At 53.2% G+C, this 70,047-nt stretch overlaps 5 protein-coding genes across 5 annotated transcripts; 1 reads left to right on the top strand and 4 right to left on the bottom strand.

Moving 5' to 3' along the window:
* Positions 1-5,043: 5,043 nt before the first annotated feature.
* Dpm3 (Dolichyl-phosphate mannosyltransferase subunit 3) lies at positions 5,044-8,917 on the bottom strand. Its single transcript, XM_037212662.1, has 3 exons — positions 8,768-8,917; positions 7,660-7,737; positions 5,044-5,802 (listed from the first exon to the last, which is right to left on the bottom strand). The coding sequence occupies exons 1-3, from the start codon at positions 8,915-8,917 to the stop codon at positions 5,044-5,046; spliced, it is 987 nt and encodes a 328-aa protein (XP_037068557.1).
* Positions 8,918-11,896: 2,979 nt separating this feature from the next.
* egl (Egl_like_exo domain-containing protein) lies at positions 11,897-38,489 on the top strand. The gene is made up of 8 exons (XM_037212111.1): positions 11,897-13,258; positions 14,177-14,257; positions 31,447-31,575; positions 32,024-32,139; positions 36,302-36,502; positions 36,734-36,829; positions 37,483-37,628; positions 38,149-38,489. Exons 1-8 carry the CDS (start codon positions 12,008-12,010, stop codon positions 38,406-38,408), a joined length of 2,280 nt encoding a protein of 759 aa, XP_037068006.1. The 5' UTR covers positions 11,897-12,007; the 3' UTR covers positions 38,409-38,489.
* A 4,106-nt stretch (positions 38,490-42,595) lies between these two features.
* LOC119090424 (mesencephalic astrocyte-derived neurotrophic factor homolog) lies at positions 42,596-47,529 on the bottom strand. Its single transcript, XM_037213223.1, has 4 exons — positions 47,283-47,529; positions 45,280-45,404; positions 43,283-43,424; positions 42,596-43,098 (listed from the first exon to the last, which is right to left on the bottom strand). Exons 1-4 carry the CDS (start codon positions 47,365-47,367, stop codon positions 42,932-42,934), a joined length of 519 nt encoding a protein of 172 aa, XP_037069118.1. The 5' UTR covers positions 47,368-47,529; the 3' UTR covers positions 42,596-42,931.
* Positions 47,530-54,418: 6,889 nt separating this feature from the next.
* Positions 54,419-56,454, bottom strand: LOC119090578 (endocuticle structural glycoprotein SgAbd-1). Its single transcript, XM_037213407.1, has 3 exons — positions 56,399-56,454; positions 55,476-55,630; positions 54,419-54,877 (listed from the first exon to the last, which is right to left on the bottom strand). Exons 1-3 carry the CDS (start codon positions 56,405-56,407, stop codon positions 54,661-54,663), a joined length of 381 nt encoding a protein of 126 aa, XP_037069302.1. The 5' UTR covers positions 56,408-56,454; the 3' UTR covers positions 54,419-54,660.
* Positions 56,455-65,082: 8,628 nt separating this feature from the next.
* LOC119090573 (flexible cuticle protein 12) lies at positions 65,083-67,410 on the bottom strand. The gene is made up of 3 exons (XM_037213401.1): positions 67,349-67,410; positions 66,406-66,569; positions 65,083-66,008 (listed from the first exon to the last, which is right to left on the bottom strand). The coding sequence occupies exons 1-3, from the start codon at positions 67,361-67,363 to the stop codon at positions 65,714-65,716; spliced, it is 474 nt and encodes a 157-aa protein (XP_037069296.1). The 5' UTR covers positions 67,364-67,410; the 3' UTR covers positions 65,083-65,713.
* Positions 67,411-70,047: the final 2,637 nt, after the last annotated feature.

Here is a 70,047-nt window from a genome sequence, read left to right as displayed (position 1 = left end):
GTGTGGGAGGCGTCGTTCGCCCCGCATAGTACTGCGGTAGCCTGGCGGTACCACACCCCCTGAGTGAGTGGGCCGTTCCCCAGTTGGGCTGCAAGGTGGGTGGGCGGAGCTGATCTACTAAGTACACGTATCAATTTAATGACCACCCCCCCCCCCGAAAAAACTTTAGCACCACTAACCTAAACAGGGACGTAATAGATGACTTGATAGAGTAGAGCTTCTCGTCCACCAGCACATACCTCTCTTTATATCTGATCTACACGACTGCCCTCATAGATCTGTAGAATTACCATAAAGCTATGTGTGGGCGCGGTATTTCCAATCCACTGTAACAGAACGCGGATACAGATGAAAAAGGCGGGACAGGCACCGCTTCCGTCGCAAAGCTCGCAGCGCGCCGAAGAAAAACATGCCGCGAGCACAATTAGCGGCGACAGATGACGTCAAAGGTAAACAAACCGCGCTGTTAGCGTTTTGGAGGGGGAAATCAGCAAATTAACATTCCAAGTCAGTAGCCCAGACGCGCCGCTAACCAAACACAGCATCGGAGTGCTCACACTCAAACCACGAGCGCCGTCCAACGCCATGCCAAGCTGAGGCCGCGGCGCGGGACGGCTCTGCTCCTTGCTGAAAAACGGGGTGCCGCGGCTCACTACCGTCGACCATTGCACACGCGGGGTGCCATGCCTGACTGTGGACCCCCGGGATCACAAGGGCCCTCTCCCACAGTCCAGATGTCTGGCAGTCAGCGTGTGTTGACACTGGCTGGGGCATGCTGAGGGGCATTAGGCGGCGTTTAATCTCAGCGCAAACGCGCAAAGGCGGCGAAGCAGATGGTGGTAAGGGAGGGAGGGGGAGGGGCGGGGCGGGAGCAATGTCTCCCCTCCCTACTGGTAACGGGCGGAACGGGATGTTTTTGTTCCCTGCAAACTTTGGAGGAGCTCTTTTACTTAAAGCTTCCTAGCGAGGGTGTAGTTTCTTGTTCAGTGTGGTGTGTGGGGATGTCCTGCAGGATGTCCTGCAGCGCCCCGCCTCGCCCCCCTCAACTTTGGTTGAAATTAGGGCAAATCCGAGGAGAAACCCGCTTGTCGCGTGTTTCGGCGTGGGTTCCTCACTGCTCCCAAGTCATCTAGCGAAACTACGCTCTTGCTTTGAAGCTTACGCATATTAGCAATTTGGATCAAGGAGACCGCATAAATGAGCTAGAGAAAATCAGGCCCAGTAGACCCGTTTCGTATCAAGAGGCACATTTTCTGCCAAGGAATCGGCGTTATGATTTAGGCACCACATTGTCTAGATCAGGAGGCCCCGTTGTGGGTTCAACAGGCCCTTTGCTGGCTACGAAGACTCACGTTATAAACTGAGAAGTCCCTTTTCTCAAATGGAGCACATTCTATATAATGGGTCTTTTCTGAAATAGGAGGCCTTGCGTTGCAATGGAGAGACCCTTTATCGGTCCGGAAAAATATATATATTAATCATAAGGCCCATATTCTAGTTGCATTGTCGCAATTTATTCATATGTGTAACGATTCCATAAAGGGCTATCTGACCCCAGTGCTCCCACCAACCAGGGCGTTTGCGTGTCTATAGGAACCCTATGCTACTACGTCATTCATTAACCCCAGTCGAGCGCTGAGTAACTAAGCCAGGTTGAGTCTTGGTTCTGTTCTTCCATGTCGGGAAGACGTTCGTCAAGAGGCCGTCGACACATCGTACGCTTTTGTCGGGAAGTACGCTTGATTCGACTGCTTTGGCTCTGGTCTGGCCGTTGCCGATTGAAAGAGTTGCTGACGACTATCCCACTTGTTGATGATCTGCGCGGTCGCTTATAATTATTCCCGCTGTTCTTTATGCAATGCTACGGACTAACAGTCGCGCAGGAACCCTCTACTTGAGCCACACCCAACTTGTTATGCAGTTTCTAAGGCCCTTGCTTGTGGGCTCTATTGATCGCTATATTTTGGTTTTCACTCTGCCTGTCCCCTCACAACTGGCAGATGTCCAATCGATTAGCACGCGGCAGCCGATATTCTTCGCTGCTCTGATAAGTTTCAAATGGCGCAGAGGGGACAAATTTCAAGTGAAGCGGATCAGTTTCAAGTGTTCACTTGCCCTGGGTGCAGAGCCGACCACCACCAACGCTAGCCCCAGGCCGTTCTAACCTCATCGGTAAATTGTTATTTGCTCGCGCCGCGTCACGCACAGTGGTCAGATCAGCACCAGAACAGGGGCGTAGTTTCGCAACATGACTTGGGGAGGGGGTCTGAGCAGGGAAAGAACGCAGCCTACCCTTAAATACACTAACAAACTGGTTTCTTCACCGATTCAGCCAACTATCTGAAATTTGGAGTGGGGGGGGGGGCTGGACCCCCCAAACCGAATAGCAAACCACACCCATGCACCAGTATTCCACAAGCCTTCCCCTGGCCGCGCTGACTCAGAACATGTCCTGTTTCAGGGTCTATCACCAACGTTTATTGAGCATTAGAGGTCGAACGACAGAGTTCCAGTACAAATTGCTGATGCGTGTAATATACAACACACCACATCGTAGTAGCTAATTTCGGTCTGGCTGAGACATTAAGTGGCGCAGTGCCTAAATCTGAGAAAAAGACAGCAGCGACACCTCCATGCGTAAAGGCCAGCGGAAAACGTACAAAAACAGGGCATGACAGGTATGGCAAAACACGCGACGGCGCCTGCATTCCATGCACGGATCTCCTGCCCACCTGAAAACCTGCTTGGACTGCATAATTGGTTAAGTGAACTTAAAAATACATGCCTTTGAAACAATCGTCACCAAGCAGTTACCCAAGGCTGTTTCCGAACATCTTATTGCGACTAGCTCACACCAGAGCTAGAGGCCAGATTTCCAGGTGGGACACGGAGCTGGGCCAGTATGGGTATATGCTTAGTGACAAAAGGTATGGGTAGGCATATACCGGTATGGTATATCGCTTCGAACATTGCGAAGGTATGGGTATATGCTTAGTGACTTAGTGACAACGAGCACCATATACTTATCACGCGCGGGGCATTAGCAATGCGTAATAGGAGCATGCTGCTGGGAACGTACTGGCAACTGAGGCAATGGCCACATTAAGAGCATATCACATCTTACAGCTGGCAAAGCACAATTGTGGTAATTAGCGGAAGATCTCATCAAGGCAGCGCCGCATGGCCCAACCAAACGATATCACACCTACGGAGCATTCAGGGTGTCTCGGACGCATAAGGATGGGAAGAATAGCAAAAGGTGAAGCGAACAAAAGCGCTAATTACTAGCGGCGAGGATAAACACTACGCCCAAAAAAGCATAAAGTACAATAAAACCATTCCAGCGATTTGGTATCAACTAAGTATACTGCTACGCACACGTGTTTCCTACGCTAACGTATGTCAAATGGGTGCGACACCTTCTTCCAGATACGTTTTTCAATCAGTGAATGGAAGTATTTCATACTGGCCCACACAACGCCCTTCCACATGTACCACGGTTCTAGTTCTACGTACAGTAAGGTCATGCAAGCACGCACGCACGCACCAATATATATATATATATATATATATATATATATATATATATATATATATATATATATATATTGGTGTGGTGAGCAGTGGAGGTCATACTTTTACTTGCTGGGTACCAGTACGCCTTCGCGCGAACCTTTGTCGGCAACGCCTTTGGTACCTGGGCTAAACCTGCTTATAATGAATTTAAGCCGTTAGAAATAAAAAACAATGGCGCGGGAAAGGAATACGTATACAAAGCTCTTATTCATAGATGTAATCCCATTTTAAAACATATTTTGTGTATCATGCACCGGTACTACAATAACACTTTGGTGCGCACAAAACCAAGGGAAAACTTCGAAACACATGTTCGGCCCCGATCCCGAAGACGGCCGCTGTCTGTTTAAAATGGCCACACCGCGGCCAGGGCATGCGCTCATCACGCTCACCGCCCAAAGCGGTAAGGAAACTTTGTTTAGGGTATGATTGCTACCATCACTACCATGCTAATCATTCCGACTGAAACGAATGGCTTGCCGAAGGTGGTGTTGCACTTTGTACATAAACTGTTTATCTTAATATGCAGATACTGTTTTGTCTCAGTGTGCACATAGTTTCATCTTAATATATGAGACCAAAATATGCAGACGGCGATGCATGTTTTCAATCTCTATGGAAAATTGGCAAGACTGGATTTCGACACAAAACACAAGTTGAGATTGGCTGTTTTTCCTTCGAAATATTGTCCTTGTATCAAATTACAAGACAAGTGGCATAAGACCAAAAGGCCATCGCAATGCAGATTTAAAAAAAAAAACACCATAAAACATTTAACATCAGCTCACGGCATAGCTGATGCTTTGTACTCCCAAACTCGACTTTAGCATCCTAAATCACACAGCCATCTAACGCCCTTTACGGCATTGTACACAGCCTGAAATCCCAAACGCGACTTCAACACCATAAATCCTCCGACCCTCTCCGCTCGAGAAAAATGCCGGTGCAACTCACGGCCATAGCTCACATGATGACTTAACGTGAGCGTACATCACCGTCCTCCACCCATGACTGAACTACGTCGGGTAGTGTATTGACACACGACCACACCACGATGTGGCAAAATACGATTTGCCACGTCGCGATGGAATCGTTTGAACGCCTTCTACACCCCGAAAAGAGATCTGGCTTTCCGTTTGGGATTCGAAAGTTTCCCAATCACGCTGTGATTGTTTCAAAACTGGCTGGGATAGACCGCTGTGATCCGCTTTGACATCACCAGGGCGAGTTCCCGGTTACGTCATTGAACGACTCCAGGCACAGCAGCTTCTAAATGTCGTGCAAAATGCTGAAAAGCTGATGTCTACAACGCGCATATGAACATCCCATGCAGTACCTGCTGCGTAGAAATATCACCCACAGCCATCTTATGGTCACGCGGTGACCTAAACTCTATGAGTGGGTCCCCTCACTTTCTATAAGTGATACCCGGCACTGAACGGCAGACTGTCTCCTCCAGGTGTCCGACTACTTCTGCAGAGCGGTGAAGCACGTGCGCTCTCTGAAGGGCAGGCCACGGATCTTCCTCGGGTCGACCAGCTCGGGCAGCACACACTGCATGTAGAACTCGCGCACGCGCTCCAAACGCCAGTTCCAGAACTCCGGCTCGAACGTGATCCGATCGCAGACCGTTTCTCGGGGCGTCCACACAAAGAAGTCGCACATGCGGGCGCCCGTGCAGGCCAGCTGGCACTGCACCTGAGCGAAGTACGCGTGATTCTTCTTCAGCTTCATCTCCTCGTCCAGGAAGAAATCCTTGCCGTCCTGTACCAGCGCCTCCAGCCGCGCATCCGCGACCCGGTACGGGCACTTCACCTCCAGAATGTGCTCATTGCTGATGATACCATCAGGCGTGGCGGCCACGAAGCCGTGCTGGGGGTGCACCACCAGGCCCACCGGCCGCTGAACCGTGCAGCCCATCTCGCGCTCGTACGCGCTGATAGCCTTCTCCTCGTGCCGGCGGCCGTAGCGCAGGGCCGGCGTGTCGAGCTCCCGGCCGGCGCCGTACAGCAGGGTCTCGACGACGCTGCGACAGGACGTGCTGGCGCGCATGCCGGCGATCCGCTTGAAGACGCTGGCCGTGACGCGACCGCGCCGCGCCTCGAACCACGCCTGCCGGTCGTGGCGCGTGCGCCGAAACAGCTCCGCACGAGCCGCCTCCGAGGGCAGGCTGATCTCCTGCAGGAGCGCGTCAGCGCGGCGTCGGTACAACTCCGGGTCGGTCACCTCCAGGTCGGCCGGCGCCGCGTCCCCGGCGGCGGCCGGCAGCAGCGGCTGGTGGCGCCCCGCGGCGGCCGGCGGCGCCACCACAGCCATCGGGTCCGGCGGCTCCTGTTGCTGGCGCCGCGCGCCGCCCGGCTCCCGAACCTCAGCCACCGCGTCCGGCGGCCCCTTCTTGCGGCGCCTCGCCGCGGCCCGTTCGGCGGGCACTCGGGTCGTCGCGTCACCCAGCCCTGGCCCGGCTGCGGGAGTCGCCGGACCGGGCTGAAAGCAGACCGCAGTTGTCGTGATGGTCCACTCGCTGGCAGTGATCCCGGCCCGTGGGCTATCTACCAGAGAGGCCATTCGTTGCGGCATCGCAACTTTCAGCTACAGGAGCTTATAGGGCAGTTATAGACGGACAGATGCCACGGCGATCTTCGGGGTTGCTTCCACGTTCAAATCGTTTCGGAACGCCTTTCGCGCATGTTTTTCGGACATCTGGTCTTAATCGGGTTTGCTGTCAGGTGGCGCCTCATATTCCCAGCACGACTACATGAACAGGTGCCGCTGGACCAGGGATCACAGACTGTATGGAGGCGCGCAAGGCTGCCTGGCGTGTGGTAACCTAACATCGGCGACCAGAACAACTTACTGCAAAAGAAACACGGTGTTTGCAATCGGTGGACGCATCTATCTTAAAGGCAGTGTCAGGCCCTAGGCCGTAGACCTTTGGGGCAAATTTCAAAGAACATACTCTTGTGAAACCTCTGGACCAGTTATGCCAAATAACAACACTGGGTGGTGAAACTGCACCACCGTCAAGACGTAATCATGGTATCAATTGTAACCATCCTTGGGTCCACATTATCCTGTCAGCACTTCGTAACAGCACTACGCTTCCTCCTCGCATTCCCGACCACCGTCGTCATGAGAACCACCCTGCGCATCCCTACTGGCGCAAATAAGAGGACGTTTGTAATGAGCTCAGCGGGCACAGGTTTGTTGCCGAGAAACTCGTTGGCTAAAGTTTGAGCCAGTGCGTCACATGGATCATGTGATCCTCCATTCTCAAAGCCACATTGCGCCTCAAGAAGAGCCACTCTGTTAACCACGATAGGGGAGAACACGAAGCCATAACTGAAGTTTCGTTGAATTCGCGGGATAATAGATCCTTGTTCGCTTATCTTTTTGCCTAAGCGTGTTTCAAGCTTTCCATAGCGTTTATCACACAAACATTTTGACACACTAGTGTATTACAAATATTGCAGAACACACTCGTCCAAAAAAGCAAGGGAAATTAAATGTATTACTCTTATAGCGGCGAGCAGGAGACCACATTATATTTCTCCCGCAGGGCCGGCCACTTCAAATCAAAATTCTGCGCTAATCAGAGGATTTCGCAAAAACTGGTGTTACTGATCAAATTGCATGCGTCTGATGAAACAATAAATGAAAAATGCATAAAAGGTGGGGTGTTTCCCTTTAAGGCGTATGCATGAAGATCACGCGGCAGTGCCTGCTCACATAAATTCACCCTGAAACAGATCTCGGTTTCGCGGAATCTTCTTTTTAAAATCCGTAGCAGGTAAGGGCGCCAGTATGTTTTGATTTATTGGGTTTGTTATTGCTAGTGTATCGTCCGATGACAGCATCCAATCGCATTTGCCGATCGGATCTGCCACACATGCTCAACTATTCACGCTAACCGGTACACGGCTCGGATTCCGCATAGGCTGCAGCTACAGCATGCAGTTTAATGCCAGTACAGTGGTAAGTAGAGAAACTAGGTCTAAATGTTAGTAAATGCAGCATAGAGTGGTGTAAGGTCATATCTTACGAGCTGGTTTTCATTTTACTTGCTCTCCAAATGAGACCTTTTACCTTTTGAATCTCCAGGGCGGCCTCTTCGCAGTCGTTGAAATTGTACACCCGCCAGGCTATCACGACAATAGAATACACCTGGGAAAAGAAAAGTCGTTAAGAGCTTGACACGAACGAGGCTGAACAGCGACCGATTATATCCCTTAATGTCTCAACCGCACAAATCTAGTATCTAAAATCTAGTACCATATTTCGTGGTACTAGATATGAGGTTTACATTATCAGTTGAAAAATGCTTATTAAGCACCATCCAAAAAAGTGGTAGCATCGTCTGAGCAGTACAAGGTTCGGAATTCATCACGCCGACCAGCATAACCGAGGGAATGGCATGCTTGTATGTATTAAGCATAAATTTGCTAACAACACTGTTGACAGGTTTCAGACCTAAAAACAAAGGACACGATACTACAATTGGTTCATTTCGCCAAAATACTTTTTCTGGAAAAATATAAATGCACTCAAATCCTGCCACATGATGAGAAATGTCACATTGCAAGTTGCTTGCTATATGTGGACTGAGACCAGAGAATATGGACTACATGACAACTGAATCCGGGTCACTGGTATGAAAGCAGTGAGTACAAAGGCACAAGAGTACAAAAAAGGTGGAACACTCCCTTAAAATCAAAAGCAGCACGAGTCAGATGGTTGAGAGGACAGGACACAGACTAATGTTTTAGTGTATATAAACCCAAGCTTCATCAACTAATCCAAAGATTAAAAAGGACACACTGTGGCTGACAGGCTGGAATATTTAACATATGTCTTCCAGCTAGCTACTAGCCACCACGAGGACTGCAATGATTATACTTTTAACTGTGGTGGGTCTGTTAATCTCTTTGATAATTTTTTATAGATATTAACTACTATAACACTCATATGGCTGCTTGCCTTTTAGGTGCCCCACAAATCACTACTGCATTGCTCACAGAAACAACTGGTACTGCACAGTGCTTGTGGAAGGTGTTGGTGAAAACATCCAGAGGTGATTGCCATCCTTAAAAGACTACTGTCTGTAACATAGCCAACCAAAAAACCTGTATGACACATTTCTTTCTCAAACTGCATATTCCAGGCAGGCAATGTCATATACATATATAAGTCTCACCCCAAACGCGGCGATCAGGACAAAGGGGTAGAACAGCAGCATCTGTCGGTTCTGGTCCAGCCAAGGCGACTGGTATCGGTTTGTGAAGATGGCCATCCATGGGCCGAAGATCACGGCCGCCATAAACACCCAGCGCATCAGCATCGTCATACTGGTGACATCAAGAACAAGGTCAGCACAAAATGCGCGAACAGGGAAGTCATGCTGACAACTTGAAGATGTGGAGGGGGGGGGGGGGGGCATCACATGCTGTGGTGGCCAAACGCTTTCTAAATGAAATCCCTTCTTCACTGCAGTGTTTAGGACAATGTCCAGGGATCAGTACCAAGCATCACTGTGACATACTGCACATGTAATTCTCATATCAGCACAACACACATTCCAGCGCAGATATTCAAAACACAACCACTTGTTCATAGGATTGTCCCATCTGCAGGTAAATTGTGGTAGGACACGTTTTTTCAGTGGTGAGACCCACTTCCATTCAGGCTTCAATGGTGTTTTCATTTTGCCAACAAGGATGATTGTTCTGGCAACTGGGCCACACCAATCTCCCTCCCCACATGCGTTCCTGTCATGTTCTATCACTTCACATCATGGTTCTGGAGCATGGTAGTCACATGGTAGCCATTCTATGAGCAAGACCAGAGGTGGATTGAAATGGTGCAGCAATAGGCAACCAACTGGCACAGGAGCTTGGCCATGTGCTGTATAGAGGCAGAGGATCCTTTGGCTGCCATCACTTCAATACCAACAACAGGGAAGCACATGACCCAGTTCTACAACAACCTGGCTGGATGCAAATAACTGGACAACACAGTCTTGTTCCTAAACCAGCCTTTGACGGACAAAAGCATTCATTCACGGTGGGTTGCCAAACCAGAGGTCGACTTCAACCATCTGATGAAGCCATGTTGTCCGGGCCAACAACAACTGAAATGCTCTGGCTGAGTAGACCATTTACACACCCTCACTTATGTACTTTAAAGCTGTCTGATGTGGCATTGGTCAAACTATGTCTACCTGATGTTGACATAAGCTCATGCGCAACTAGCTTCTTCTGAGTGCAACTGTGTTGCTAACCAAGAATTGATGTAAAATTGCACAGGATCAACAGTGCTGGCTCCTCCAAGCAACAGAGAGGAACTCAAGACCCATGTGGTGGTTGTCTGAAGGACTGGGAATGACCAGGTAGGTTAACATGTGGGGCCCCTGGCAAGTGTGCAGATCTCTCTGAATCAGCAAAACCCCCAGACAGTGAGTATCCTCTCAGCAAACAGAAAAACTTAACATGGCAGGCCCAAGCAGTCTAGAATGCCCAGGCAGATTAATGAATAGAGCTCCTGAAGTGATTCACAACTGCTGTCAGGAGTTCCAAGTGATCACAAGAAGCCCAGCTTATCAACATGTATGGGTCCTGGCAATGATACAGGGCAGTCTCAGCAAATGGTAGAAATGAGTGACAATTGTTTCAAGACCAGGCCTGCATTTTCTCATAAATCAATATAAATTTGCATATATGTAAATAATACAAAAATCATGGCAAGTGTAAAAATAAGCACATAAAAAACAGGTGCTTTAGCACTGTGCCATGACGTACAATTTGTCTACATGCAGCATGAATCTTTAGTTAGACATCGCAGGGTCCTGTCCCTAAAATTAAAATCTGCATATGCCCCTGAAAACTGTCTTCTATTTTTGATACCAAGGAATACTAAGATCCAGTGGAACTCTCCCATCAGCCCTTTAGTCTGCACTTTAAGACTAGCTTTTCATGTGGGAAGCTGCTAAGTGTGGTTTAGCATGTACCTCTGCTTTCTTAATTAGCCTAACAAATTCATGCTGCCTGTCACTGATGGGAGTCACCGCAAGAAACTCCAGGCATAAAGGTACTTCCACACAATAATTCATATGCCTTGAGGCTGTAAAGGGGGCATGCGTGGGCCTGGTAGTGTTCTAAAGTACATTCAGTGGGGTGTGCAGGAATGATGGACAGGCCACCACCTAGCTCAGTGCTGGTTCATCAATTCTGAGCAAGGCAAGGGGAAACAGTGAAAAAGCTGGGGTTGCAGCAACATGACAAAATACTGACATCCTCACCATGTAGGTGGCCAAATGTTAAAGCACTCCCCTACTACAAGATGTGAAAATTCTGATAATTATTGGGTTTTATTTAAGAAAATAACACTGCAGAAGTGAATAATTTGAAATCTTAACTGAAAAAAGGAATTTGAAAATAAGCATAGAGAGCATGTTTCTTATTGTATTGTTGCATTTGATGTCTGTCCTTAATTGTTGTCATTGTAGCTGTACCATTATCTATTGTAGTGTTTTTATTGAAGCATTTGTTGTAAGCCTTCTGCATGAATTTTGCTTTATCCCATTATAATTGCTTTCAAAATTGACCCTAAGTGCTGCAATTGGTGGCTTCCATGCACCTACTTTAGTGTCCTGATTTACGATGTGTGCTGTGAAATTGCTGTGATGCCACTGCTTTATCAGGCATGATTAGCATTAGACAGCATCACAAGGTATCGTCTATTACTGAGCCCAAGCATTTGAATGGTTGTCCACGCCCCAATCCCCATCAGAAAGTCCGGCTGCAATGCAAGCGGGGTAAGACGGGTCAAAATCACCCACATTCAGAGACAAATGCTTACCTTATGACGGGCCTGTAAAATCACTATGTAGCTCAGCACCTATGCAACCGCACCCCCTCCGTACAGAACAATTCAGCGCACAGAAAAATGCGGTAAATTTGCTACCAATCAGCACCAAACCACCGAAACGCCGCACCAATAAACGCTGGACAATATAGCTTGATAATTGTCTCTACAGCGCCAAACGCACCCAGCCCTGGTTTCCCACGTCAGCTGTTTAATACAGTCTCTGGCACGGTCCATAGTGATGCAAATGTTTTTGAAGAACTATTTCAGTCAGCCATTACACACTTTCAAGACAAAAATAGCCATAAAAGCAATCGAGTGATTTCAAAATGCACTGTAACTTTCTACTTCTACGTGAATGAGAAATATCGTACAAATCTTTTGACCATGTGTTAAGATCAGCGCGATCTCTGACGCTCATTGCCATCTATCGTCGAAATCTCGAACCCATCAAGAATGCAACATGTCGTGCCGCAGACACGACGTTTAGTAGAGTAGCGGGCTCTCTTCTCTTTCCTTTTCTTCCGACCAGTGTGCCAAAGTGTAACAAGTGAGGGTGGGGTGTGATGCAAGAATGAACGGTCAGGACTATGACTACGTCCGGAATACTACTCTTCTCTTCTTCCTGGATCGTCTCATCGAGAAGGGTCAGCCCAGGACTCTCCATGACCTCAGCTGCCAGTTCGGAACCAAGGGATTCACTAAGGAGATGAGACAGATTGCTGGGGGATCTCAATCTGGACTCCACAAGTTCCTCAGCCAGTACCCATCTATCTTCACCATCGAAGGTGATAGTGTCAATGTGACGGACTTCTCTGCTGGGCCATCAGCAAGCGACAACAGTGGGCGTGGAACTCGGGATTATGCACAAGAGGCATCAGACTACTTTAGCAACAAGCTGAGGCAGTATGGACCAGGCACAGAAGTTCCAATCAAGTCTTTGCTTGGTCACCGATCTCAGGCTCCCCCTGAAGTTCGCCACATATCAGGACAACATGTGAAGGAATTCCATGACTTTCTAGAGAGGTTTCCTGATGTCTTCATTGTTAAAGATGAAGTAGTGATGCTGACAGAAGATGAGGACAAGGAGAGGCACCCATACATTGAAGTGGAGCAGCCCAAGGTAGATGAAGAACTCACCAGGGACCTTCTCGAGTTTCTTCAGACATGCTTGTCTGTGAATGGCCCCACCATCATTGATCAGCTGTTCAGCAATGTGTCATCATACTTTGGATATGAGAAGTGGTCAAAGCTTTTCAAGACACCCCAAGACCTCTCCACCTTCATCAAGATGTACTCAAACAAGTTTTCAGTTCACTCAAATCTTGTCACCCTAGTGCCTCTCAAGGAAAAGCAGATATCAAAGTCCTGTCAAAGTCAAGAACCAGCCCAGAGTCCCCAAAGTCCACCTGCATCTCTGCAAACCTGCCCACCAACCAACTTTCAGCAGCAGACACTGAAGCAGAGAGTGGGAAACATCCTCATGAAGACAATAGCACAGAACACTGAGCAGACAAGAAATGCATACAACTCTCAGACGTCAGGGTCTCTGTCCGAGCAAAGCATAGCCCAACGGAACTTGAAAAATGTGAGGATTGTAGTGAACACCAAGGAGTGTAGGAGCATTGTGGCAAGTGTGATAGAGGCAGGCTCCCCAATTGGTGTGGATGCAGAAGGTGTGAATCTGGGGCCTAGTGGTCCTATGACCATGCTCCAAGTGTGCTTGTGTTCAGGTCAAGTGTACATCTTTGATCTTCTGGCCAACCAGGAACTGATGGGGGAAGGAGAACTGGGGAAACTTCTGCAGTCGGAGAGCATCATTAAGGTAGGTCCATCTGGATATCAAAGAAGGGGTATGATGAAAGCACTCATGCACTTGTTCTAAGCAGTGCTGTAAATATATTGAGTTTCTGCTTACAGTTTGACAAAACAGGCTGAACAATATACAAGCTATTCTAATACTAGCAATGGTTTTCAAGTCTTCCTGCATGCATGTTACATCCTTTTAATGAGGCAAAGTATGTGGAAATGTGAGAAGCCTTACCATGCAGCATGGACACAATCAAATCCAACATGACATGGAGCATCAAGGATAAACTGAACTGGATGGATATCACTGACTGCTCTGAGCACTGGTGGCAGTTCTAGTGGCTGCAAATAGTGTTTCTAAGCTTAAGGATTCTGAGCTTGAAGTGTAAGGTCCTCTTCATGTTTAGGTTTTATTTAGTTTGCAGACACACTGTCAGACTATGAGTATGTCATATTACCTATGGACTTCATTTGGAGAATTGACCAATGATTGGTTTAATGAACTTTGCTACATATATATATATATATATATATATATATATATATATATATATATATATATATATATATATATATATATATATATATACAAGCCCAATCCAATGGAGTTGATGCCAACCTGACTCAGGAAAAATAAGTTTATTCAGGGGTTGACTCAAACTCAAACTCTTCTCAGAGTCAAACAAAAGTATGCTAGTCAAGTGACATTTTAATGTGTTTGATAACTCCCTAGCTCCAGTGGTGTTTGCTGGCCAGCATCATAACCTCTACAGCAAATGAAGATCAATTATAATACAAATATAGATAAACATCAAAGTGCAGTTAGCATCACAAGCACAAATGGCCACCCTGAAGGTTGAGTGAGTGTTCATTGGCTTTTGAGCATGGACATCATGATGGTAGGCATCTGATGTCTTCTGGCTGTCACCCCCAGGTGGTGCATGATTGTCGCAACGACAGCGCCGCACTCTTTCACCAGTTCGGGGTCACTCTCTGCAACGTGTTCGACACGCAGGTCAGTTCCCAGGTCACTCATTACCCGGCCGGCGTTTGGTGACCCGGGTCACCCCCATATTGAGCTTGCTCCACTGTGGTGACGTGGGTCAGTGCTGCTCCTCATGGCCAGCCCCGGTCTGCCGTGGTGGTGACCCGGGGTAGGCCCCCGTCCCTGCCGAGCTTCGGTCTGCCGTGGTGGTGGCCCGGGGTAGGCCCCCGTCCGTGCCGAGCCCCGGTCTGCCGTGGTGGTGACCCGGGGCGGGCCCACGCCCCTGCCGAGCTCCGGTCTGCCGTGGTGGTGACCCGGGGTAGGCCCACGCCCCTGCCGAGCCCCGGTCTGCCGTGGTGGTGACCCGGGGTAGGCCCCCGTCCGTGCCGAGCCTCGGTCTGCCGTGGTGGTGACCCGGGGCGGGCCCACGCCCCTGCCGAGCCCCGGTCTGCCGTGGTGGTGACCCGGGGTAGGCCCCCGTCCCTGCCGAGCCCCGGTCTGCCGTGGTGGTGACCCGGGGTAGGCCCACGCCCCTGCCGAGCCCCGGTCTGCCGTGGTGGTGACCCGGGGTAGGCCCCCGTCCCTGCCGAGCCCCGGTCTGCCGTGGTGGTGACCCGGGGTAGGCCCACGCCCCTGCCGAGCCCCGGTCTGCCGTGGTGGTGACCCGGGGTAGGCCCACGCCCATGCCAAGCCCCGGTCTGCCGTGGTGGTGACCCGGGATAGGCCCACGCCCCTACCAAGCCCCGGTCTGACCTGGTGGTGACCCGGGGTAAGCTCTCGCCTCCGCCGAGCCATGGTGTGTCGTCACGTCCCGGGCCAAACCGCCGGAATGCGGCCTGGTTGCGAGGGAGGGAACCTGGGTCGGGGCTCAAGCCCTTGGATGGTGCGTCTCGAGGCGCACTGGTGACTAAATTTTGAGAGGTGAATGTGTATTTGGTGCATCAATTGGTGTTCGCCTGAAAAAAGTTCTTTCAAAAGCCTGCTGTTGGTGAACGTCACGAGAAAAATTGCCTCGTGTACTGTGAAAGGATTGCTTCATTTGTCCAAACAGTGAAGCCCACAATATCGTGTATCTGCCGGTTTTATGTTGTTTGAGATGCCGTCCAAAACTTTTCATTGGATGGATTTTTAGGATCAGCGCCTATGCTTAACAGTTCTTGTTGCCGGAGGCTGATCCCATCATCCGATCTGGAAAATCCGGGTCAGCGGCAGACTTTTGCGGTGAAAACATGCCACAATGCTTGCACGGTCCGCCCTATTCTCTGACATCACCTGACCTTTGGCGCGGTTGCTGCCACCGGCCGCAGGTCACCCCAGATGGGGGCGAGAAGTGAGCGCCTTAAGCTATTGAAAGGGATGGCTGAATCGGATGGTTGAATCGGAAGGCAGGCGTTCTAAGTCTAACCAAGTGAGCCATCGGTACGGCCTATATCTATGGACATTAACGCCATAGCCGGTAGCCACAGGAGAACGGTATGACTGCGATGAAGGCGATCAGCCGATGGTGCATTTCAAGCTTTGTCTTCGTTGGGATCCGCCTTATCTTGTCCGGCCGATTCGTCAGTAGCTTGCAGCGCCGACTTTCGCCCACGCTCGGCACCATTTCTCCGGACATGTCGGCCCCGTGTGCCTCGTCCAGTGGTTCCAAGTGCCGTGCGCTTTTCCTTCGTTTTCCCTGCTGGGACAATGCGGCAGCAAGTCTGCCATTCGATGTAGCCTAGGAACGCTAACCCAGCATTCATGTGTAGGTGCTTCCAGAGACGGATACCAGTCGTTATTATCTACTTCGCTGACCATTGCTAGCAGTGTGCTGAACGACACTTACAGCAATATCACGTGATTTGCTCCTTGCATACTGAGCATAACGAAGCATTCCTGTTTGCGCGACGACCGACATGACCGTTTCCGCTATTCCGTCACCACGTCATAGTTGCCATCGCCTACCCGCCTCCGCCGCCCCGCTATCGCTGAGTGCGCCTGTTCCGCGTGCCGCGCGCCTGACGTCGCGGCGTCACTGCTCGCCGCGCCTCCGGTGTCCGGCCGGCCGTGCCTCGCGCCTGACGTCGTCGCGGCGTCACTGCTCGCCGCGTCTCCGGTGTCCGGCCGACCGTGCCGCGCGCCTGACGTCGTCGCGGCGTCACTGCTCGCCGCATCTCCGGTATCCGGCCGGCCGTGCCTCGCGCCTGACGTCGTCGCGGCGTCACTGCTCGCCGCGTCTCCGGTGTCCGGCCGGCCGTGCCGCGCGCCCGACGTCATCGCGGCGTCACTGCCCCCCACATCTCCGGTGTCCGGCCGTGCCGCGTGCCGGCCCGACTCGTAGCGGCCGCCGGCGGATTCCCACGGCTGCGATGTCAGGCGGGCCGGCGGCGACTTTCGCGGCGCGTTGCCGGCGTGGCGCCTCCCACCGGTGCCGCCCCGCCTGCGGGTGTGGCGCGCACCTACGGCTGCGGCGGGCCGTCCCCGTCTGTTAGCGGGGTGGTGTTTCGTGTGGCGACCCAGCTTCTGCACCGGCAGACCCAGCTTCTGCACCGGCAGACCCAGCTTCTGTGCCGGCAGACCAGGTAGCAATCGCTCGCTCCGCCTGCCGGCTGCCGTCTTTTCGGCTTGCCCGGCCCTCGAGCCGCGTATATTTACAGAGGAGCTCGCCTGGAGCGCTCGGGCCCGTCGCGCCGCCCTCTATTCCTGTCCGCCGCTCGTCAGCGGCTGACTCAGAGCCGGTGCTCTCCGCCGGCGGGGGAGCCGGCCGTGCGGCGGGCGAGGTACGTCCGGCCGGCCCGGGACGCCCTGCCGCGGCGCCGGCCGGGCCGGGCCGACTCCACTCCGGCGCCGGTGCCGCGAACGGTTGTCCTCCCAGCTTGAACGCCGCTGGCCTCAGGCGCAGACGTCACGCACGCCTGCCGCCGCTCGTCCGGAGGGCACCTCGCTGAAGTGGGAGCGACACCAGTGCCGCTCATGGCAGCCACAGGGCGTGACTCGGGCGCGGCCCCGGCTCGCGAATGTGTCTCGGACGGAATGGGGCTCCCCGACGACATCGTCCGGCAGGTTGCGGCGGCTGAGCGCGCGCCCGGCGCGCCCAACTGCCGCTGCGCCCGCTTGACCCGCGCCCGCCGGCTGTCCGCCCGTCGCCGAGACACCGACCTGTGGTGGCACGTGGCGCCCGACCGCGCTCCGTGGCCGGCCCGCGGGAGGCCGTAGTAAACACGCTGGAGTAAACAGGTCGCGTCGACTGTGGCCTCACCAAGGACTCGCGCGGCCGCGGTTCGGCGGCGACCTTGTTTTGCTGGGGTTTGTTTGATCGTGGCTCGAGTCGTGGTTTTGCCGGCGATTGCTGTGCGAAAAGTGGCACGGTGTTCGGGCCGGCTTTTTGTTCCGCTGGGTGACAAGCCACCTAAGATGTGTTACGTAGCGGTTTTTAGTATAGTTTTATCTGCGGCTGCTTGGCGCTGACAATCCAGTGTTGCCTTCACCGTGAGGTGGGATCCAAACAGGCTGAAGAGGTCGATTTGGTCGCGACAAATCACATACTCGCCATCAGTTCACACGCATCACCCATGGCACAGTTGGCTTTTGTCTCATCCTGTGAGAAAATTTGCACGTGGAGTGAAACGCATCTGCATAAATTACCGTAATTAAGATTGCGACGTTGGACCGACTGATACGCTATCCATGACGCTTTGGACGATTGATGACTCTTGTCCATTAGATTACCGATGGGATGTCGTCTTTGACGTGCATGATTCCTGACGTGCGGACTTCCCGCCTGGCCTGGAGAACGACTCCGGGTATGGGCGCCGGGGGACCGCGGCACGAGCGCCAGCTCGTGCCGCGGTCCCGTTCAGACTCGGCTGGGCGCACCGGCGGGGCATCGATGAGCGATCGGTCGCGACACCAGTCCCTTCCCAGAGCTGAGAGCCGGTGTCGCCGGGGAGAGGCAGCACCGGCCCCAGCCGGTCGCCATGATCAAACTATGTTGTACAGGGGAGCGGTGCGATGCTCGGACTGGCCCGTCGACCTGCGTCGGCCACGGCTCGTCGACCTGCGACCGTCACAACGCCCCGATTGTGGACTCAGCCGTTGACCTCCGGAGTCCGGAGGGCAGTGGCGAGGGCAGTTGGCGCACTTCTTTAAATGTAGTCAAAGGCATGCATTGTTTGCATGTTTCTAACTTTATTCATTACACTACAAACCAGACACATAATGTTTTGTTAAAAACAAAACAAGAAACAGTATCCCATGCGGGGCTGCACGCTCAACTTCCCCCTCCCGCCCTCAAACACACGGAGCTCCCGACATTCCAGTTGGATGGCTGGTTCGTCGCTCAGTTTGACAATTACGTCAATCATTGCGATCGAAGTCCAACCTAGTTACGGACAATGGCCGTTTGACTGCGTGGTTTTAAGGAGCGCAGGAAGAACAGGACTTCCGCGTATAATACGGTAAAGATGCTTGAATTAACGCGCACATTTTCAGCTCCACCCAGAGCCCCGTCTTCTGAACCGGAATATGATGACCTGACGGCCCCGGCGGGATGGAAAGCCGGGCTCGCTTCCGCTGCTGTGGTGCCGGCTGGGCGAACATCCTTGCAGCCCTTGGCGACCTTTGGCACGGGTTGAGGCGTGTCATCACCCCGCTGCCGGCTCGTTCCGTGCTGTGAGGCCGTGCTGCGGGCTGAGGGCGGCGGGGCGGCCGGCCCGGCAGCCGGGGTGGCTGGCCCCGTGAGCCGGCGCTCGGGAGCGTGTCGACTGCGCTGTGAAGCCCGCCGACCCGGCGCGGCGGCCGAGCCGGGCCGGCGGCGCCGAGCGCGACACGGCCGCGTGCTGAGGGCCGACTGACCGCCGCCGTCCGGGGCGTGGGCCAGCGCCTGCTCTGCCATACCGCCCGCCGTCCCCATACCGGACGCCCGCCGCGCCCGGCGCGCCACGTGTCGGCGCCGCGCCCGTTGTGTGGTCCGGCGCCGTGCGGCCGCTCCCGGCGGTACGAGCTCGGGTCGCAGCTGACGTCGGGAAGCGAGGGCCGTGCGTTTCCCACGGCCTGACCCGGGGGTGGAGGGCGGGCTCCAGACTGAGAACCTCGGAGACAAAGGACAGCGAGAATGCACCGCAGCACGACGGCGTGATTTCATGTCTTTGTCACGCGTGACCATACAATGGCGCTCAGTTGCCTTGCACAATGCAACCAAGTGAAGGGTGACATTGTAGTTCAGATAAGGCGTTGTTTAACGCCCTGAAAATGGGTAATTCGTGAGGCATCAAGTTGGTGGCAAGGGCTGTCGCCACGTCGGCTGCTTTCAATACGTATATAAATTGTCCGTTCGCTCTCCTCCGTTGTGTCTCATTATGGGCGCCAAATGACCACCGCAGTCGGCGCGCCCCTAAACTCCAATAAACAACAATTCTCCGTTGTGTAGGCATGCTGGGAAGGCCGCAGTGATTAAATGACTGCCTCTCTGGCCGTATTAGCAAATGCGCGCTGCCGTTCAAGGCGTTGCGCTTCAGGAGCTCACTACTGCATTCGCTTCGTCCATTAGCAAAATTACTGACATCCCCAACAGTGATCACAACAGCGCTGCTCAGGGCGTTGCCTCCCTGACAGATGACGCCGGCCGCCCCGGCCGCGAGCTGAGCTCAGCTACCAGTGTCCCCCATCGGCGGGCGCGAGCCGGTCGCCCTTGGTCGAGGAGGCGGCGCTCTGGAGCTGCCGCCGCCGCAGTCGCGGCAGTACGAATAGCCCGCCGTCCTGAGGCCGCGCTCCACCAGAGCGCAGGTCGGCCGCGACCGCCGGTGACCGGCGGCGACGCCGGCTGGTGCGGCTCCGGAGGCCGGTGACAGATGGAGTCGGTCACGCGGCGGGCGCCGGGACAGACGTGGCTGGTCGGGCCGCCGCCGCCGCCGCCGCCGCCGCTCCATCCCCGGCTCCGACTATCGATCACGCGGCCGCCGCTCCGTCACGGGTCACGTAACGCGGCTGGCGGCCGGGGTGGCGACGGCAGGCGCAGCTCAGGCACCAGCAGAGTGTGGGGCAATGGGCTTCGACGGGGAAAGAAGCACTCCGCTGGAAAGACTGTTCTGGCCATCGTACCGCAGTTCACTGCTGAAAACGCGATAAAAACGATACTCAGCAAATATCACGCGTACGTACCACCAACTCACGTCGTACCATGTCATTCTGCAACCACCCGTTGAGAAGTAACGGGTCGGATATGCGGATGTTTAATCGTTTGACCGTGGCTGTTGGAGGCCCGAAACCCCTTTCCAATTAATCGGGATCTTGCGCACGTAACTTGCATCACTGTTCTGCATCGATGTGGCACGAAATGAACTGAACGCTTTCAGTTCAGCCATATGAATGCAACAGTGGATATCATTTAATTCATGGTCCATATCCATGTACATCATAGTTACTTGCCCATCCGGTACCTTCTTTTTGCCGATAAATTTCTGTCATACACTTATGAATGCGTTGGTTTACCTTGACGGGCCTGTGTTTCCGTTGTGGTGAAGCCCCGAGAACAGTTTTTGGGAAGTTTTTGGAAAGGGCGCGGAGCATCTGTTCGCACATTCTTGAAGGCCGTCTAAATGAGCGCACGCCCACACACAACGCTTCCATTGGTAAAACGCCGCTTGAAATGGGCTGCAGGAAAATTATTTTTATCGTGCCTTTTTCTAGAGTCGAGCCAGATAAGCGGCGAATGGATTCTATCGGCAATGAACCAAATAAGCGGCGAATGGATTCCGTCGGCGATGAACCAAATAAGCGGCGAATGGATTCCGTCGGCGATGAACCAAATAAGCGGCGAATGGACTCCGTCGGCGATGAACCAAATAAGCGGCGAATGGATTCCGTCGGCGATGAATCAAATAAGCGGCGAATGGATTCCGTCGGCGATGAACCAAATAAGCGGCGAATGGATTCCGTCGGCGATGAACCAGATCTGACGCTCGTAAAGTTTCGCCCGAGTCGTCCAGCCATGCCAAAAGTCGCACCGTGGCGGTGTGCCGGCCAGTGGAAGGCCCAGGCGAGTGGCGTGACGTCTTCGAACACAGCGTCGACAGCGACTCATCGGGGGGGGGGGGGGGGAGGGGGGACGCGCTCCTCCGCAGGGGGAGATTCGTCGAGAGGGAGCGTCACTCCATTGCTCCCAGTGGGAGCACATTGACCCTGTGCGTGGCCGCTGCCGCTGCCCTGGCGGCCGTCGACAGCCGCCGCGCCCAGCCGGTCCTCTGACGGCGTGCGCTCACGGGTCTGAGCCTGGCGCGCCGAACCGTATCCGGCGGTGGCGTGCCGCCGGCCGCGCCGCCGCCACTGAATTAATGAATGGTGAACCCCGCCTCGGCCGTGCAGCCGGGTCGGGGCTCGAGGCGGGCCTTGCTCGAGTGCGGTCGACGGGCCGGATGAGCAGCCGGCGGCGCTGCGGGGCTAACCGACGGATGCTGGACGATCCCCGAGCGCGCTGGTAGGCGGGCGGTTCCCGCTGACACCAGACCCGCCAGCTTCACTCGGCCGCGGCCGTGCGGCCCGGTGCGAGTCCTTCCGGCGCTGCTCGGCCATCCGGCCTGCCGTGGCCCGCTGCGCCAGATGGGGCGCCGCGGCCGGCGGCGGCGCGCTCCTGCCCCGTTCCCACGTGGCTCGCCGTCGGCCGGAAGGGGCGGATACCTGCCGCGCGGCTGGGAGGGGAGCGGCCGCGTGCGTGACGCCGGCCGGTCGGTGCGGCGCCAGCTCCGACCGGCGGCTGCGACGCCAGGGAGTGCAGGGCGCCTGATGGGCGCCGGCTGTCGGCTGCAGCGGGAACCTCAGCAGCGGAGGGGACCGCAGCTGGGCGCACTCAACCGTTTGGTCGCCGATGGTTGCCAGCAGTGGTGTCTGCGTCGTCTGGCGTTAGCGCGGCATTTAGCATTCGGTGTGTGGCGCACTTTTACCGGGCGTTCCGACTGGGGACAGGCTGTCTATTGAAACATATGCTCATTCGTGAGGATGCTATGCCGTTGCTGCGGGACTTAAAGCGCGAATATCAGCATAGCCCTGCCGCAGCGTTCCCAAGCTACCCCTGACAACCTATTCCAAATCGTATTGTGAGCCTTTATGTGCCGTTTCCGGGGCAGTCCGCGCGTTACGGCATCACCACGCGGTGAGGCGTGTCGGCGTCTGTGAGAGCGGCGGCCGGTCGGCCGGCTTGGCGTGGCCCGCGGCGCGGAGAAACTGACCGAGCGCCGTCTAACCCGGCCCCGCGCCGTGCGTGCATCCGCGGACGCGGCGGCGCGGCGGCGGCGAGAGCGGCTCCCGCCGCCGCAGGTTCGTCGGGGATCCGCGATGACGCAGCGGCGGTCCGGAGCATCGCCGGCTCGGGATCCCTGACCCCAGCGCCGGCTGGGTGTCTGGACGCCTCTGATCATGGTGTCAGCTGACCTCTGACCGAGGCGTCGACTGGCTGACCTCTGACAATGGCATTGGTTGGCCTCTGACCATGGCGGCGACTGACCTCTGACCATGGCGCCGTTTGGCTGTCTTACCTCAGACCATGGCGTCGACTCTGACTATGGCGCCGACTGGCAGTCTCACCCCTGACCATGGCACCGACTGGCTTCTGACCATGACACCGGCCGACAGTCTGACCTCTTACCATGGCGCCAGCTGATTTCTGACCATGGCACGCACCGTCTGACTTCTGACAATGGAACCGGCCGATCTCCGACCATGGCACCCGCTGGCCTCTGCCCATGACACCGGCTGACAGTCTGACCTCTTACCATGGCGCCAGCTGATTTCTAACCATGGCACGCACCGTCTGACCTCTGACAATGGGACTGGCCGATCTCCGACCATGGCACCCGCGGGCCTCTGACCATGACGCTGCTGGCTGTCGTTGCTTGAGAGTTACTGCCGAGACTAGAACTGCGGCACGTCCAGGCCGGATATGTGAATGCAATTTCCCGGGCGAGCTCCCAAGTTTTGCCGGGCGTCAGAAATCGTCTGTTACGAAACGGAGAGCGCTTTGTCCGTCGCAGCATGCTTTTGGGCCTTTTCCTACGCGTATGTAGCAGCAGTACGTTCAGTCTGGTGTGACTACGCGTGGTCATGGCTGTTTTGTGGCCTCAAGCGCATGGTTAGGGGATAATTCATGTTTTGTTAGTGACACCTGGCAGGCGAAATCCTGTCTTCAGTGCATCGCGAATCAGCACTTAGTGGGCGAGTATGGAACAACGAAATCCGTCAAGTCACTGCCGGAATCTGAAATGCCTCATCTCTGGACGCTGCCGCCCTGGCCGTGAGAGCGCGTGTTCCACTTTCAGTGTTGTGTTGTGCCGCTGGCGGCGCGGGCGCGGCCGCGGCTGGCTGTGGGTATTGTGACAGCTGTCGCGCGCCTGACCCGGGCCGGCTCGCTCCTCTGGGGCTCTCGCAGGCTGTGGGGGCTGGCCCCGCCTGACCCGGGCCGGTTCGCTCCTCTGGGGCTCTCGCTGGCTGTGGGGGCTGGCCCCGTCTGACCCGGGCCGGCTCGCTCCTCTGGGGCTCTCGCAGGCTGTGGGGGCTGGCCCCGCCTGACCCAGGCCGGCTCGTTGACCGGAGCCGGCCGGCCCACTGGCGTTGCTCGGGGAGAGCGGCCGGTGCGGGGTTGGCTTACGGGAGCGGCCGAAGTATCGCTGTAGCATCTGGCTTGTGCGGCGTTCAGCCGTTTGAATGGACGATGAATCACACGAGACATGCCTTCTGTGATTTGGTTTCATGACATCGCCTTGTGTGCTGATGACATATACCATTTCGCCATCGTTTTCTTTCTCGCGGGGGAGTCGAATAGACGTGTGCCTGGCACAAGGCCGTGCACATCTGGGCGCCCCGTAAAGCGCGAAGCCTCGTCAGCACTACCATCGAGCCGTCACGCGCTGGGGGCAATGGCATCCGCGCCTCAGCTTTGTCTGTGTGGAAGAAAGCAGCGCGTGCCGGTCGTTAGGCAGAAGAGCGTCGGACATGGACGGCAGGCGGCCAGTGGCGCCGCCACCCGCGGCCGCGACCAGCGCGGCGGCTGCGCTCACCACCGCATCAAGCTGAGACGACAGCGGCAGCCACGGGCTGAGCCCACATTCACGACCACGACGAGCTCACGAGCACCCGCGGCCGCAGCCAGCTCAACTCCTGTTCACGGCCGCACAAGCCGGGCGGACGCTAAGGCCAGCGGAACCCGCACTCACGTCCGTGTAACGCTACGCCTTTGACTGCCGGTGGTTGCACCCAAATCCACGAGCAAAGATGGCGGCACGTTCACGATTACGTGCACTCGCAGGTGTTGCCTTGGAGGTGCACGGTCCACTGGTGTGGCCGGACGACGACCAAGGCCAGTGTCCGGCGTCGCGTGCGCTCGGTGGGCAGCCGTGAACGGCCAGCTGTGACGGCGCTGCAACTGCGGGGATCGCGCGGTGTCACGACTGCGGCAGAGCGCAGGGTGTGACGACTCGGTGGGGCGTGGACGCCCGATTCGACACTCCTGAACCAGTTCAGCGCTGCGGGCGGAGGGGGCGAGCGGATAGCGCCGACCGCGCGCGGACAGCACCACGCTGGTCGTGCTCAGGGCGGCTGACGGCGGGGTGCGGTGTTGCCGGCCCCAGCTCCGGTTGTGGCCGGGTCAGTGTCGGTCGCTTTGACGCCGTATTGATCTACCGGCCGGCGGTCCGCCGTGTCCACGGTCGGAATGCGACCGGGCCGGTCCGTCCACACACGGCTGGCTAGCTCCGGCCGCCCTACATGGTCCGTGACGTGAGGCCCGCCGCCGGACGCCAGCTGGGTCCGGCTGGCCCTCGTGTACCCGGGAGAGGGGGCAGCGCAGGCTCGGGTCACCACGGGCCGCCCACGCCGGCCGCTGCTCGTCAGCTCCGGGCTGGTGTCAGTCTTGATCCGCTGTGAGACCCAGGCTCATGACGGGCCGTGGATTGCCGTCGCTGCCGCCCTCTCCGTGTTCCCCGCATGCTCTGGCGGACGGAGCGCCGGCTCGGCCGCGGCCTGACGACGGACGGCACAGTGCGGCGTCGGCTGGCGACGGGCCCGTCCCACGCCCCGACACAAGGCCATCCGAGCGGCCGGGCCGCCGCTGCAGCGCGAAGCGGCCGCCCGGCCGCCGCCCACCACACCGCGCCTGCCACGTGGCCCTGGTCGGACCGGCCCGGCGCGCCCAGCTGGGTGTGTGGGAACGCGACGCGGCCGGGCGCGGGACAGACGCCTGTCCTGGGCGCGGATCTCATGACACCACCGCGGCGGCGGCCGGCTGCTGCGCGCCCGTCCGCCCGGTCACACAGCTGTGGCCCATCCCGCCTTTCAGTGGAACATGCAGCTTGTTATGCTGTCCATGTGTAGGCGGGGAGCGGCCGTCAAACCGGTTAGCCCGCGTAATGACCCTCCTCCAAGGCCGCGAGTGGCATCTGCACCTGGCTGCGGCCGGGCTCCCGGCGCCCCTAAACTGTTGACCGTCCGCGCAGCCGCGGCGCTGCCGACGGCCGGCGCTGGCCGCCCGCCCAGTGGCGGCTGCTGCAGTATCGAGGTCGGGTTGACCGCGGCGGCGGCGGCGGCAGCGGCGGCCCCAGCCCGCGGAGCCGCGCCGCTCGTGCCGCCGACTCGGCACGCTCACCGCAGGCTCCGCTGCCGGCCGCTGGCAAGACGCCGGGGGCGCCGCGCCGGTCACGGCGGCGCCGCGCTCTCTTCGTAGGTGTCGCCCGTGGCCCGTGATCATGTGGTGACCTTTGAGTGTGACAGGCTCGTGATGCCTCTTCCCCGCGAGGGGAGTCCCTGTGGAGTATTTTGGCGTGGGGAGAAGGGGAGGGGGAGGGAGCTTAGCTGGTGAATGCGAGTTTCCCTCATATTGTACTGTGTGGCTGAATCTTAGCGTTGCACGGAAGAGACGAGGTTTCCACGGGTAGCTGACCTTGACTATAATAAGCCAGGGGCGCGGAAACTATGTTCAAGTTGGGGGAGGGGTCAAACTCCAAAATGCAAAAATCTATAGTCAGTGATAGACAGGTCACAGGTCAGAATAAATCCTCTGTAAGCCAAAATTAGGCCTCTACAGCCGATAATGGGCCCTCTACAGCCGATAATGGGCCCCTCTACAAACCAGAACGGGTCCTCTCCAGGCCAGACTTACGGGAACTACAGTCAAAAATGGGCTCTCTACGAGCCAGAATTGCCCTTCTACATATCAGGATGAGCCATGTACAGGCCAGAATGGGGCCAAGGGCCCTCGACAGTCAGTATTGAACCCTCAACAGTTCATAACGGATCATCTACAAGTCATACTGAACCCTCTGCTGGGCAGAATGACCCCTCTTAAGACCAGCGTGGGTCATCTACAGGCCGCGATGGGCTCTCCAGTCAATAATGGGCCATCTACAGATCACAGGGAGTCTCTACATGCCGAAATGAGCCCTCCACAGTTAATAGTTGGCCTTCTTCAGGTCAGAATTGGGTCCTCTGTATGGTCAGAAGTCCCGTATTTTGGTAAGGATGGATCCTAAATAGGTCGAAATAGCCCTCGATAGGTCAGAATGGACTTTTGAAGGCCTACGTAATCCCTTCACGACTCAGAATCGACCCTAACATACCACAAGGGGCCATGCACTGGACGTTCAAGTTCGGGGGCGCCCCCTTGCTTTCAAACTGGGGAGGGGGCGAGCTGTCCCCACTGCCCCTCCCCTCGGTTTCCGCGCCCTTGCAACAAGCACACGTCATCAGCATACATATATTGAGTAATGTATAAGAACGGGTATGAGCGGCTCTGACGAGAAAAGGTACAGAGTTCGGCGACAAGTGACGCACGTGAAATGTAGACATGTCACACAGCAGCATATGGGCACCCCAGCATCCCACAAGTCGCTATGGACACTACCAATAAACAGAAATGATTGTGAGTGCTACGGCGTTGTCGCGGTTAGTGCCAGGGGCTCCCCACAGAACAGCGAAATATATTCACTCTCAACTCATCAAGGCTTTACGTTGCATATGCCACCTTTCCCAAATGCTGCCGTGGAATGACAAAGGCCCCGAACACGGGCACACTCGCACGAGATGAAAATTGTAGCAATCTTGCGTCGTATTGGCACGCGGAAGGCAACAAGCAGCTGGGAAAAGATGAGTCGTTTGCCCATAAAGCGAAGGCATGTGTTCCATATCCCTGACTTTCTGCGCTCGGAACGCTGTCATCTGCTGCGTGTGATCTCACCGTGTCTCGGCATGATAATGTCAAGGAAGACGCCTTCGGCGTTATCACAAGATAACACTGCCAAGGACATCCCTTAAATAGCCCTCACCACGCTGCGTCCTGTTAACAAGTAAGAGATGGCCTAATTCACAAAGCTTTTGTCCATCGCTGCTCACGGTTCACAGCAGGTTCGGTTGCGCGTTGAAGCGAGTCACGTGACGTGCGCGCGCAGAATCCGGGGTGCGGCGATCAGTTGCAGCTGGCGTGGTGCCGAGCGCTGCTCCGGGCGGTGCCCGCGTCTGGCGGGCCTCCGTGTGCGATTTCGTCCCCCCCCCCGCCCCCGTGGAACCGGCGGCAGTGGGGGTCCGGTGTCAGTCCGTGACCGGGCAGCGCGGCAGCGACCTGGCCTGCACCTGCGCCGCCGGCGGCGCGGGAGCGGGCTCGGCGCCGGCGTCTCACGCGGTCAACTGGCGCATGGCCTCCTCGTAGGTGGGCGGCGGCTCCTCGAGCCGCGGCCGCGGCCGCGGCGGCAGGCGCAGCGGCGGCGCCGGCGGCGGCAGCGGACACGGCCCAGCTGGCGGCGTGCCAATGACCAGCGGGATGCGTGCCTGGATCAGGCTGGTGTTGACGCGCAGGTGGAAGACGCGCCCCAGCACGGCGCACGTCTCGGGCAGCAGCGACCACGGCGTGCCGGCCGGCACCGTCAGCTCGACGCGCTCCCAGCCGCGAAAGCGCGCGCCCGGCACCACCTCGCGCGCCAGCACGCTGCACTGGGCCAACCGCGCGCCAGCCGGCCGGTAGTGCAGCACCTGCACCAGCTGCAGTAGGCCGGACTCGGCGTTGATCCTCGCCAGCAGCGGCGCCGACGCGTGCAGCTCGAGCCGCAGCGTGTCGCCCGGCGTGGCGCCGCGCTGCGCCAGCCGCAGCGTGTAGCCCCGGTTGAGCAGGTCGCGCTCGGCCACGGCGCCAGTCACGATGCGGGGCTGGCGGAGCGCGGGGCGCGCGGCCACCTCCTGGCGCGGCCGCACTTCGAACGACGCCCAGCGCGTGACGTCGCGCGCCAGCAGCTCGGCCAGCGCCGCCGACGCGCGCACGCCGTACTTAACCTCGCCGTGCGGCAGCGCCAGCGTGCCCGGCGTGGTTGGCGCGATGACGAAGGCGAACGGAAAGGCGCGCCGGCCGCGCGCCATGGCGTGGGTGCCGCGCGCCAGCAGCGCGATGTCGGCGTACAGGAGCCGCTGCCGGTCGGCGTGGCGGCCGTCCTCGGTGTCGCGGAGCACGGTCACGCCGGGCATGCTCTCGGTGAGCTCGGTGTGGGCGCTGCCGTCGACGCGCAGGTGCAGCGAACGTAGCCGCACCTCGCTGACCGCCACCTCCACGTGCAGGCATCCGTGCACTGTCTCGCCGGCCACGAACACCGGCGGCCGCCGCTCGAACTCGACCTCCAGCTGCACGCTCATGGCGTTAGTGGTGCCGCCGCACAGTCACCGCGCCGGCGGCACCCCGCTATCGGCCGTTAGGCGGCATCAGACACGCGGCCGCCGCCCGGCCGACACTGACGCTCGGTCACCGAGGCTCCGCCGGTAGCTGACGCTCGGTCACCGAGGCCCCGCCGACACTGGCGCTCGTCAGCGACCGACACTGACGCTCGCCGACACTGGCGCTTGGCCGCCGAGGCCCCGCCGACACTGACGCTCGGCCATCCACCCGAGGCCCCGCCAACACTGGCGCTCGGTCAGCCACCCGAGGCCTCGCCGACACTGGCGCTCGGTCGCCGAGGCACTCCCACTGCGTCACTGCTTCTGTGGCGCCGCGAGACGCTCACCCGCCGCCGCCGCCGCTGTCTGCTGTGCTGCTTGCACTGTCTGGGCGGTGGCTGCTGTCGGCTCGATCCGCGGTGGGCGCGCCGCTCCGTCCGCAGCCGTGCTGTGCCGCCGCTGTGCCGCCGCTGTGCCATTCGTGCGGGCGGCGCCCGCGGTCCGGTTGGTGTGCGGCTGCCGCGGCCGTCGTCGGCTGCTGCTGCCAGCTATTGATCGCATGGCCGCCGACGCCGACGACGACGACGTCGACGCGCACCTGTTGCCGGCGCTCTGTCTGGGCGCCGTCCAGGTGTGACCGGAGGACCTCTGTCTGGGCGCCGTCCAGGTGTGACCGGAGGACCCCTGTCTGGGCGCCGTCCAGGTGTGACCGGAGGACCCCTGTCTGAGCGCCGTCCAGGTGTGGCCTGCGGAGCGGAGCAGGGGCCGTCCGGGGGACGGTCTGCGGCGCCCGAGCACCGTCTGCGCCGCCGAAGTGACGCTGGGATGACGTCACCCTTACCCCGTGGTGGGGTGTTCATAACCAACCTCTACTTGTTAGTGCAGGTGAAGGGGACGGCTGCTGGCATCGCTCCCGTGACATTGACGATTGATGACGTCACCCCTGTGCCATTGGCGATGACAGCTCTGAAATGGAGTGCCCCCTCTCCTCGACGATGACCGGTCGTCCTGTCTGTATGGTCACCTCACTGGCGCTGTTCTCGTGACAACGTAGTCATTGTGAACGGACATAGACCACGTGCCATAGACGCGTAGGGTGTCAGCCCCCGGGACCAGTCAAGCCGCTCAAGGTGCGATCGCGTCACAAGCGAGCACGTCTTCCCCCCCCCCCCATCGCGAAAACTCCCCCCCCCCCTCAGCGCCTCTCTCTCTCGGTCGATATCCTCTCCCGTCATCCGACTGCCGGCCAGTCGCCCGCAACGCAAAATGGCCATCGAGGTCGGCGCAGTGCCGAAGTCCAGATAACGGCTCGCATCCGCGTACGATGACCGCTGCGTGCCTCACTTTTGTAAGCCTGGTTCGACCCGGCAGCTCTCGCCCCGGCCAGCCGGACGCGAGTGTTGACGCCGCGCTACATCCCGCGCGGCACGCGCCGTTCCGCTCGCCCGTCACGCGCGTCACGACCAGCGCAGCGGCGGCCGGCGAGTGCGCACCGCGCGGTGGGATCCGCCTGTGACGCTCTCCAGGTACAGCTCCCACGCCCGAGCCATGTGCCTTCATTGGGGCAATCAAGTGACGATTGACTGATAAACCGTCCTGACTCGCGGTAGGAATTTGCGGGTCACTGTTGACGTCACTGGGATTAGCGTTCTACCGAAATAGCTCATGCAAGCCCATCGATCTACAGAAGGCCGGGCGGGGGACTTGGAGTGCTTGTGGCCAGGCGTGAACTGGAGAGTACGTGACCCTAGTTGGAGCCTACGTTCGACCGCGGGCATCCAGTATGATATGAGTCGTAGGCGCGCGTGTACAAGCTCAAGAAAGTAAAAGCTATGTGAAAAACCAGATTGCCGGATTTAAGCGACCAGAGGAGGCTATGTTGTGGGGCCGCGTTACCGAAAAGCCACCGTGGCTGTGGGTGCAGCGCGAGGTCGGCGGCTGGCTGGGCTTCGCCATTCGGGCGTCATGGCTGGCGTTCGATGGCCACCCTGAGTCCGGTCCGCCGCGCCGTGCGTTCTGTGGAGTATCCCCCGTCATCGGTGGGCTGAGCCCCCGCTGTGCCTTCTGGCTGAGCGGTAAACCCACTGTGTCTGTGGGCTAAGCGGTAACCCCGCTGTGCCTCTTAGGCTCAGTGGGGTGAGCGTTAGCCCCATTGTGCCTGTTGGGCTGAGCCCCCGCTGTGCCTGTTGGACTGAGCGGCAACCCCGCTGTGCCTGTGGGCTGAGCGTTAGCCCCGCTGTGCCTGTGGGTTGGGCGGTAACTCGCTGTGCCTGTTGGGCTGGGCGGTAACTCCGCTGTGCCTGTTGAGCTGCGCGTTAGCCCCACTCCTGCTGCGTGCTGAGCGCGGTCAGCCGCAGTGTCCGTGTCTGATAGCAGCTATCTAATTCCGCTATGCCGGTGTGGGCCGTGCTGCCCCACACTGCGTTTGGGGGTTGTGCCGTGGTCTCGGGATCTATGTGCACTGGATGCCCTCCCCCCCCCCCCCTCCCCCACGTCTGTCAAGGATGCTGTAAGCCCGCCACGCTGGTGCGAGCATGCCGTAACACGGGTGTGTGTTGTGCTGGCAGGCGGCGCACGCCATCCTGCAGCAGCAAGAGACGGGCAAGCCGGTGTACAAGGTGAAGTCCGTGTCACTGGTGACGCTGTGTCGCACGTACGAGGCGCCGGTCAACCCGCAAAAGGAGCACATCAAGAAGGTGAGCGCGAGCAGGCCGACCGACGCCGGGCCGTGCGGCGTGGCCGCCAGGCGGCCTGTCCGCGAGCGGCGCCGGGGACCTCGAGTGGGCGCTGAAGTCCGGTCCGGACTACTGCGGGCCCCACTCGTCATGGGGCAGGTGACGGTGCGCTTCCCGAGGTGGGGACAGTTGGAGGTCGTTACCGCGTGTCGTCGTGTTTGCTGTGGGGGTTGATGGAATGCCTGCCTCGCCCAGCGTCTGAAGCGGCACGTCCCATCATCAGCCGTCTGCTGACGGGACGTCCCGTCAGCAGACACGTTCACCGGCGGGTGAACGTGTCGGCGGTGGCGATCGCTGTCGGTGCGGGCCGAGTCTGGCTCCGTCGCCGCGTCTCGGCCGGTGCCGTCGCCCGCCGGTGAGGCGTGAGCCCCTGCCCCCGTCACCGAGCGGCGAACGGCTCTGTCACCAGGTGTACCGGCGGGACCAGAAGTTCTGGGCGCGCCGGCCGCTCACAGACGACATGATCGTGTACGCCGCCTTCGACGTCATGGCGCTGGTGCCGAAAATCTACGACGTCATGAGCCGGTACGGACGACGCCGTGGTTTGGGTGGTTGTGTGCCGCAGTGGTGGCTGGTTTGATGCGGTTGTGGTTATTGTCCGTGATCAAGGGGAGGGAAGTGGGAGGGGAAGGCTTTAAGGCTAAAAATCAAGCTAAAAATGTGGCTTACCAAGTGTTGGGGTAACGATGATATCACCTAGACTTAAAGCGCCCCAGACGAGATATCACTTCTGACCATGACAACCATGCATACAAAAATACGTTGCAGAAAAGCACGCAGTAGTAGAGCTGCGTAATGAATGATGCGTAACGTTTCCTTGCGATAAGCCATCATGATCGGCGGTGAACCCTCTCGAAGGCACTAGAAAACGTTCTTCACCCAGCGTCACTCCCTAACGACCATCAGGGTCCACGGCTCGGTCGCCGAGCGCGGGTCGTTGTCATGCCGCGGGGACCATTCGGCGGAGGGGAAATAGCATAAGGAGACGGCACAGTATGGCCCGGGGCGGCGCCACCTGTTCTCATGGCTGCGAGCGCAGTCTGGCTGCACGTCAAAACGTCACGAGAACGCCACGAACAGCACGTGGAGTGTGCACATGGGGGCGATCAGACTTGGGGCGCTCGGGTCGCACGCCCCGGGGAGATATACACGGCGGGTCTGCAGCGGCGCCGCGTGCCGTTGTAATCAGCGCGCTGCCGGGCTACGGTGCCCAGATATACACGGCAGGTCTGCAGCGGCGCCGCGTGCCGTTGTAATCAGCGCGCTGCCGGGCTACGGCGCCCAGATATACACGGCAGGTCTGCAGCGGCGCCGCGTGCCGTTGTAATCAGCGCGCTGCCGGGCTACGGTGCCCAGATATACACGGCAGGTCTGCAGCGGCGCCGCGTGCCGTTGTAATCAGCGCGCTGCCGGGCTACGGCGCCCAGATATACACGGCAGGTCTGCAGCGGCGCCGCGTGCCGTTGTAATCAGCGCGCTGCCGGGCTACGGTGCCCAGATATACACGGCAGGTCTGCAGCGGCGCGCGCGTGCCGTTGTAATCAGCGCGCTGCCGGGCTACGGTGCCCAGATATACACGGCAGGTCTGCAGCGGCGCCGCGTGCCGTTGTAATCAGCGCGCCGCCGGGCTACGGTGCCCAGATATACACGGCAGGTCTGCAGCGGCGCCGCGTGCCGTTGTAATCAGCGCGCTGCCGGGCTACGGCGCCCAGATATACACGGCAGGTCTGCAGCGGCGCCGCGTGCCGTTGTAATCAGCGCGCTGCCGGGCTACGCCCAGATATACACGGCAGGTCTGCAGCGGCGCCGCGTGCCGTTGTAATCAGCGCGCTGCCGGGCTCCGGCGCCCAGATATACACGCAGGTCTGCAGCGGCGCCGCGTGCCGTTGTAATCAGCGCGCTGCCGGGCTGCGGCGCCCAGATATACGGCAGGTCTGCAGCGGCGCCGCGTGCCGTTGTAATCAGCGCGCTGCCGCCGGGCTACGGTGCCCAGATATACACGGCAGTCTGCAGCGGGCGCCGCGTGCCGTTGTAATCATCGCGCTGCCGGCTACGGCGCCCAGATATAACGACAGGTCTGCAGCGGCGCCGCGTGCCGTTGTAATCAGCGCGCCCCGGCTACGGTGCCCAGATATACACGACAGGTCTGCAGCGGCGCCGCGTGCCGTTGTAATCAGCGCGCTGCCGGGCTACGGCGCCCAGATATACACGGCAGGTCTGCAGCGGCGCCGCGTGCCGTTGTAATCAGCGCGCTGCCGGGCTACGGCGCCCAGATATACACGGCAGGTCTGCAGCGGCGCCGCGTACCGTTGTGATCAGCGCGCTGCCGGGCTACGGCGCCCCTGACGCGGCCACGTTTGTGCTGCCTGGGAGCATATGAAATCATTAATTTACTGATATGTATCTGAATATATGTGACTGTATGTTTAAACATGCATGTATACATATGTATTTATGCATGTATATATGTGTATATATATATATACATATATATATATACATATATATACATATATATACATATATATATATATATATATATATATATATATATATATATATATATACATACATACATACATATACATATATATATATATATATATATATATATATATATATATATATATGCATATATATGCTTGTCTTATTGAAAATGATCGCTAATTCCCGCATTAGCAAGCTTGATGCATCGTTTCAGGTTCACGGCTTTGGACTTGGACTTAGCATTAAAGATTGTTTGATATGCTTTTCCGAATTTGAAGACGTCTTCCGGTATTCTGTCTGAAGAACGTCAGTGTTGTCCGTCAGTTCTCGTGTTAATATCCTGTCATGTTCGTGTCGTACGTATTCCAGAGGTGCCCCGTGGCCTAAGTGCATTGTCAGGCGTCGTGAGAGTGTCGTTGTGGTTACGCCAATGTAGTGTATGGAACGACGTTTGCAGATTTCGGTATCACATTTGGGTTGATACACTACATTGGTACATTTTAGCTTTTCGGCTTTGTTAGGGTTGTTTCTCACAATAAATTTTGAGGTTTCCCTTGTGCGATCATAAGTGACAACGTCTTTTCTGTGCGCGTTCGAGCAGTCCTGGCAAATCCGACAAACTAAAGTGAACAGACAAATTTTTGCACAACTCTTGAGTTAATACGGTGGGTGGTAGTTCCTGTACATGTAATTAGTGGTATGTAACTTCACGGTGTTTGCATCGCAGATGCATTTCATATGCATCCAAGTAATGATAGGATTTGTAGTCCTCTCCGTTCTAAAACATGTTCTTAAGATAGCGATGCGGAGCTTTCGTTTTTAAAACCCCAAACACATGACACGTGCCATTTACATTGACGAATGTATGAGTGATTTTGTGCGAGCTATCTTCGATATACTGTGAAGTCGGAAGCCCGGAACCTCCAACGATGCATCAAGAAGCCGGCTAATGCAGAATCAGCGGTCGTTTTTAATCAAACAGGCATATATATATATATATATATATATATATATATATATATACATATATATATATATATATATATATATATATATACGTGCATATATGTATAGATTCATTTACGTACATGGTGTACTACATTATAATCCATGAACTATTCGCACGTGCCAGGCATGTTATGATGGCATGGGTGTTAAAAGAAAGTTTTGTTTCGTACATTAGGCGTCGGCTTAAGGTGGAAGAAGCTGGTTATAGTTATTTCGAATGTTTCGGATTTTTACGTAAATTAACACTTACAAAAACAATTCAGCGCCAAAAATTAACACAGTGAAACACTTTTTTGAACACTATCTGAAATGAATGCGCTGTGATGTGTCCATCACGAACTCCAGTGGTCTGTTCTCCCATCCCTCGAAGGTGTTATATTTCAGGTATTTCTGCTATCCGATGGTGATCCGCCTTGACCGGTCCTGACGTCATCTCCTTCAACCTGCCCTGATCACTCCTGGCGTAAACGCTGACGGATGCCCTCCGGCGCTTCACAGTCATCTGCTGGGGTCGCGGGGGTCGTTTACTTCACAGTCATCTACTGGGATCGTTGGGGTCGTTTACTTCACAGTAATCTGCGGGGATGTTGAAGTCGTTTACTTCTATGATAACACTTATCATTCACTTTATCCATGACTTTATGAATTTAGAGTTCGTATGGTGAGTCACCGACCTTCAGTAGGTCAGGAGGTACTGGTTAAGCGGCATAATAGAGCAAACATTAGTCATGTTGTCAATTCTCGACGTTTCAAACCGTGCTTATCATGAGTGAACAAGGTTGAGCGAGTTTAAGAAAAAAAAAACACTTGAAAACAACGGCACATAGTATGACTCTGCGGCCTTCTACCCAGCTGAAAAGAAGCAGCTGAAGACCTGTCTCCTTCTGTCCACTCACCCATACCTTCCGTGCAAGAAATTCACTATTTCTTGTGCAATCCGATGGTTGTGGTGATCAGACATGCACGCTGCTAGAAAGCGTGTTGCTGGGATGTGAAATGACGATTGCGAAAAGTGCAACATTCGCGTGTTATTTCTCATGCCCGCCTGCTTCTCCAGGCAACAGCAATCTGTCGTGGACCTATGGAAAGCTTTCCCCGATACCTATATAGCAGCGGTCGGCGGCGCCTGCTTGCCGCCTGTGTTCGCCTGCGAGCCTGTGTCGGGGCTGACCGGGCTGTCCCGGCGTCGCAGGGCCATCGACCCCAGCCTGCGCGAGCTGTTCGCCGACCTGTGCGAGGAGCAGGTCACCATGTACATCCGGCAGGACGACGTCAAGCAGAAGAAGAAGCAGCGCAAGGTGGAGACGGAGGTGACCGACCTCAAGGAGAAGCTGGACAAGACGGCCGTCGGCAAGAACCTTGTGTTGAGCAACCGCGAGATCCGTCTGCTGAGGTGGGCACCACTGGGGTCGGCTCTGGTGGGACGGTCGTCCCGGACCGGACTGGTACCTGAGACGGGCCGGGACGCCAGTCGTCGTGCCCGGACAGCGGTACCGTCTGGACGTGCCGCCGCGCCCGTCGACACGTCATGTCCATGGATAACCGGTCACTGACGTGGCCTGTGTTGCCGGCGCCACCCTCGGCCTCGTGCGGCTTGTTCAGAACCGTGCGCTCTCTTCGTCAGATACGTGGAGCTGACTGATGAGCAGCGGGAGAAGCTGGAGAAGTCGTACAAGGTGGCCAAGAAGCTGGAGAGGCTGCAGCAGAAGCGCGAGGATGGGTGAGGATTACGGCGTTACCAGGGAACGAACGTTTTTTTACATTTGTTTGTCGGGCACGAGTCATCACCGCAGCCGATCTTGCTGTTTGTTTGGGCGATATAATTCGCTTCTCTGAAGATCCTTGTCCGTGGGATCGCTCTGTTCAACCCCGATGAAGTGAACGGTCGTAATAAATGTGCTGATAGTGGTATGTGATAGCTGAACTAGGGGATTTGTTTTCACCTCTTTTGCCATTTTGTGTGTTTTGTTGACTCTACAAACCTTGATGGCAAGGGTGTGAGAAACGGGAAAGAGAGAGAGAGAGAGAGAGAGAGAGAGAGAGAGAGAGAGAGGAGAGAGAGAGAGAGACGAGAGAGAGAGAGAGAGAGGAGAGAGAGAGGAGAGAGAGAGAGAGAGAGAGAGAGGAGAGAGAGAGAGAGAGAGAGAGGGAGAGGGAGAGGGAGAGGGAGAGGAGAGGGAGAGGGAGAGGGAGAGGGAGAGGGAGAGGGAGAGGGGAGAGGGAGAGGGAGAGAGGGGGGGGGGGGGCGGACAGCAAGCCAGGAGAGGTTTCCGAGCTGCGCCCATCCACGGTAGCGGCGCCGCGAATTGCGCTGGACCGCGAATGCTCGCCGACCGTGTGTTCTCACCGAGCGGTGGCCTGCCGCGTCGACAGAGAGGCTCAGGCCGAGGAGTCGGAGACGTCGCTGCCCTGGATGAACGGCGACTCCGAGTACCCGAGCCTGAGCAGCATGGCCAGCAATAATAGCGTGGAGAGCGGTGGCCGCACCTCTGGCGACTCATCCACCGCCGAGAGCACCGGTGAGGCGACGCGAGCCGCGGCGCGCCCTCCAGCTGCCCGCGCCCGCTCCGCTCGTCGGCCGGCCGGCCGCGCGCCTGCGCCGCCACGGCTCCAAGCCCCCACGCGTGTTAGCGTTTAGCGCTGAGTGTTGGCGGCTGGTGCACGTGATATGGTGTGGTGGCCCGCGCCAGCGTGTTCACAAGAACGCCGTCCCATCCCTCAGCTGCTGGACGTGTGTTTTAGACAATGGGAGCAGCAGTGATGCCCACATGCAGGCAGTGTTGCTGCTGGCCACCGGCGGTGTCCCGGGTCGGACAGTGGTGACGTCACCAATGCAGTCCGACAAATGCCACCTGGCCTGTCCGCTCCCGAGGATCGGTGCACCGATGACAGTGAGGCCTGTCCAATATGCGGCGCCCTTTGTGTTCACCATTTTACATGTGGCGAGCCCTTTTACGTCACATCGTCACGCCGTTCATTCTCCCCGGCCGTGCCATCCCCCGGCGGCGAAGCCTGTCTTACCCCGCGCCCTCCCGGCAGGCGGCGTGCTGTCCCCGCGCTGCGTCACCTCGCCCAGCATCTCGCAGTCGATGGCCATGGTGGACGAGGTGCTGTCCAACGGTAAGCTGGGCCGCCTGGAGCGCATCCACCGGCTGGAGGAGGTGCTGTCGGCGGCCACGCAGGGCGCCGAGACGGCGGCCGCGTTGCCGGCCGAGACGCGCGACGCCGCCGTTCAGACGCTCTCCACCGGCGAGGTGGTCATCACCAAACTGTACGACGGCTTCTCGGAGGCCAACTGAGCGGTCGGCTGATGGCCGACCGGCGGTGCGGCGGTTTCTCGGCGCCGGTGGCGGGTGCAGCGGCCGGCTGCACGCGGGCCTCTCGGGACCCGCCTGACGCGGCGCGCCGGTCGGCGCCACGCTTCGTGTGACGGCCGCGCGGCGCCCGGCGGGGTGGTGCCGCAGTCCGGCGAGTGGGAGCGGCGGTCGGCGCGGCGGACCGCGCACTGCCAGCGGTGGGCCGGGCCGTCAGTGGGAGCGGGCGCGTGTTGCCCGGTTAGTGGCAGCACGCACCGGCCAGTCCGCATATCTGAGTTCGGACAATAATCACGGGACAGTACGGAATCCGTCCACGACCCTGGACTGGGGCCGCCGGCAGCTGCTAGGCGCGAGCCCGCTTTATCGGGCGAACCGGGCGTCCCGCGCCCGAGTATCAGCATTTATTAGCCTATTTTTATATACCTGAGCTCGTGCAAATGTGTCGCTAAGCGCCGACGCCAGTGCTGGGCGGTAGGAGAACCTGTGATTGTTAGTAAAGTATATGCAATCGTGCATCCGACTGTGGTGCGCGTGTTTGTTTCAGCGCGCCTCAGGGCTTATGGTCTGATAGCGAATGATAGTGTCCGTCGCCCCCGCAGTCTCCTGCCTCTTTGTAGATCGCTCAACGCGCGATACATTGCGTTCTGTCTTCTCTAGTCATCTTGTTCCAGCCTGGCTTCGGACCTGACTGACATTGTCATGGCGCTTATTTATTGTGTATCTTTATCCGTGAGTTTGGGTTTTCGTTGGCGAAGTAGCGAGAAATTGTAGCGTTTCCCGTAGTACTTGTCTGACAGCAGTTATAGCCGGATGCTAGCATAATGTTAAGTTGTTGAGACTGGCTGGTTGAGGTGTGCCGTAGGTGACTGTCTTGCTACTGCGGCGTAGGCGCCATCAGTGCCTGTGGTGTTTGCTGGTTGCCCAATTTGGTGTTTTCTGCGTCGCTCGGTCGACTTCTGCGGTGAGAAGCCTGACGGCAGCGACGCCTGGTGTGGGGGAGACTAACTCTCGCTTGTAACCTTTGGTCACAGATGACAGAGTTACGCGTACTAACCCAGCTGCAGCCTCGTAGCAGTACTACTGAGCCTTGCGAACGACGAACGCGCATTGTCGCACAAATAAACCAAAGGATTAGCCGCGTATATGTGGTCAGCAGCGTCAGACTGCCGAGTGCTCAGTGGTTGCGGACGTGGCGGCCGGGCCGTTGCCATGCCGCGGGTGTTGGAGGCGGTCAGTGGGGGATAAATGAGTCCGAACCCAAAGTGTCTGTTTCTGGACCTATCATCAGAACTCGGTTCGGAAGTGCATGCATTTGGCGCCGTGGTCTCTTGTGTCTAATCTGTTGGTGATGCTAGTTTCGGAGGTATCTTGTGACGTTCGTCATGCCCAAGCTGCCCAAGCTCCGCGCGCGAAGGGCCCATCTTGCCAACATCAAATGGAGCATGGCGGTCGTCACTTTGTGATTGGCGGTCGCGGGTGTACTGCTGTGGCTTGCGCCTGTGTATTCTCTGGGGCTTGCGGGCATTACCAAAGCGACGGCCCACACCTGGTTTCACAAGACCTGGGAAGTTCATTCCAGTTCCTTTCCATGAGGGAATATTTGCCTCGCGTGACGACCGGCCGCCGCCGACCGACCAGGCCAGACCAGACCAGACCCGACCGGACTGTATTCGGGGTCACATCGCGGCTGGACCACCCCACACACAACGGCGAACTGTCGCACGCAACGCCGACAGGGAGACTCCCACCCCACGCGCCCGAGCAGCACCTCTCGTACTCCTTCCAAGGCCCATCCTCGCAACACGATCTGCGAGCGACTGGCCGGCGCCGCCGTGACGCACCGCCCCGAGCCGTGATTGTTCCCCTCACTCAGACGTGAGTCATGGCCCCACTCGCCTTACATGCTGACAGACTGGCCCGGGGCATGGTCCACCGCTACACAGACCCCGCCGACGGCCACTACCTCGGCCTGGCCGGACTGTCACTCTGTACCTTGTACTCAGTCATGTGGAGGATGCCCTGCAACAGCAGTAAATAACATTGGATGCTGGACTGTAAAAACAGCAGTGAGCAAGGGGGCGAACTTGCAAATGTCTATGCCAGGCCAGCAACATCCGTCACCATGTACACTTCTTGCAATCGCCCTACCAACTCCCACACGCAGTTACTGTCTCTTCTACGAAGAAATTGACAGGCATAGGAGGCTGTGGACAACAACGAGCTGGAAGCTATGAAACTCGACTGAAGGACTTCGAGTTTCCTCACAACAGGCAGGGCGTGGTGTCATGTTGTCTACGCATAGGCCACACGTGCGATGTACGCCACTTTCTGCCGCGGTTTGTTTTCGTTCGCTCTGACTGGTCACGTGACGCCCACGCCACCACCTGACCGACTGGCGGGGACGTCGCGCCATCGTGCCTCAGATGCGGCGGCCACTGACAGGCCGCCATGTTGCGGATCCCTGTCTGGGTGCTGACGGTCCCCTCGCCTAGGTCCGCACGCTTCCCTTTTAACTCTTCCGGACACGCAGCGTGACGACTCAAGCTGCATTAACCCCCCCCCCCCCCCCCCCCAGGGGTGGTCAGCTGGATGCCCTTCGCTTGGGTGGGGTATCAATTTGACCCCCTTCAGTTTCAGAAACTACGGGAACTAGAGACACCAAATTCACGGGGTGTGTTCGCCTGTGCTTGAACTCACTTATGTCAAAGTTTGAGGTTTCTAGGTCATGATATTTGGGTCAACCAGGGTCAAACAGGGCCAAACTCCAAGTTGGTGTCCAAAGTGCCCCCAGAACCCAGACACCTGTTCTAAGCAGGTCACATGTTTACTTAAGGTCGGTGACCTCGTTTGAACTTTCGAAGGTCATGACGACCAGAATCATAAAAGACTGCTTTGAGTTTGGCATTTCAATCACTGACAAAGATTATGCTAGGCAGCATGCTCCTAAAAACAAAGTGATGTCCTGTGTCATTTTAGGTCAGTGACCTATTAGAACCTTCAAGAAGTCTGTCGAAGAGGTATAATGAGGTTTCGTTATTAATCAGTTCGACATGAGCACCAGAAACTACCCCGTACAGCAAGCCGTAGAGTCATAAAGCAGATTAGTTTTGACTTTTAGCTGACCTTCATACCTGACCTCACGTCCATGGAATTTATTCATTCAATTCTTGGGTTGCATAGAAAGGTATCTCAGAAATGTGTGGCTTCGTCAGACATTCCGCTGTTACATCGGATTGAACGATTTTCTTGAAATTGGCTTCGCTGAATCCATGGCCTGACTTTGATCTGCTGTAGGCCAACGACCTTACAAGGTACATCTAAATTGTATGCCAAACGATCCCCTATTCAATTTTTGAGTTATGCAAATCTAGCGCGACCACGCCGCACCCCTTCGAAGCCATTCCGGAAAAAAAACATTTGAGGGTGGGTTTGACCCCCCACCCGAGCGCGTGTCAAGAGCATTTAGAAAATTCCTTGCTGAGCTACGTTTCTGCACTACGCACTCGCCGGCGCAAAAGCAAGTATGCGTGCATGGTACCATGTTGCGCAACGCCGCACTGATTGTAAAAGTATGATGCGGATCACCTGCCAATAAAACATCTGTTACGGACGCTGCACGAGCTACATGAGTGGAAGCGGCCTAGTACACCCATCAACCAGCATACACAGAAACCGCACTCACACCGATCACGCTTGCACATGCAGTTGCCAACGTAATCCGAGCATGTTTCCCCGTCCTGCGGTCTCTGAGCAGAGTGCATGTGCCAGCCCAGATGGCGATCGGAAGCGGCCTACCCAGGTCCTGGCCCAACAACCCGCGCTCACGATGTCCTCGTGATCGGCGAGATCGAGCTTCCTTGACAGGACTGTGCGGCTCGAGTGGCACTGCGCCCCTAGTGGGAGCCCTTGACACTCACTGGTCTGCAGGCCGCCGGAACCGTCGGGTCGTCAGCACCCCAGCCGCCGTCAGTCACATCCGCTCGTCAGCACCCCAGCCGCCGTCGCTCTCACGCGCTCAACACCGAAGCCGTCGCCACTCTCACCTGCTCGTCGGCACCCCAGCCGTCGCCACCCTCATCCGCTCGTCGGCAGCCCAGCCGCTGTCACTCTCACCCGCCCTTCGGCACCCCAGCCGGCGTTCAGCACAGCGCTGACCAGAAACAATAGTAGAAAATGTGACGTCGGATTTATTCACTCGCAGTGAGAGCCATGCCGCCGGATGGCGGCTGGCCGGACTCTGACACGGCTTCGACGATTTCAACGCCCGTCTGAAACTTGACAATAATAGGTCTACAGGAATGGAGCACGTGGCCACCGCCCGGTGCTAACAAACGCATGCTCCGTCGGTAACAAATACATCAGCCTCAAATCATAACAGCGTTGTGCCCCTGCGTCGGGAGCAGCTGGCGGCTTCGGATCGGTCGCATGCCACCGCTGCCAGCGCGTGACCCACAGTCCAAACTCAGAGCAAACCCACATAAATAAACAGTGCCTAGAACAGATCTCTATAGCTCTTCGCGGATGAACTTGGGCTTGAGCTCCTCGATCCGCTTGATGAAGTCGGTCTTTTCGAGGCAGCCGTCGCAGATCTCGTCCCAGTCGGAGAGGATTTTCTTCAGGTCCCGCACCTTCAGCTTCTTCAGGTCCACGTTCTTCAGGTCGATCTGCTTGTCTGAAAGGAGGAAATGCCTTGAACGAGTGTGACCACTGAAATACATGGTAGCATAAGGTCTTGCATCAAGTTTATCGACTTTTACAACGCGCATGCCACCAACCCAATCACAAGATGATTCGCTGGTGAGTCGAATAAAATCAGTACAAAAGTGAACACTGGATGTAAAAAACTCATTACTTACCATACCGCAGCTCACAGATCTGAGGATCTTTTTTCTTCAGACGCTCACAGATCTTCTCAGCGGGCATGGAATAGCTCATTGGCTGAGTGATATCCTTGAGTGTGCGAGTGGCTGAATCTTCAACGCCTCCAATGTAGTAGCACTGGCAACAGGAAACAAAACAATCGTAATTGGCACACGAGCAAGCTGGCAAGAGTAAGGAGTCATTCCACTGCTCATAACCAGGTGACTTAGTGGATTACCGTTACCGACTTACCAGCATGCAGTTTGGTTTTTGTTGAAGTGTGTGTGTGTGTGTGTGTGTGTGTGTGTGTGTGTGTGTGTGTGTGTGTGTGTGTGTGTGTGTGTGTGTGTGTGTGGTGGTGCGTGCGTGCGTGCGTGCGTGCGTGCGTGCGTGCGTGCGTGCGTGCGTGCGTGCGTGCGTGCGTGCGTGCGTGCGTGCGTGCGTGCGTGCGTGCGTGCGTGCGTGCGTGCGTGTGATGTGTAGGATGCACCAGATGATAATTAAAAGCAATGCAAAACTGATCGTGATTCACGATTAGACACAGTAAGTCGAAGAACAGCATTACACAGCATCACGGTCGGCCCGCCTCATGACTCAGCTACAGAAGATGTTGTCTCCGCTGGCGTCTATAGCCAGTATGGTGGCCCATGACGGGATGTCAGCTGGAATGTGCCGGAGCACAGTCTGCGGCGGCCCGCTTCGGTCCGCATGAGAAGGGGCGCGATTTCAAACGTATCGCGTGTGGCGTTCGTGTTCCTCTGGGTCGCTGGGGCGCTCAGCTGCTGATGCTATAATGTGCTGCACTTATCTCTGATTTGCTGTCTGTCTGAGCGTGACTGCAATCGTCTTGTGCTGCTCAGTGACTTGTGATAATGTGCATAGTACATAAGCGGCAGTACATCTGATCGCCGATCGCTCCGGGGTCCCTGAGCGTGACGTGACATCTGAGGTCACTGGCGACTCATGCAAGGGTGCACAAGGTGTAATTTTCCTAAAAATAAACACATGACTGTGCATAAGCTTGGGCTCCAACTTTTGGAAACAATTATTGGCTTTTGGATTGGGTGCAAAATGACAACTATGATGGTCAATATTGTTGGAAACTTCAAAGAAAAGAAAATAGCTTTTCAGTGTTCTAAACATACCAAATATACAAGACAAGACATTTGACAAGAGCCATTTTTGTATCTTATATGCAAGAATCACATCTGTTACATTGGCCAGGAAAAGCACAACCAAGAGGAACCTTTATGGTTCATCATTGCACTCATGTTATCTATTTAATCTTCTAGTAGCCAAAAACAAAATCAGTAAAATCCTCATTCTCCTGTCATGTTTCATCATTGGTGGCATGCACCAGAAGTGTTAATGTGCTGTTCAGAATTTCAGTTCACTTTGTTGTTTTGCACCACATCTTACTGATTTATGAATTAGCATCTTATTCATTTATAAACTTATCACAGCATATCAAAGATTGATGACAAAATCATGATCCTGGTAATTTACTATTACTTTATTCCATTTTTGCATCTGTCCTTATCAGTTCATTTCATTAACACCAAGGCCAATTACATACTTTTGGTATGGTGAACATACTGCAGCAGGTAGTGTGTGGGAAAATATAAGTCTGAGATGAAACTGTGAGGGCTGGAGGAATCACAGAAGACTAAGTCATATGGGCACTTAATGGAAAAATACCCCCCAAAGCCATCAGCAACCCACCTCTGATGAATTATGCTGCTCCTAGCATTGTGAACATATGCATGTGTATGCATGTGTGACAGCGAAGCCAGGTGGGTCAGACACAATGCTAAAAGACACGAAATGGCAAATGCAGGACATCCATGGAGGCATCCTGGATCTGGGATGCTTGGAGACATCCACAGCATGACCCACAACCACTTCCCTTGAAGTTAACTTTAAGGCTCTTCCATTGACTTGAAAGGTATGGGCAAGATGAACACAAAAAGTAACAACATGAATATAAACTTACAAATTTATGCTCCTTCCCTCTGGTACCAGCACACACATCTTCCAGAACTTTTAGCACCTTATCTTGAGATGAGCTATCTTCAGAGGGCACAGCCTTGTATATTTTGTTGATGACCCCAATGCAGACTGAAAAGAAAGATGGCTGCATGTGAGCACAAATATTCAAAACATCATTAACATCATATCAGAAAATCACACAGCCAGATGTCAAAAGGACTGCATTTGCTGGGTACCTAGGTATGGTAAAGCACACAAAGTACATAAACATGACAAATTCCAAGAGAATGCCATGATCAGTGGCATTCCAGGATTTTGTAACCATCTGCCTAAACATTGATGGCAACATTGATCACTAGTAACAGGCCAGCTGCAGAAACATGATGGTACAGGCCTCAGCAAGATCTTGCTGGGGCCAGGCAGTATACACAAATGTAGTTTTGAAGCAGCTTATAAGGTGAAACTTATGTGTTTATCCATCTTTACATCAACATATTGCACATGAATTGTCTTCTTTAGAGTAGAAAATACTGTTCATAATAACAAAACAGCAAAATAATGTCATATCAATTCATCACTTTAACACTTATGATAATAGCACCACAGAGTAGGTTCAAACACTGACTACATGATACCAGCACACCAAAGGCTATTGCAATGTCTCACTGGCCATCAAGGCCAGCTTTTAGCTTTTGCTTTCTTATATGAGGTTTTTGCATACTACTTGTTGATTAGTTGACACAGTGACCAAAAATGACATCTTAAATTGGTAGAAATATGATGAAAATCAAATGGTTGATGGGGTATTAGGTGAGACTAAAAAGCAAATTGTGAACATTTTACATACCAGTGGGATGAGTTGGAGGGTTACAAGATTGGTCAAGGTGATTAGATAAGGTTAGGTAAGATAGGTTAGGTTAACTTTGTTTCATTGTTTATGTAACTTTATATTACATATTATTCCTTGTCACCAATTCATTTGGTTTCCCAGTGACATGACATTGCATGAGGTTAGTTGCATTAGGTTGGTTGCATTAGGTAGGTTACATGTAACCTATCCAGTGATTTTCCAGTGGCTCAAGAAACGATTTAAAAGATGTGGCTCTAAACTTTTACCTCAGGTTTAAACATTCACAATATTCTCACTCTTGATTCTGATGTCAGCATTGTAACCACCACTTGCATCAGTTGAACAACTCATTTACATTATTTTCTAGTTGATTTTACATGTTTTTTATAATCATCTTAAATACTGTAAGAACAATTATATATTATGGTTGTAAGCCAAGATGACCTTTTTCCACTATTCTATTATAATGAACAGTGTTTCCAGCTCTAAAGATCCTCCATGTGCAGTGTTTATGTAAAGATTATTAAAACCCCTAAGTCTGACTACTTGTAATGATCTGAAGGTGGAAAATTCTGAAAAGGGCAGCCTGTACTAGTGTTTAACAGCTTTTGCTAACAGTGACTGTGATTGCTACCAGTGATTTGCTTCCAGACCATGAAAAAGTTATGCTATTTCCAACATGTCATTCATAGCAGCAAGATCACAGTAATGACTTCAAGGCATGCACATATATCAGGGCATTTGGTGTTTGAAGCATACCCACCCCCAATTCAAGTCCCTGAAGAGCAGTGTTTAAAAAAACATGACATTTTAAAGGTAACTCCTGACATAAAATCTCCCACATAACATTTCTCATGTAAAAATGAGAAAATTCAACACAATTTATCCTGCCTGAGTTTCATGCACACAAGTGAAAGGTGCAGGGCACCAGCTTCCATGCATTCAACACAGTGGATTTTTTGCAGACTGACTTCCTGGCTGCCAGTGACATAACTTAACAGCATGCATGTTTTGGGTGCGGATTAAGCTAGCAAAGGCTGCCTAAAAAATAACAGATTCTGCCCAAAACTGTTACATTCAGATTCTTCTAATGGCTTACAGATAAATAGACTCTGGACACTTTTGACATGCACTTTAAGAAAGTAATAACCACATACCTTCACAGTCACCCTCTCGAAGAGACGATACCACTGTGCTTTGATATAGGAGGAACATACATAGCGGAACGATCGAGCCCTGCATATTTACGGTATGTGGTTATGTTGTTGTACAACAGATTAAACAATTATTTGTATGCACTAGGACTAGAACAGCAATAACCGCACACCAGAAGCTTCCTCAAGTTGGCAGGCCGAAATATGCCACACCTGACCGGACCACGTCAAGAAGCACAACGCAGGCCCGGTACCCCAACGCATTGAATACCACGTCACCGTAATTGAAACGTCTAGAGAGTAACGCGAAGCTATTTGGCGCTTTCTGATTGGTGGATCTTCCACACGTAACAGAGTGGCAGACGAATTTGTGTTACTTTTGGAATAGACGAAGAACTCTAACGTAGGTCGAGAACTGGATTGATGCTCATCAAAACTTCTTTATTCAAATCAATATGAATAACTATACCGATCACTAAAATATTTCCCCGCCAAACTTAAATTTAAATAAGATCTGGCCGGAAGAGCATCAATACCGGAAACGTGTGCGGTCACCAAATCATAATCTTACTGATTCATAAGGAGATGAGGGCTGTTCACTTAGCACAAATATGCCATGGCAGAGAGAGCGGGAGAGGACAGGAGCACAAACTGCTAAAAGCGATAAGGGGACAAGCCGTGGGCCGAAAAACACCGTTTCTACCCTTCATTTTTTGAACATGTCTAGCTCACTTTATTTTTATGAAAAACATTTTGCGTTTCAAATTTGTATATTATTAAAATAGCGTGATATGCGCGCGCGCTCACCAATATCAGAAACTTGCCGTTCCGGTGACCACTGATCGCGGCTGACACGGCCGTTCGGCCCCTGCTTTCGGCAGCCGGCTGCAAAGGCGCACCCAGATGCGCGCATTAGTAACCGCGCTATACTACACCGTCTCCCCAGCTTGCGAATCCATCGACACCCACCTCTCCACCACCACATCGTGCAGACTACTCGGTTCATTCACCTTGTGGCTCAGGAGGACGGCCACACGTCTCCCAGCGCCGGCGGTGAGGATCATGCGTGGTTTATTGGAGCGGTCAGTCATCACATTCTCCCGGCATTTTCAGGCTCGTCATTTTCAGACTGCGAGACATTTTCTAAGCCCCACATCACTTGATTCCACGTCGGCGCTGACCGTTCCTCCGCGTCATTGGCCACCATCTTATCTGCCTTTATCGCCTTGTTCTTGTCTCCCTGGCTCGTCTGGTGCGGCTGCCTTCCTTCTACGCGCGGCAGCTGATGCTATAAAAGGGGCATTCAAATGGGGGTTTAACTTTTCCTGACGTTCCCGAATTTTGTGAAATCTTTATAACACCCGATCCTCAGACGATAAGAAACGATGTATGTCATGTTTCTGCTAGCAGCATCTTCGTAACCTCCTGTCTCTTATGGTTTTCTCCAGGCTTTTGGCTCAATACTGCTCTATGTTGAAACGGCCCGTAAGACCGATCGAGCTATTTCAGCATTGCGTGGATACGGACAGAGGGTCGAGGGCAAACGATAGACAGCTAGCTGTTCCCGCCGCCCTCTTCCGGGGTCACGCCTTGGCCACCTCCGTGGTGGCGAACCGGAGACCGGGCCGGAAAACAAGCCGCGCGACGCCAGTGACATCTGGCTGACAGGCGCAGGTGCGACACCTGGTGGAACGACGGGCAGTGGAGGCCGAACCTGAGATTTTCTTTCGGCGAACTGCTTAGATCGACGCCCTCCTTTTCCCAAAAGTTGTTGCCACACGAATCGAGTTATTCACTGCTTCTGCTCTGCTACGGAGGCACGCCACATTACGCACGTGTTCATATGTCATAGTCAAAAGGCTTGTTGGTGGATGCCATCTGTATCATCCGTACATCCAATGGTCGTGCAATCCCCCTAAACGACAAAAATATGAGGTTTTGTGTCTGTGGGGTGATAACCATCCGGTTTCATTAATGGATCCGGTTACGGAGTTTGGGGGCATAGCCATCCGGCCAACTTACACAATCTACGCTAATTTTCTGTTTTGTCCATGGGTATAGGGCACAGCGCCCTCGTGAAAAACAATGGTGTTTGATGTAAAGCGGCTTTTCCATATCTGCATGGGATTTTGAACTGAAATAGCCATCTTGGAGATCACTCGGTGCAATTAACAGCCATGCTCTTCTTAAGACCAAAAACCCTCGAGTTTCCGAGCTACATGCCAACCAAGATGTGCAGACTATTTCGCACAGATTATTTGGAGGTTATCCAGGCATCCATGACGCTATAATAACGTCCTTCACAACATGCCATTCAAAGGGCATACGACGTTCCAGATCAATAAAAATATAATTGCTGAGTCGCACATTTCTGACGTTTGTGAGCAAAAATTTCCAAAAATCGCGGCTGTCAGCTGGCTCCCAATCAGGGTCATGCAAGGTATGCAAGATTCTAACACGGGTTACGTTTTGCGCTGCATGAAACAAGAACTAATACATTATTCTCAATAATTCGGAAATATTACGGTAATCACCTTGACAGAAATATGACTTGTAACTGAGTTACTTATAATAGCGATATAAACAGGTATGTGAGTACAAGCAAACATCTTAAACTCACGAACAAATATGAAAGAGCACCACGAGAAAAGACCCAAACACGGGCACGTTTGGCTGAGCAAACACCTCTAGCTCACATTGCCATGTCTCGGGAGATTGATGAACTAGAAGTTCGTGTTATGATACAAACGTTCCATGACGCAATCAAACAATGGCGTATCGAGGGGTATATTTACTAAATAGAGAGATTATGTTGTCTGCAGCAGCCCTTTGCACTTATTGATCACATCTGGTGCTGCTTCAATATCTCCAAGTGTACGACATTTCCTTTAGCATGGCTGGTAAGGCTCCGTTTTTTTTTTAGAAAGGGCAGGAGGGATAGCACCGTCCTTCGGCAAACACCACCCGCCTCAACATTGAGAATATTGGACATTGTGCGTGAAGAGCTGACGGTCGTCTTTAACCGCGGCGCAGAAGAACATAGGGCACCGGGCGCTTTGATTTAATTGAATTTTTCGTCTGAATTATGGTGTGCTCTGCCTTTGCGCGTAGTGGTATTGAGAGTGGGGTATTTTACATTCACGGAAGTGGAAAGAATAGTACTGAATCATGATATATGACGATATCTCTGAGGTTTATAGGCATTTACGTCAAGTTTGCGCGCCCTGGATTGCACACGACGTGATCGGTAATGACGTCATCCACGCTCTTCTGCATCAAACAGGCTTTTGGGGTAACACCGCCCGTTCTGGCGGTGTTATCCCACCATGGGCGGTGCTACCCCAGGCGGTATTGTCTATGGGCTTTAAGGGATAACAATGATTGGATATATGTAAGATAGATGCGAATTTTTCAAATTCACGTGTGCATAAAAATCCAAAAATGACTAGTTAGCTCTGTTGCAGCTATTGTTTACCTCCGTCTTTCCTTTCCAGAATGCCTCGAAACTATATCCGAGATTGTGACTGGGGATCTTGGAGCACAACATCCATAAAGGATGCCTTAAAAGCTGCACGTAGGGGCCTGGAGATACGGCAGACCTGTAGGACGTTTGGAAGGTCCCTCTCAGCCCCCAGGGATCGCCTAAAAGATGACGGTCCGTTGCAACTAGATGACCCTCCATGCCTCGGCAAAAAGACAGTCATGCCCAACTATTTTGAGAACGCAATGGAGCGGCGAATTCCGCACCTGTCAAGCGTGTACATCGGCATAACGAGAGGCCATGGCCAGCAATGTATACGAATACGCCGTAAGACCGAAGATAAAGCATCCCTTCAATCACCAGAAGAGGTGTGGTGGCCCAGACTGAGTGACCGACTTTGTGAAAAGGCACCCGCAGAATTTCGCTCTGAAAAGTCCGAGACTACAGTTTGGTAAGATTAGACGGTTTTATAAAAAAACAACGTGCAACAATTCTACGACAGCCAGCTCGTGCAACATCAGAGCAAAGGCCCTACCCCTTCCTCCCAGGGTGTGCAATGTTGATGGGACGGCCTGAGCCCCGTGCCTGAAATCCCAAAAGTGCTTGCTGAACGAGGACAACGCAAGGTCGGCCAAGTTACGACAACAGAACGGGGTAAACTGACAACCAGTGTGGGATGTGCCAGTGGGCGTCCCTCCAATAATGATCTAAGGTGGGAGAACAGAGAACGCGGCACTAACCAAGGACCATCCCGTTGGAACCATAGGCACCGGTCAGCGACGACGGCTGGATCAACTACGGACTTTTTGTGGAGTGGTTTCGGCACTTCGTCCAGCATGCCGCGCCCGTACCTGTCGGAGGGCTTCTGGCCGTTACATACAACCATAGCAGCTATGTCAGTCTGAGTGTTGTTGCCCCAGCGCGAAAGCACGGGAGACTGGACATCGCTACCATATCCCCACACTGTTCACAAGTCGTGCACCTCCTCAACTTGACACAATGCGGGCCTCTCGAAGCGGTCTGGGCCCGGCAAGTGAAGTTCTTCCATGACACTCACTTGCGCCGAAGGATCACAGACATGTGTATAGGCGGTTTGTTCTCACAAGCCTACAAGGTCGTGCTTCAGAGCCCAGAAAACGCCATCAGTGGCTTTTAGGCCAATGGAGTTGTGCCGTTTAACCCTGACCGTGTCTTCGGAAGCTCAGAACTCTTCAGCCACAACTCTGTGCTTTGACATAAGCCTTTGGAGGAAAGCGTTGAGGGGCGTATGGAGCGTGACGAGCGGCAAAACACCCCTGCAGCGTCGGCACATCACAACACCCCGGCGGCACAGCGGCGGCACCGGCACCCGGCTACACCGGTACAGCACGTCACCCGGTCCTACCGTCACCTTATGGTCCAATAGATGACACACTCCCTCTTCCAACAGTCTTCGCGCCCCCAAGAAACGAAAGTTGTCGGAAACAGAGAGGCACATCTCTCGTAATGACCAGCTCCTCCCTAAAAGGCAATTGGAGGAGAAGACCCGAGCGAAAAGCGCTCAACGCTTTGTAAAACGCAGAAGAAAGCTTAGGTAGATGGGAAAAGAAATAGCAAGAAATAGTCCATTAGAAAAAGGTTCCTTCACAAATGTCATCTGTATGCACTGCTCAAAATGTAACACTATGACGAATGAGGTGTGGCTTGTGAGCTACCTGCCAGTTTTTTCATGGCACGGTAAAACAGGGAGAACTGAAAAAATATTTTGAAAGATTTGTATGATAATAATTTTATTTGTGATAAAAGGATAAAAAACAACTTTGCGTTTAAAGGATAGAATACGGCTACTTAATTACCCTTAGAAAGGTTGTGCGAAATCAGTATACTTCGACGATATATCGACTTCGGTACCTTTCGGACCCTCAGGATGTCTGTGGTCAAATGATACAGTGCGAGTTCTGATATCGCCTGAATCTTAAATTTTTAACCCCTAGAAGAAAAAAATTGGAAAACCTTTGAGAAAAAAAGTGGTAAATGTTGAGACATTTCGTCCGCTTCCAGCCAAAAGAATATAACCTAGGATCATAGGCACCATTTTTACACGATGGAGAACGCACAGACTGCTCCTGAAAATTTGGTGGTTCTAAACAGTCTAGTCAGACGACCACAGCCATTGTAAAGCTCAAACGGACTGCACGGAAAGATGTAGGATGGTGTAATCACGCTGTCAGGGCTACCTCACAATATTAGGTACAATTCAAAGCCGTTTGAAAATGAAACAGTTCCGTCCCGATTTTGACCGCTCCTGAAAAAAGAAAATTGACGAGCAATTGCATGCAAATCCTGACACCCACTCCTGACTTGACATTCCAGACACCCGCGGCTCAAATTCCGCCAGGACATGACCCGGAAGAAAGGTGGTTGCTGCTACTCCTTCTTCCCCTTGCAGGACGGTATCTGAAATGCTAATTTGACCCATCTGAGCTGATTTGACCTGCCAAAGTTTGCAGTCACGAGTACCAAGAAAAATCTTACTGATACAGTTTGACCAGTGGTTTCCCATGCCGCATTTTCTCGTGGCATTTTTAAGATCTCAGGAGCGGGCTCGAACAGAAAGGAAGCATACCTCCTGAGCGAAGCTAAAGTAGCTACATGAGCGAAGGTGAAAAACTTCGAGCATTGAAGTAGAAATTCTAGCAACTGCTAAAAAACAGTCTAAATCTTAGGATCTTAAAAGCTAAATGAGTCTTAAGATCTTACGCTCGCAGCACTTTCGTTATCTTTGTACAAGGGCGAACTCAATAAGCCGCCTTTGGACCTGGTTTGAATAATGCCGTCCAGGACATGCATGTGTACAACTAGCTCTCTTTGTATCCGCTATAATGTCCGGTGGAAAGTTTCTTTCTATCCTTATGCTCGGTGCGGATGATCGAAACTTTTCGGTCTGACCGGCTATCTTTCGGGCAGCTGTTAGCTATACTGTAAGAGTTTGGAAAGCTGAGATGTTAAAGATAGTGTAATGATTGTGCAATGTTAGGATATATATATATATATATGTATATATATGCATATATATATATATATACATATATAAGATGAGATATTCGCGAAGTTTGTGCTCGGTTCGCCATGCCTAATGCACTTTGTAAATAGCTTTTAACCTCATGGTGTTGGTCATCGTAACTCTCCGGCTTAGCCTTCTGTGTTTCGGGAATCTCCCGGCGCAATAGCGATGTTAGAATGTGGGAGCCCGACATTTTGGATATGTTGGTAACTATGAAATGACAGCATCTGTGCAGATTTTAGGCATTTTCTGTATTTACACGTTTCAGTTTTGAATGCTAGCTTTTTGTTAAATTTGATCACTCATGACTAGCCCTTGAAATCTGAAAACTTGAAAAACTTGAAACATCAAGTTTTGTTAATCAAGCCAATGCCCGCTTGATTATGGCGCTTAGTCAATGCCATCTAGTGTATTGCAAGTCGATAGTTGTCAGAATAAGGACTCATAACTCATAAGCGTAGAGATAAGCATGCCGACAGAAGCTGATGCATCGCTGTATTCAAATTAAGCGTGTGACTTGAAGAAGCTCCTACTGATATTCATCAAACTGGGTTGCATTTCGCTGCGGATATAACCATGACACACGCCTACCGATCGTCTGTAAAATGCTCGCCGAAATGCGTCACAAAGTATATTTTCACGAAAAACTGGTGAGTACATAAATATTTGCCGAACTCGGTCGACAATTATCACACATGACTGGGGTGGCGCCCAGCCCACCCCCACTTCACTGAGGTGGCGCTCAGGTCAGTCCCACCTCCATGGGGAAATCCCGCAGCCTGTGGCGATGCCACGTGGGCTGGCTCTGCAGCCTTGTGATGCGCTGGCGCAGCTGCTCCCCAGCGGGGTTCAGCCGCTTACAGCCGGTCGTACGGGTTGGGCACCGGGGTGGGCAGGTGGTCGCCCGTGGCAACGAAGCCGTCGGCGTTGGCGACGAAGGAGAGCTCGATGGGCGTGCCCTCGGGCGACAGGTACTTGACGCTGCCCTGCTGGCTGTAGCCGCCCTCAGAGTAGCCGGAGTCGGGCAGCGGGGCGCCGCTCTCGCTCCGCTCGATGCCGTCCTCGCTGGTGTACCTGCAGTGACGGTGGCGGCGGCCGTGACGGGGGCGTACCGAGGACACAAGGGCGCACTGTGAAGCTACAGTTTGGCCTGTTGTACGTGTGGGAGGTACGACTGGCATAGCTGCAGCGGTTCATTGAATTTCGAATGCTGTTAACCACATGGTGTTTAGTTGTTCCAGCTGATGAACGCAGTGCGGCTGACATTGCTGGATTTGTCAGCACTTTTCGCAAACCCTGCTTTCCGTCAGCTCGCAGCAACAGCCAAACGATGGAGTCCTGGCTCTGATCTGATTCAAACTGCCCACCTGCATCTTCGGGCAACACTTGTGCTTGTTCGAATTGATAGGAATTTATATCACTGGCTCAATTTCTCGGAATCAAGAACCTTGCTTCAAAGAACATGAATGAAAAGATAAAAGCTTAATTATCTGGCACGGATTCAATAGTACTAACACTCATAAAGCTGCGTTATCATAAGCAGCTAAACCTCCACGGATCTAGCTTTGGCCTCTGAACGCTCAAAAGTACCAAATTTTCGCATAGTTTTCATCCGTTAAGTGGTCAAAGTCTGTGGCGGAACAGCGCCGTGCGGAGGGTGACGAGAACTTACGAGAACTCGTAGCTCTGGTCTTCGGGCCGCGAGTCAGTGGACGAGAGGATCTTGACGACGGGCTTGGGGTAGCCGTAGGGCGGCGGCGGCGGGTAGGCGGCGGGCGCCGGCTTGTCCGCCACGGCCACGACCACCAGCACAGCAACGGCGACGATCTGGGGCGACAGCGGTGGTCCGGTCAGGGACAGCGGACCCGAGGCGGTCCCAGAACCGTCAACAGCGGACCCGAGACGGTCCCAGCACCACCAACAGCGGACCTCAGGTGGTCCCGACACCAGCCACAATACCGGCCCCGACAGAGGCGGCGGACCCGGGCCCTGTTCCTCACCGCCAGCACTAGCCTGTTAACAACGGTTCCCGAAACGGAAGACAGGTCTAACGCATTAGTACGGAGGCGTCAACAATGGCAGTGGCGGGGGCCATGCCACATCATCAGTGCACTTTCACTTCTTTTTTTAAAATTGTTACTTAAGTTAAGATTGTTTTGCTGAGGCGTTAGGAGTACGGTCCGGACAACGAGGCATGTGTGATGAGGACCCTGATGCAAAATCCACCGCTGGAAACAGTGGGTCTAATCGCTCAAAACTACAGAGCTCCAGTGCGTTTGTAAACGACATCACGTCGGTTGGTGGGGATGGGTCCCGGCCGGTGCTCCCTGAAGGAGGGTGGTAGCACCTTCGTAAGCACCACCGGGCCCACAAGGGTGGGAGTCAATGGGATCCGACGGTGATGGTTGAGAATTTTGTACAGCACTTTCATGGTGGTACACAATCGTACAATGCGCTCGACCAGCGTGCCCAGGGAGCGTATTATACGACAAAGCCGGGCCCAGCTACGCTTCAGCCCCCCCCCCCCCTCCCCCTCCCCCATCACCGCCAGTAAGCCCACCCCTGCGGACGGCACAAGCATCTCCCGGCACTCACCAGCTTCATGGCTATCCGAGTGGCGACGCTGTACGAACTGTGCTGAGTGTCGTCCTCCCGCCGCCTTTATACGCGCCGGGCGTTGGGTAACCGCCGGTGGTCCGGGCCGCTGGCAGCCCTGCTAGGAGGGTGTCCAGCTCCGCCCAGACGCCTCCCACTCCAGCTGGGGGTCTCAGGGTCAAGGGCATGAGCTTCCTCTCGCAGCCGGCTGGCTGGTGATTAACATGATTGGGTCATACACATTTGTTTTGTGGGATGCTTAGAAATCTCGGTCAGAATAATATATCCTGATGCCGGTACAGTCTCGCTACCGTCACCCCGGGCATCAATGAAGTAGTACAGTCGGTACCTACTCACGCCAACTGCCGGCATCAAGGTACCGAGCTGTTATACAACATTATGTTCTGGACAGACGCCGGGAGCTAGATTGCGCCCAGCCACCAGACGTTGCCGGAAGCTCTTAAATGCGTGGAAGACCTCTGGCTTCCGATGCTTGATGCAATTGCTAAAAATGTGTTGCAAGGCTTTAGGTAAACCACCCCGCTCTAAATTGGTAGTGAGGTAGGTGTTATGGATGTAAAATTGATGAGTGGTAATATGTTGTATCAGAGGGAATTAAAATGAACCCCTTACAATAATTGTGTACGTGGTATTAAGCTGCATTCCCCCAAATTTTCGGTCTTGAATCCTGCTTACAGTATCAAAAATTTCAAATATAAAACGGGCACCGTATCATACTAACACCATATAACATTACAACAGTAATATTTACAATATCGCGAGGCACAAAGTTTTTACCAAATCATGTTTTGATTCTGATTTTTTATTCTGCTTTTTGATTCTGTGCGCAGGGTCCGTGACCGAAAACTCATAAAAAAATGCAACTCACTTAACGTATATCAGGTATATAGTTATTGTAAAGTTTCTTAATTTTCTTTGATGCTTACCATGTCCTACATTGCACAAGCACTCTACCATCAATGTGATGCAGTTTGATCTCATCAACATTATGTTTTTGTGTATCAAGGCCCTCGTCAATAGTCTCCTCTACTTGTTAGGTCGGCAGATTAAAAGGATATGCTGTAAAATAACGGCAACGATATATGATCAATGACAGAACTCCAGTAAAGTGTGCTAAATTGTCACCACATAATCCAGAAAATTAAGCATCTTGTGCCACTAAAAGTTACATAAAAGTCAAAACGCTACGTCACACACATAACTGAAAATATTCCTTCCTAACTGACAATGCTTCAGCGATCTGAGAGAAGAGCCTTACCTGAACACATCACTTAGGTTTTGTCTTTTGGGTGTCAATCAACCGGATACCAGTAAGAGTGATGTGAAAATGTCAAGATCACAATCTTGGTTAAAAAAGACAAGAATGTGAGTTATAACGCCAAAAATCATGTCTGTGTTGGTGTTATATGATGTGATAATTCTTGCTTGATGCATCAACGTAAAGACAAGGTGTGTTTGTGTTGTATCTATAGCTGAAGAACGCGAGAAGCTATCATTTGTTCCGAAGAGCTCCACTAACAGCACGTCAGAATGATTAAGAAGTGGTGAACATTTTAGAAATCAAAGCTCTATAAAATCTACACGAATGAAGTATATCGAATCGATTAATTGGCCAAACCACCTGATAACTAGATAAACATGAGCAACAATGATTTATCTCAAGCACCGTGACGGGGTTTGGGATTTTCGTTGTCATGGTATGTTCCAAGAACGAACCATGCTATAGTAGAGTTTCGCATTACGTCGACCTTTCCAAATAAACCTACTGGTCCTTTCACGCTATGAGACATGGTGAATAGTTCGAACGTAGACGTTCATACTAATCACACCTTGATAATGTTAAGGGATTGCTAGAGACCTTAAACGTCTTTCCAGGCTGCTACAAGGATCCAATGAAACCCTGTAGTGATGACCATTCAATATTCTTGGAAGGACTAACCGTTCCCATAGACGTAACCACACTGCACATTTGATTGGTGTGCATTTCTGCTTTTTTGATGTATTGCATGGTTAGAGGACAAAAACAGTAGAATATTCCCCAAATTGGTTGCGGTCAAAAACCACCGACAACAGCATTTGGTTACGCTGAAGACCGTTCCTGCACTGTTTGCCCCGTTGCAACTTGCGACTGTCCATCCTTTTACCCATTTGCTAGTTCGTCCGATCTGTTTGCCCATTTTCGTCGTTCTTTCCTCGATTTACCCCTTGTTTTACAGAAAGAAAATGCGATGCACGTCGCCGATTGCATGTTTCCGCCCTAATTTGTGCTCATTTCTCCAAATTTCAACCATCCCACAATTCGTCCTCACATTGGTCCGTTTATTTCTTAGTCTCTTGTTCCGTTCATTGATTTAATCAGCTTAGGCTTGACACATTATGCGCGACTGAAGACCAGTCATGTTTTTCATGAGCGTTTACTTCTTCATGGCGTCTCGAAAAGCCTGTATTGCTTCCAGCTAGCGACATCAGAAGCAAGCGAGACATGAACGGTGGTGCCTGGAGCATTCACGGAACTCTCGAGGTCAGAGCGACGCGAGAGCTGCCGGGATTGGAGGACAAACCTGAGAAAGCCGCGTAAGGGCTTGCTGCCTTTGAAGCCTGGCCTAGTTTACCCGTCACGTCGGCGATCCGTGGATAGCCGCAGGCATCTGGTGCGGTCGCCTTTCCACTGTTACCATGGAACTGAGTGGAACACGCATTGCCGAACATGGGGCGGTTTAGCCCACCCCATCAGGACGATTTAGAACTGGTGAACAGGTTAGATGTTAAAGCGTTATCAAAGGTACGCGAATAAAGGAGATGGAAGGAATTGAACTGGCCAAGCCGCCTCACAAGTAGATAAGCATTCTCAGCAATGATTTACCTCGAACCCGTTTATTCATTTGCTAGTGACATAAATTGATTGCCTTAGTTTTCACACCCGAGGCACAGTTCCCACTAATCTACGCTTCGGAGACAAAAAATGTCTGCACGTAAGGTAACGATAATAATGGTCCAGCGCCCTCAAACGCACGCCAAAACCACCGCTGATTATACGTTAGCGCCCGAGGTGTCGGCATCTGTGACAGCAGACATCAGTGAGCTATGATGGCCCCCTCCGCTGACGACCTTGACCTAATTGTCCCCAGCCTGCTGCGGTGCGCCTCGCGGGGAGCGGAAGCGGGAGTCGGACGCCCCGGGCACCGCTGCCGAAAGACCGTCGGTGCCCGCGTGGCCTGACCCACTCCGCGAGCGCTAGGATGTGCGTTCAGGGGTGTCAGCACACACACATGGACCTGCACTGACACACATTTTAAACGCAGTGTCATTCAGCGACCCGCATAATTACGACTTATAGGCCATACAGCTTCGTTAGAATGACTTTGAGGCGGATTAACTTGCCTTTATCTAGATTTTATATTCGGATATCTAGATTCAAATTTTTTATAATAAAAATGTAGCACGCTTGCGTTTGTTATGCTTCGGACTGAGCCACGCGTCTTGCACTTTATCTCATTTTATTAGCTTTTGCTGACCCGAATGCTGTGGCTTCTGGTCTTACTTCATCCCAAGCGATATTTCACTGACGTGCTATAGAAGCGAAGGTAAAGAGTCGTTGTGACGAATCAAACGGTCGGGGGCGCCACCTCGGAGAAGGGGGAGGGGGTGCAAATTGACAGAAGGGGGAGGGGGGGGGGGGTGCAAATAGAAATCCGGGTTACCTGCATCCGGCAAGGGAGCGTACTTGACTTCAGGGATGCATCCTTCGACAAAACGATCCGTCACATATCGAAGTACATTTAAACTTCATTGCTGAGCACGGTGTTTTTTGTTTTGTTTTGAGAGCATCGTCACCACCGGATTAGTTGTGGTATTGAAGCTGAGAACGGGTCGGTCAGCCAGAAAGCAATGCATTCTATCTAAAAATGATACCGATGCGAAGTTACACTTGAAGCAGTGCTATGTTGCCAGATCAATAATTGACCCCAATATGCCAGGTCAAATACCAAATGTTTCTGAAAATGATTTTTTAGTTTTACATGAGGCGCGTTCTTCCTTAATTTTGAAAACAATAACACGCAATGATGTGGTAATAAGAGACCGTCTTCAACTGCCCAGTGTCTCGTGAGGTGCACGGCATGGCGAGGGACCGGACGAGGATATTTCACTCGTTTCGACCGTCAAATACCCCTGGCCATCTCGACGTAATTATCTACCCCTTCTCGACTCGTGGGGAGACAGAGTTGCTGAACGTCGTGTGTGGGGGGGGGGGGGGTAGAAAGTACGGTGGAAGATAGGGTTGGGGTGGGGGAGTGGGATGAGAGGAGAGAAGTTTGGGCTGGGCTGTGCAGTGAGACAACCAGCGTGCAGTTAGACCAGGTTGGCGCACATCCTAGGGCAGTTTGCGTCGTTAACCACCTGCGCGATTACATTGCGTATGCCAAGATAACTGTCATTATGAGTGGGTGACGTAACAGTGCGATTTGTTTGTCGTTAATGTGCTGTTAGTTTAATTTCAGTGGTGCTGTACCAGGATGTGGCTTGTTGTGTCGACTGCCCATGGGTTGTAAATGTGCCACAGCTGTTTTTCCGTATGTAGGCAACGGCAATGTATCATTAACCCAGAAAAGAAGAAAAGGCTTTGCACGCTTAAATTTCAGTTAACATGTGCCTTTATTCGATATGTAGCTCAGCCTATGCATGTCGTTAGTGAATTGAGAAGCTCTTTGCGTCGGTTTCCGAGGGCTTTTGCTCCCCCCGCCCCCCGCCTCAAATGTCAATGGTCACTCGGGTTTCTTCGGTCAAATAGTTGAGCATCGCTCGATGATTCGATAAGGAATTTTGGAGGCAATGGTAGGGGCTACCCCACATATGTGATTTTTTAATTGCCTATGACTTTTCTCCAGACAAAGTAGGTGAATTTCATCTGCATCTCTACCTTTGGAGGAGAGAGGGCTTTCAGGTAATGTGTCGCATGTTCAGAGTTTCACTTTCCTGGGGGAATATTGGCCCGTTAAAGGATTTTTCTTCATTTGCACTGCCAAATCTTGGCTGAGTGTGGGGTCGTGGACTATCTTCCGCTCATATTTGTTGTTTGTCTTAGGGAACAGTCATGGCTGTTATGATTTATGGCGAGGATTTAATAGACATTTTACTCACTTTACGGCGCATCGAGATATTGCTCAAGCAGGCCTCTAGCTGGTGTCCTGTCTGACAAGGCCTCGGGAAATATCCCGATGTCCGGCAGACTTCTATCATTTTCCGATAGGTTGGGAAATCAACTTTGTTCTAGTGATTTTAGGAATTTTCCGATTCATTTGTTTGCATTTAGAGAAAGAGTACGCCAGGTGCACATTCACTTCAAAGCAAAAACTAAGGTCAATTCTGGGACCCTGCACCTGTCATTAGCCATTAGCTAGTCACAAAATCTGGTAGCCGGCTTTTCGCCGGTGCTTAATCGGCTAGCCACCGATCTGAAAACCGGCTAGCTGTAAACAACCTTCGTGTGACGAATATTACTTTAGCAGCTCCGCTGAAGTCCGTAAAGTTTTGTCCACTTGTGTTTCTGTTCAGGCTTCAGATGGATGCAACATTACTTACGCTGCAAAAAACTTATGCGCGACGTGAGTACCACACGAAGAAAATTGTTCTGCAAAAACCGATACACGTGATTACATCTACTGCAAAAACGCATGCTATCTTTACTTATTCGTTACATTACTTCTGCAAAACTCATACACGACATAGGTACCACACGGCAATACGTACAATATACGACAATATAATATACGATAATAATCAATATAGATAATAATAGATCAATATAAATAGTAATGAATAAATGTAAATAGATGGATATATATGTGACAATACACGACAGCGAAAACTTATGCTTGTCATTGCCTTTTCAGAAAATGTTTCTACAATCTTCACTTACACGCAACATTATTTGTGCTGCAAAAACTCATACACAACATAGCACTAGACGAAAAAGGCCTATGCTGCAAAAATCACATTCTAGTCATTACTTCTACAGCAAAGACTTGACCATACGTCCTTCCTGTTGCACTAATGTCGCGGACAAGTCAATGAGCAAGGGTTCTATAAGATATTAGGGTAGAGGTAATGACGGATATAACTTTTGAAGCATAAGTTTCGTCGTGTAGCACTTATCTTGTGTATAAGTCTTTGCGGTAGAAGTAAAGTTGTGTATAACTAATGACTGCAGATAGTTTTGCACTAGGATTAGTATACATTTTGAGGTGTAAGTTTTGTCGTGTAGCACTAATGTCACATATGAATTTTTGCTGTGGATTAATGTCGTTTATAGGTGATGACTGCATAGGTTTTTGCGGCAAAATTGACAAAAACGAGAACGATTTTGTGCAGCAAAAATTTCGTCACGTAGCACCAACGTCTATGCACTGAAAATAAAAGTAATGTCGTAGCACTCTTATCGGTAGGAGTTTTGTTGTAGCACTAATGTGAAGCTTCTGCACATCAACCATAACTGAACATTTTCCTCTGCCCACTGTCATTTTGAACTCTCTCAGTCGCTTTGGTATTTGAGCCGGCGGAATATTGATTCTCCGCCAAAAATGCAAGTGAAATCCGGAAGGAGCGACAAGACCTGAAATTGCAATGTAATGGGATACATTTGAGAAAAAAAAATCATGCTGAATATGGGCAACAATTCAGGAGATAAGGTCATGCCCAAAACTGGACTGGATATGGACATGTAGATAAACCACCACACTTGTCATATTTTATCCGATATCATACTCGAGGCTCTATCGGAACGTACGCGCACGCGAGGCGAGGGATACAATTAGTTTCTCTCTTGCTCCAAGCTATAGGTCGCTTCAGCTGACAGGTGAGGTCAAGTCTGGAGCTCTCCTCCTCTGATTCCTCCCGGTGCTCCCTCCGCACACCATCTCCTCTCGCTGGGGGCCCCTGCCCGTGGGCGGGTACGGAGCGCGGGCCCCATTTGTCCGACGCGTGCCAGCGGTCGCAGGGCGGATGCATTGTACTGTCAGCAGAGCGACGCTCGGAGATGCCCTCCCCGCAGGTGCGCCACATTGCGCAAGCGCCGCGGGACGTCGGCCCATCGGCGCGCGCCGCAATCGTCGCCGTCGCGCGCCATCCTTGACACGCGGCCGGCGCGGCCGTTGGGCTCGGATCCATCAGCGCGGCGGGCGGCTGCGGCGAGCGAAGGCCGGTGGATCGCGCCATTACTGATCGGCCGCCAGCGCGTACCGGGTCCAGCACGCTGCCGGGCGCGGCGACGGCCGGTTACTGTCTGACGTCTGATTGGGCGTGGATGTCCTCATCTGGTCGGGTCGGTGATCTGAACGACGTCTGATTGGGTGGGGATGTCCTAATCTGACCGGGTGGATGATCTGAACGACGTCTGATTGGGTGGGGATGTCCTAATCTGACCGGGTGGATGATCTGAACGACGTCTGATTGGGTGGGGATGTCCTAATCTGACCGGGTGGATGATCTGAACGACGTCTGATTGGGTGGGGATGTCCTAATCTGACCGGGTGGATGATCTGAACGACGTGACGGCTGGACAACCAGATCGACTTTGCCCATGTCCTTGGTCGAGCCGGCGCGTATGCACGCAACGTCACGGTCTGACGTTCCATGTCAATCAAGGCCGTTTGTGAACAGATGCAAGTGGGCTTGACAGGAAACGGCAATGCGGTCTACATTACAAGCATGTCCAAATCGGCGCTGGTATTAGTGACACCAATGTCAAAACGTAAACCAAATATAAATTAAGTGCGGTCAAGTGCCTTACTGATGAATAAGAAAAACCCGCGGACCCACGGGAAAACGTTAAAGGGAATGTTCCACATTTATATGTGGTTTTCACCCGTCTGAGCTGCACTCTCGCGAAAATGGGGAAAGGTATGCCGGAAGGATATTTCAAAGTCAGCTGGCATTCATGCCATGATAACGACATTTAACAGGGCCAAAGAATATGACTCTAAGCGTCCATATCTGGCGTTCGTGAGCGCGGTTTCCAAATATAACGGCCGCCAATTGGCTGTCAATCAATGTTGTGCAAGGTACGATACCGTGATCAAACTACGGCACATCGAGGAGCATATTTACTAAACAGAGAATTGTGCTGTCTAGAGCAGTCTTTTCCACCAAAAAAGTATACCAATAGTTTTGAGAGCTTGTTTCATGATATCTCACGCCTTGTTCAACATCTTGAAATGTGAACGTTCCCTTTAATGAAAATCACTAAGGCGGAAACGACGAATTATAATAGAGCGGCATACTTTCTTCCCATTTCAGTTTTTGTTCGTCTTCGTTTGTCCCATTTTTTTATTTCTCTTACTTTTTCTAGGTTTCGCCTCATGTCGTTTGGCACGGCATGATTCAGGCATTCGTTGTGTCGCCTTCGAGATGAGAGCCTAGGTATTTGCCATTTTGCTTCAGATTCTGCCCACTTCTACTCTGCGAATGTATTGGCAGTTGGTTGATAACTCTGGATGTGACGAAAATAGACAAAGCACTTATCCACAAAAGTGTTCATAAGGAACGCAGGGAGGTGTAATCATTCATACAACATCATTTGAAAGGAAAATGTTTTCTCGTTACCCGACCACGCGAAAACGATAAGTTTTAGACGAATCATTATGCGAAAAAGCAAAGGTTTTCGTCATTTTAAGGTTGTATTTGATAATGCACAATACCAATGTTTGAATGGTCGTTTTGGATGGTGAACTGCGTCTTCAGTGCTATAGGTGATAAATGCACAAAACACTGCAATATTGACAGCAACTTGCTCTAAGGGATGGTGAAATGAAGCTTTTGGGAAACAATACCGAGGCACGTCTGCTTCTACCATGCTGGAAACGTTGACTGCAAACCGGGGGTATGCTTTTTTCCTATTCAGCCGGTGGTTCAGACCCCGCAGAACGTTGGGAAGAAAGTGGACCAAATCCGGGAGTAAATCAGTTTTTGTCGTATTTTGGTGATTGCTTTCATCATTTTTCACTGCCCCACTCCCACCTCCGACTTATTTTGCGAACTAAACCTGCCGCAAACCCTACGTGGATATTGTCTTTAACCAATTACGCGTCACGCACTTGGAGAGACAAGAGCAAGCATATCTCTTCGCAAACCGAGCACGTTCGCTTCGCATCATGACCGGCCAAACACATCCCCGCGATACATACAACCCGATCCTCCCGTCTGCATCCTATCAGTCATCAGTCGCGATAATGCCGTCGCAGCTCCCCGCCGTCCGTTCACTGTTCCGCCAGCACACGTGCCCCCTGCCAGTGAGGCCAGTCAGCGGCCGGCGCCGAATCCTTGGCCCCCAAGCGCCGCCCCACCGCCGCCGCCGCCGCCGCCGTCGCGCGCCGGTACTTGCGGTAGCGGGTACTGGGTCGGCACCGGCGTCGGGAGGTGGTCGCCCTGCGCGCGGAAGCCGTCCACGCCAGCCGTGTATGTGACGGTGCGCGTGATGCCGCTGGGGTCGACGTAGCTGTAGGAGCCGGCCACCTCCATGTCGCCTGTCTCCGGCTCGGTGCCCGGCTCGAAAATGCCTTCCTCGTTTTGGCTTATGCCGTTCGAGGTCGTATACCTGCCGGCGGCGGCAGCGGCGGTAGCTTAGATAGGCCGTGGCACAGGCCGGCTCTGAACACTGAGATAGTTCGATAATGGGTAAATCAATGCATATGTTTTTATCGGAACGGAGCCAAAATTGAGCGCTTTCACGGCATAACTGGCGGCCTTAACAAATAGATAACATTGCATGTCTTGACACAAAGGTTACCGCCAGCTCTTTAACGCTATAAAAGATGACAAACGCAAATTGAACACAGGAATAGGGCAAAACTAAGAAATGAGTAACAAACATGGCAAACAATTGAGCTGGGTCACCAATACAGGCGGGAGCGCGTGGCCCTCTCCAACATCCAGTCCGTGCAGCCCCACCCATCCGCGAGCATGCAGCGGCGGGGGGGGGGGGGCTGTCACACCTGTAGACGTAGTTGCCAAGGCCGCCGTTCGGCTGGTTCTCCTCCTCGATGATGGTCGCCTGCGCGTCCGAGCCGGAGATGTAGGAGATGGTGTTGAAGTTGTCGTACTGCGGCCGGGCGTCGGCACCGAGGCCGCAGGCGGCGGCCGACACCATCAGTAAACACTGGGGATGAAGCGAGAAGTGACGGCTGGGGAGGCCCAATATCGAGCCCGTCTGTCAGGCCGCTTGTCGGCGCAGACCCGTCAGAAAGCATCACTGGACTTAACAATACCGGCTGTTTGACTTGTCAAGTTTGATTTGGAGGCCACTAAACTGACGTCGAAGAATAACCGAGAATGAAGGCACATCAAAAGTTGGGTCCGAGATTTGCCCAATTTTGTTTGAAAAAGGAACAAACAACAGAAATACAGCCTGACAGAATGGAGACAGGAGCCTGGCCATCGTACGTGACATGGAGCTGGCGATCGCCGCCTCGTGTGGTGACAGGTTCACACGTTTAACTGCTGGCATGGGGTGTGTAATGGGTCAATGTGGTGGGTGTATCTACCGTGGCTTTACTCCGATTTTCGCGTTAAAAATTCAATGCTACCTTGTTGGTCTTTGTTTTGGCGTGCAATAACAACATACCGAGGCAATTCGTTACAGGTCGGTGTTTGCAATATGTGTATGCAATAGCTTATATAAGTATTTATATATATATATATATATATATATATATATATATATATATTGTCCTTTTAACACTAGAGTACACCACTCATAATTGACGGTAGCCGACCGGAACAGGTGTGGGGCAGAGGCAGCATCACTATGTGTCCCTCGTAACCCCGTTCGATTGGTCTTAGGTAGGTGGATCGCAACCTTTTCCACAACAAGCATACGGTTTCGCCAATCGCGCACCCAGCTCTCAAAACACCTAACGTCATCTAACGGCTACTCACGAAGCTGGTCGCCATCGCGTCGTACGAAGATGCCGGCGATGCGCCGCTGACGGTACCTGACGCCTCGGACACTGACGTGTGGGAACTGCACGGAGGGGTGCTCACTTTAAGTAGGCTCCGCGCAGGAGATGCCGCTTGACACGAGGGCTGGTGGTTTCGACTGCACAATGGAGGCCGGCAGGGGCCGGCCCATTGTTTGTTCAACCTCCCTAGTCAGCTGAACTGGTGTGGCCCGTGTAGCAGCAGCCACCAGGGGTAGAGACGGGCCACACGATAGCTTTTTAAAAAGATTTTATCCGAATGTTTTTGAATGGATGGGCTTCTGGGACCAGAGCTCAAGTTAAGCGGTACTTGTTGAGTGAGCACTGGCCCTTACCATTGATTCGCGCAACTCCAGTTCATCGGCAAAATTTAGGGGAGAAATGTATCATGCCGGAATGTCTGACATGGTCCGACCTATCTTCTGACGTCATCTGACCTTTAGCGCGGCCGCTGCCACCGGCCGCAGGCCATGCATGTCAAGGGCAAAAAGTGAGCGTAATAAAGCGACTCGAAAAAAGAAAAAAAAATAGCGACTTGAACCCGCCCGGCCACAGGTGGGTGGATCGGAAGGCAGACGCTCTGACCAGCTGAGATAACGGAACGGGCTTCAAGGTAATCAACAGGACCTTCAGGGCCAGGGAATGTTCAAGACCCCAAAATGCGCGGACATTCTCGGGCACTTTGGACCCAGTTGACTTTGAGGCTATTTCGCCTCAACTGGAATATTAGCATTCTTGGCCAGCCGCGCAGGCTTCGCCTCATTCCACACTGCTGGTTCAGTGTCCTAGAGTCCTGGACGTCTTGAGGGAGTCATGGCCCATCTAGTCCACGATGGCGGCAGCAACAGGACGGCCGAGTATCTGAAATAATATCCGAGACAGTCAGAAGGCGCAAGAAAAAGCCATTTGGCCATCTTGTAGGTAAGAATTCCAAGCAACCTGAATATTCGTCGTGTTCTTGCATTCAACAGTCCTTCCCTAACAACCAGTAGACAGCTAAGCGGTGTCAACCGTTCCAGGAACCTCAACCCAAAAATGTTGGAAGGGAGTCCATCAAGGTCCGAAAGTTACCATAAATTCGAAGTATAGATTTTAACCAAAAGGCTGTGTCTCGGTGTGGATGTAGGAATGTCGCGAAAGGTGGAGGCCTTTCCAATGCATGGAAGTGGTATACAGGTAGGGATCCAGGGTTTTGTCAGGGGGTGGACCACGCTTCATTGTGGTAATCCCTAGGACTTGGTGCCCGCCCGCCTTTCACAAAGAATTCCCCGGTGTCGGCCACTTTATTTTGTGACTCTTGTTTTTTAATTGGTAAAATGTCTTCAACCGGGATAGTCCGCCGAATTTAGCTCGCTTTACTTCGAAACGTCAGTTTTTTAGTTTGCATGTTAAACTTGATGATTTAGGGTCAATTGTGGCTCGCCTGAACCTTGATGCATCTTGAAAATAAAAGTTGTGTAGACGCGGAAAGAGGATTTTGGTGACCCAAGGAAGGCGATGGTCCCTTGCCCCTCCCTCTGGATTCCCCACTGGTGGTTCATGAATTCTAATTAGTACAATTACAAATCTATCTATTCTTCAGTCGCACTGTAGGGTCGAGGTACGGAAGAGCCCAATTACTGAGCTTGGTTATTCCTTCCGTTTGCGGAAATCGGGCATTGGTGAATGGTAAAAAGCCATCGCTTAGACTTAGGCATCGGGTACAAAAAATGTGATCAGTTTCATGATTTCTTTTCATCCAAGCGACCAACTGACCAAGGGTTTGCGATGAACCCTGCGTACGGCACCCCGTGTAGCCCCAGATAAAAAGTCAGCCGATCACAAAAATCATAGTTTTAGAACCACGCTCCAAGCCATTGATCCATCCATTGAGCCATGGTTCCATCCATGGACTGCCATTTAATTTGGATACGGACTTCATACATTTGTCCCATTCGTCACAACGCCAAGCGAAAGTCGTGGGACGTCATTGTCAACCTGAAAACGGAAGAAACCTTCAATATTTTTGATATACGCACAAAGGCACGAAATAGCGTCATCAAATTTTGTCAGTCAGGGCCCCACATTGCCTAACAGGGGGTCCTGTATCGGCAATGGGTCCAGTCTTGCTCACGGGAACATTTGCTGAAAAAGGAGAGGGACCAGATCACGAACACCGGGGGCTTATTTTGTTGGTCCAGACTTCTGACAATGCAAGTCGATATGAAAGCTTATGCTGAGAGCACGTTATAAGATTATGGAAGGGCGCTTGAACATTTAGGGCCGCCAGTGCGGAAGGGAACTCTCACCCCACTTTAGCTAAGGGGCACGTTAAGGCGACTCAGGGTATCTGGCAATTATTGGACCTCCCACGTTGAGGACCCCCAAATAAGATATTTCCCGCGTTACAGTCCGGACCCGTTCGATTCAGTCTAGGACGGTTACCCGATTGTCGTACAGCTGCTCGAGCACCAGCCTCGTCTGTCTTTGTAGTCGCAGTGGGATCCATTCTAACATTGCTGAGCCCCTTCTGATCTATTTTGACCCGGTCCTATCCCAACCTTTCCTATGGAGTGGTGGAAATATATTAATATAGCGCGTGATGCTATCTCCCAATATTCTTTTCAACATTTTGCGTGAATTTTTGCATGTCGATGACGTCAACGACAGCTTTTGAGA

This window comes from Pollicipes pollicipes, unplaced genomic scaffold (assembly GCF_011947565.3).
Source record: "Pollicipes pollicipes isolate AB1234 unplaced genomic scaffold, Ppol_2.1 Scaffold_3087;HRSCAF=3621_pilon_pilon_pilon, whole genome shotgun sequence".
NCBI lineage: Eukaryota > Metazoa > Arthropoda > Thecostraca > Pollicipedomorpha > Pollicipedidae > Pollicipes > Pollicipes pollicipes.
The sequence above is the reverse complement of the archived record's forward strand: the minus strand, read 5'-3'. Positions and strand labels throughout refer to the sequence as shown.

Bases quoted from the DNA above. Each gene is read 5' to 3' on its own strand.
- Dpm3 (XM_037212662.1), bottom strand. From the start codon at position 8,917: ATGACGATGCTGATGCGCTGGGTGTTTATGGCGGCCGTGATCTTCGGC. The intron at 7,738-8,767 runs GTGAGACTTATA...TTCTTTTCCCAG, and splicing joins TCCTGATCGCCGCGTTTGGG to GTGTATTCTATTGTCGTGAT. The intron at 5,803-7,659 runs GTAAAAGGTCTC...GCCGACCTGGAG, and splicing joins CCGCCCTGGAGATTCAAAAG to GTGACCGACCCGGAGTTGTA.
- LOC119090573 (XM_037213401.1), bottom strand. The intron at 66,009-66,405 runs GTGTGACAGCCC...CGCCGCCGGCAG, and splicing joins CTTGGCAACTACGTCTACAG to GTATACGACCTCGAACGGCA.
- LOC119090578 (XM_037213407.1), bottom strand. The intron at 54,878-55,475 runs GTAAGTTCTCGT...CCGTCACTGCAG, and splicing joins GACCAGAGCTACGAGTTCTC to GTACACCAGCGAGGACGGCA.
- egl (XM_037212111.1), top strand. From the start codon at position 12,008: ATGAACGGTCAGGACTATGACTACGTCCGGAATACTACTCTTCTCTTC. The intron at 13,259-14,176 runs GTAGGTCCATCT...TGTCACCCCCAG, and splicing joins AGTCGGAGAGCATCATTAAG to GTGGTGCATGATTGTCGCAA. The intron at 31,576-32,023 runs GTGAGCGCGAGC...CTCTGTCACCAG, and splicing joins AAAAGGAGCACATCAAGAAG to GTGTACCGGCGGGACCAGAA.
- LOC119090424 (XM_037213223.1), bottom strand. From the start codon at position 47,367: ATGCAGGGCTCGATCGTTCCGCTATGTATGTTCCTCCTATATCAAAGC. The intron at 45,405-47,282 runs GTATGTGGTTAT...CTTTCTTTTCAG, and splicing joins TCGAGAGGGTGACTGTGAAG to TCTGCATTGGGGTCATCAAC. The intron at 43,425-45,279 runs GTAAGTTTATAT...TCCTGTTGCCAG, and splicing joins GAGGGAAGGAGCATAAATTT to TGCTACTACATTGGAGGCGT.